Genomic DNA, 71,309 nt, shown 5'->3' with positions numbered 1-71,309 from the left:
CAAATCAATTTTATTTGTATAGCCCAAAGTCACAAAGTACATTTGCCTCAGAGGGCTTTACAATCTGTAAAGGGTGACACCCTCTGTCCTTAGACCCTCGGTTCGAGTGAGGAAAAACTTGCCCACAAAAAACCTTTTAAAATTGTTGAGAGAGGAAGAGGAAGAACGGAGGGGGAGATGAGAGGGGGAGGAAGAGTGAGGCGGTCGGGGTAGAGCTGTTGTCAAATTATTTTGCTTTCCTCTTTTTTTTTTTTTTTTCTGACATTTTTTCTGCAATTGTATTTTTCAGCTTACTGTTTTGTGAGCATATTTGTTCCTCCCATGTAAATATCTGCTGTGCAATGTTGCACTGACTTGTTTGGTAAAATAAATAAATAAATAAATAATATATATATTTATATATATATATATATTGATATATATATATATATATATATATATTTATACAATGTGTGTATCTGCCAATATTTCTGTGCATGTGAACAATCTGAAGAACTCCACAGTTTGAACTATGTTAGTATGATGGCAAAGCATACAAAGATGAGAGTGCTTTTCATTATGCCCACAGTGTGTAGTTGGTTAGACAAAAATCTGTAATATCAATGAAGTGTGCCATCTGGTGCAAAGTTTGATTTTGGTTGCAGTGCTTCATATTGCAGGATAATGAGGTTATTTTACAGTTTGTGTGTGGTTTTGGTGAATTGTGTTAGTATTTTGATAAAACCAGCCTAGTTTGCAAAATTGTGTTAAGCAAATGGAAAAAAAACTGTAATGTAAGAACCCAGTTTGAGTTGGGGTAGGGTTAAACCTTTTCTTTGGGTTGGTGTGATCTGTGAACATTTCAAAGATTGTTTCCTGTCAGCAACCTTAGCTAAACCAACAACAGTAATGAGTATACTGATTATTTCATTAAAGGATTCAAACAAATCTACTGAATGAGCTGACCACATCCTTGACACAATAAATTATGCACTGCAAATATGCTAACAGGCCTGTGTCATAAATCATTAGGTGCTCATATAAGCTGCAATGCATATATTTGTGCATGACAGCTGCTGTAAGTCATTGTCACGTTTATTAAATGGCATATATGGGTGAAAGATGAACTCGGGCTTGTGTGGGAAACTCAAATGACAAATAGCTAGTCCTCTGGACTTGAAGTTGTTCTTTGTCCAGGTCTGGCAAAGTCCCTCTGACATAAAAAAATAAAACAATAACACCATTGAAAATACTATCTGTTTGTCCCTCTCACTTCCCTTGAAACGTCAAACAGCTGATTTGCAATTCATTCCCAGTTTTGTAGCATTCACCTAATCACATGCTGGCATTTCCTCTTGACTCCAATATAATGGTCCCTTCTCGGCAGAGTGCCCCGTTCTTGAGCACTGTGGTCCCTGCGACAATTTGGGACACTTCCAGGATGTCGGCTCCGAATTCACTTTTGTCCTCATTGTCTCACTTTCAACTGACATGTCTGCACTATTGTATTTACAAATTTGGATGACATGTGCATTAGGTGCAGATGTGTTTAGAGTTTTGCTGAAAGTGTAAGTGGATGCTAATTGTGTTTTACCATGTGAAATGGTTTAAGGTGACAAACAGACTGAATGAGTTCAGGCAACTGGAACTTTGTTTAGCCAATAGTTTTAGTGTTTAGCAGTGAGAAAAAACTGTAAATACAAATAGAGCAGACATGTCATTGATTAAACACAACCACTCAAATTGATTTCACTTGTTTCAAATGATGTGACACAGCAATATAAGGCAGTTCAGAGAGCAAACGGTTGTTGAAGGTGGGAGGAATGGAAAGTTGAGAATGGATATAGGAAACTATTGTGAGAGGACGAGCACGTATGCAAGGTGGACGAGAGGAAGAGGAGGAGACAAGAAAGAGAAAGAGGATGAGGAGGAAGGAGACAAGGCCCTGACATTGTGTTCCCTTTGTTTACAGTACTGATGCTCAATAGTTTTGACTGTTGCAGGTTCATATCAACAAAGAACAAGAATACAGTATCACAGAGACAAAGGACAAATTTGTGGAGATGCAGGGTACAGTACTGTAGAAATACAAGGAGGAGAGAACAAAACAAACTGCAAAGAGCAAAGCAGTGTAGTCATTCTGATCAATTTTGGCTATTATGATAGAACATGTTTCCTTCATGACAGAAAAAATATGAAATTTGTTTGGATTAAAAATGTACTTCTCCCTGAGAACTCTATGTTTTGAACAATGTGTTTTCTATTTTTTGTGTATTGTTTACTGACTGCTTGATAGTGTATATCATTTTCATCGCTTGTTTATGATTTGAGAAGGTAAAACTGTTTTGAGGCGGAGGTTTGGTTTTTAAGAGATCGGAGGTTTTGTGATAGTGGCTGAAGATGAGGTTTGTGTTAATTTTTTCAGAAAATGGAGCAAGGTTTCATGAATTGTGTTTTAGCAATTGAGAAAAAACTGTAATAAGTTGATTGAAAAAAAAGCAATCGCCCTAAGTGCCACAAGTGGTGTTCATAATTCTTTAGTCACTGCGAGTTACTGCTTCTTCTTTATTTTTACTGTTTGATTAATAAATGCATCACTGGAAACTGTAATAAAAACCTGTTCCTGACAGAATGTACACCATGAACATCATTATTATTTCAAACGATCATGAACTCATGACAGAGACATCGTATATTTTAAGTGGAGAGGGAGAAGGTCAAATGATGAATTTAATATTTACAAGCTCAAACAATTATTTACATATAGGCTGAACAATATGATCACCTGAATCTATAGATCTGGAGGAGGAGTGAGGAGAGAGAAGGTCAAACTGCCTCACACTTCCTGCCTGCCTGTGCACGGTGCAAGAAGAGGTGACCGACTGAGCCCGGCAGCGCTGACAGAGCAGGCACACACCGTGAACACTCCATGAGACTCTGTGCAGCATGCATTGGAAACATTTACAATGTAACAATATAATGTTATTGCCTTTTCCCTATTTGTCTGAATAAGATGCTAAATTTGGACTTTTTAGAAATAAGTCACTAAGAGGATCTGAGGAGTCGCTAAATCATTTTGACAACACTGACTGTGTGTATCATTTATATTCCATGACACATAAATGTAACATTTCAGCTGTAATGATACCTTCCCAAAGCTGTATCTTTGTGTCCCAGGTGTTATTTTTATTGTCCCCAGGGCAAACAGGAACTCCTTGATTTGTGCAGAAGCTAAGAGCTACACTAACAACAAGAACAGAACACACACAGAAAAGCCAAATGAAGTTAAGAAGTGGCAGAAGAGAAGGAAAAGAAGAAGACATGCTCTGCGAGTTGTGTTTCTGAGTTTCTGTTGATCTATTAAGGCAGTCCAGGTATCCAGTTTAGGAGAGCTAAAACAAGACTTGGTATCAGCTGCAGGGCCATGATGTGTTCAGCTCATGATGTTTGAAGTTATTGAACCTTGCTGCACAGTATGTGAAGCACGAGTGTGTGTGAGGCTGAAGACAAATGGTTAGATGATACGTCCATCAGCATCTGTTTATTGGCAATATGTGGATAATTGCATTCCATTCACTGATACCATCCTCTATTTTATTCTCTTTGGCTCAGTTACAGGTTTGCACTTTAGTGCTGATAGCTTTGCTGTCTCTCTCACACACACACACACACAACACACACACACACACAGACACACCCACACACACACCCACACCACACACACACCACACACACACCACACCACACCACACACAAGAAACTCCTACAGCAGATGTTTATCTGATAGTGCTGTAGCCAAATTAAGGAAGTGACTCCAAACTGAAGCCCACGGTACACCACCAACCGCTCCACGTTTCAAACAGATTTTCCCCAATAGCGACCACACCCGCTGGAGGCCACACTCTGGTCATTGGCAGCTCCATAGTCCGAAACGTGAAGTTAGCGACACTGGGGGCCATAGTTAAATGCATCCCGGGCCAGAGCGGGCGACATCGAGTCTTTTATGAAACTGCTGGCTAAGGATAGCGTAAATACAGTAGATTGTTATTCACGTCGGCGGTAATGACACCCGGTTACGCCAATCGGAGGTCACTAAAATTAACGTTTCATCGGTGTGTGATACGCCAAACGATGTCGGACTCCGTAGTTTTCTCTGGTCCCTCTCCCCAATGTGACCAGTGATGACATGTTTAGCCGCATGTCGTCATTTCACCGCTGGCTGTCGGGTGGTGTCCAGCAAACGATGTGGGCTTCATAGACAATTGGACACCTTTTTGGGGAAAACCTGGTCTGATTGGGGAGAGACGGCATCCATCCCACTTTGGATGGAGCAGCTCTCATATCTAGAATATGGCCAAGTTATGGCTGACCAAAATCATGTCGACAACCCAAGTTGAGACCAGGAAGCAGAGCTGCAGTCTTACACGCTTCTCTGCGCCTCCATTAGAGCCGTTGCCCACCCAGTCCTTTAGTATAGAGACTGGTCTGTCCCCCGTCCACCTACATATTTTAAAGATAAAACAAACAGAGGGAGGAGAATCATAAAACTAATACAAATTAAATCAACCATCTCAACAGTCCAAATAAGAGAATAAATGTGGACTATTGATATCAGGTTTTTGTCATCTAAACGTCTTTAGTCAATGAATTAATATCTGACTATGATATTGATGTGTTTTGCCTCACTGAAACCTGGCTGCAGGAGGATGAATGTTTAGCTTAAATGAATCCACTCCTCCGAGTCATTATAATTCTCATGTTCCTCGAAGTATGGTCGAGTGTGTGGAGTTGGAGCCATATTTGACTCAAGTCTATTAATAAATCCCAAACCAAACTAAATTATAATTCATTGAAAGTCTTGTCCTTAGCCTCACTCACCCCACCTGGAAAACTTGCAGCCAATTCTATTTGTTCTATATCGAGCTCCAGGTCCTTATTCTGAATTTTTATCTGAATTGAAGATTTGCATCAGGCTTGATCCTTAAACAGATAAAGTAATTATTGTAGGTGATTTTTTACATTCATGTGGACAACCACAATGAAGTCTTGTACGCGTTTATCTCTCTATTGACTCAATTGGCTTCTTTGTTCAAAGTGTAATAAACCGACTCATTGTCTGAACCACACCTTGATCTTGTTTTTTCATATGGCATTGAATTGATATTAATAGTCCTTCCCACAGAATCCTCTCTGTCTGACCATTTTTTAATAACCTTTGAGTTCATACTACCGGACTATAAGCCTTTGTGTAGAAGCTTCTACAGCAGAGGTTATCTGATAGGCTGTGTAGCCAAATTTAAGGAACATTGAATCAAATGCCATGTCTAACTGTAACGAGGACTTGTCTACTTCCTTTAGCCACCCACAAAAGACCATCTTGTTGTAGTATTACAGGCTCATTACGGAAACTCAGACTCTATGCACCTCTGAAAAAGAAGATAATTAAACAAGAAGGCTAGCACCATGGTATAGCCAGCAGACTCGTAAATTAAAGCAAGAGGACATAAATCTGAACGCAATGGCGTGCCACTAAACTGGAAGAATTTCATCTAGCCTGCAAGATAATCTCAAAACATACAGGAAGGTCTCCGTAATGCCAGAGCAGCCTATTACTCTTCTTTAATTGAGAGAATAAGAACAACCACAGGTTTCTCTTCAGCACTGTAGCCGGCTCACAGAGAATCACAGCTCTTACTGAACCATCATTCCTTTAGGTCTAAGTAGCAATGACTTCATGAGCTTCTTTATGATAAGATTATAACTATTAGAGGACAAAATCCATACCTCTTGCCCCCAACAGGCATTGATCTGCATCTGATACAGCAAGTTGAACAGCTGTAAACCTGATATGTATTTAGACTGTTTTTCCCCCATCGACCTCATCAAATAACTTTAATCATTTCTGCAGCTAAGCCGTCATCCTGTCTCTTAGACCCATCCCAACCAGGTTGCTCAAGGATGTTTTACCTCTAGTTAGTAATTCGTTATTGGAATGATTAATCTGTCTTTATTATCAGGATATGTACCACAGTCCTTTAAGTAGCTGTAATTAAACCTCTTCTTAAAAAGCCCACTCTAGACCCGAGTCTTAGCCAACTACAGACCGATATCAAACCTTCCCTTTCTGTCTAAGATACTTGAGAAAGCTGTAGCTAATCAGCTGTGTGACTTTCTCCATAACAATAGTCTATTTGAGGATTTCAGTCAGGATTTAGAGTGCATCATAGCACAGAGACCGCATTAGTCAAAGTTACAAATGACCTCTAATGGCATCAGACAAAGGACTCATCTCTGTACTGAGACTGAAACATCAAACTGGGCATCAAAGGAACCGTCCTAAGCTGGTTTTAAGTTGTATTTCTTGGATCGATCTCAGTTGTTCACGTCAGTGATGAATCCTGCATGCATACCAAAGTTTGTCATGGAGTCCCACAGGGTTCTGTATTAGGACCACTTCTATCAGTTTATATATGCTTTCATTTAAGGAATTACTCCATTATTTTAATTGTTATGCTGACGACACCCAATATATTTATCGATCAAGCCTGATGCAACCAATCAGTTAACTAAACTCCAAGCATGCCTTAAGGATATAAAAAGTTGGATGACCTACAATTTTTTGATGTTAATTCAGACAAAACTGAAGTTCGTGTAATTGGACCCAAACACCTCAGAAACTCTCTTTCAGAGATTAGTTACTTTAGATGGGTCACCCTGGCCTCCAGCTCCACTGTAAAGAATCTTGGAGTTGTTTTTCAGGATTTGTCCTTTAATGTCCACATGAAACAAATTTCGAGGACTGCGCATTCTTCCACTTCGTTAACATCGCTAAAATCAGACGCACATGTCTCCAGCGGATGCGAGAAAAACTAGTCCACACATTTGTTACTTCAAGGCTGGACTATTGTAACTTTTTGTTATCAGGCTGGCTCTAATAAGTCTCTTAGGACTTTGCAGTTAATTCAGAATGCTGCTGCACGTGTTCTGACAGGAACACAGATCAGAGATCACATCTCCCATTTTGGCTTCCTTGGCATTGGCTACCTGTTAAATCTAGAATAGAATTTAAAAATTCTCTTTCCTTACTTTACAAATCTCTTAAGGGTCAGGCACCATCATATCTAACAGAGCTCATAGTACCTTTAACCCCTTAGAACACTGCGGCTCTCAGGATGCTGGGTTCCTATAGTCTCCAAAAGTAGATGTGGGAGCCAGAGCTTTCAGCCTATCAGGCTCCTTTCTGGGAAAAACTACCCTTCTGGGTTCAGGAGGCCGCACGGTCAACACTTGAAGTAGACTTAAACTGCTTTTTGATAGAGATAGTTAGAGCTGGCGTCAGGTCATCCCGTTAGTATGCTTGCGTAGGACTAGACGTGCCCTCCCCTTTCTCTCTCTCTCTCGTCTGTTCTTTCAGGGTTGTGCCTAGTCGGCGCGCTCGGTTGGTCTCGCGTCCCCTCTGAAAACTCTCTCTCTGTCTCTCTCTCTCTCTGTCTCTCTCTCTCTCTCCTCTCCTCTCTCGCGTCTCTCTCGCGTCCTCTCTCTCTCTCTCTCTCTCTCACCATCGTAAACATTGTCTCATTATTGCATGTCACTACTAAACTTGCTTCCCTGGAGTTTCTGTGCTCTGTCGTCCAGCAGGTTCTCATGGATGCGTGGCTGCTGCTGTCATCCTGCATGACGGCCACTACATATATTATTACTGTCATTATTGCTGCCATATCTCCATTACAGTTTATAGTTAGTTGATGATTGCTGTGCTGGTGCATCTGTGTGTCTCTATCTCTATCACTGGTTCCACTGCTACTGTAATCATTTTTAATCATTAATTGTATTCATTGTCATTTTGTCAGTCATTGTAATTGTACAGTATGTTTGTGTGATTTGTTCTGTCACGTGACATCTATTCCACGTCTGTTCCGTCCTGGGAGAGGATCCCTCCTCTGTGGCTCTTCCTGAGTTTTCTTCCACCTTTTTTTCCTCAAGTTCATTAGCACAGCCAGCAGCTCCATTGTGGTGTGTCAGCATATAATCCTCTTGGAGACAGAAAGAGGTGATGAAGTTATTCTCAGAGAATGCATCTCCAACTTTTAAACATCATAGACTTTGAAACCTTTCTAGAGGTGATTCCATATGGATGTGCCTCTCTCTCTCTGAGCCTTTAGAGATATTAGTGGTTCCATGCCCTGGCTTGTGATTGGCTTGCAGCCATGAAACCACCTGAATTGTGGTAACTGTTTGTAGATAATCTTTGGCCTTCTTATGTATGTCCTAGGCAACAAAAAACAACAAACAAAAGCAGCATGCTAGTTTCAGTGACTTTAGTGAACTGTGACAGACTTAATCTGAAAACCACATTTCATGTCAGAGCTGCTTCCAGTTCCAAAGGAGAATTAACAGGTATTATAGCCTCCAGGTAGTATCCAGTTATATGGGCATGCCTGGCAAACAAGCATGTCTACTCATTTGCCAACTGGCGGAGGCCATCAGGGTGGTGAATGAGGTAATTCCCCAATGTCTTTTAGATGAGGTAATGCTGTGCATGACTAATCAACCTGCCACATCATCACACACCAGAAGAATCACCATCATGAGCATTTATTGATCAAGCAAATGGGTTTTTCAGAAGTGATTGCTGCTATGATGCTGCACGGGATGAGAGGAAAAGAGCCTACGGCAAATGTGGGAACAAAAAACAAAATACAGAACTCCAGGAGCTGTTTTCCAACACCAGCGGTTCTCGGCGAGAAAACCAGAAAGAGAGAGGTCTGAAAGACCTGGAAGGAAAATAACATAAACAAACCATTAAATAGTTTCACGGTTTGCGGAGGTCTTTGGACGGTTGTGGAGAGTTGGAGACTTCAATAAACCCGTTGAAGAAATCACTTGCGTCTGCACATGCTTGGGAGGGAGTCACAGTGAAACTCGGGCTGTTCACCGACGGCAGTGAAGCAGCAACTTCAAGAACGAGCTAACATCAACCCGGTGGCTAGCTACGGACTGGCAGATGAGTGTGCATTTAACATGTGGTTGATCACGCCATAAGAACGTGGACATTAACGTTAAGAGTTTGCTAAGCAATAGCCTTTTAAGAGTTGCTTTAAAGGTTCATGAACAAGATGGCTGATTTATCTGTGTTAGTGTAATGTATTTGCCCAGTCAACATTGAATTTAAGATTGCTAAGTTTAAGGTTTAAAGTTAAAGGTTAATACTATTCAAGTGGCATGATAAATGTTTGAAAGTTAAAGGTGAAAATATTTCGTTTTGAATTTCACAATTTAAAGTGTGTTTTGGTAATGTAAAGTGAAGGTCATTTGCCATTGATATTTTGCCATTGGTATTTAAGTTTTCAGAGGTGTTCCAAGAGAACCATTTATTTCAGTTTTATTTTCAGTTTGTAACATTTTGAGCTACTTGAGCATATTGGTACCTATAAGATTAATGCATAACATTTAAACACAAGGACATTTAAGAGACTTTTGCATTTAAAAAGGCAAACTTTATTTAGTTTTACTTTTTTGAAGATATTCACTCAGTTTAAGTCAGTTAATTATGTTAGAGTCAAGTGAGTCCACTACTCAGGTAGAGGATGGTGTTAGGGAAAGTGAGAATCTTCATGGCCCTTCCGAAGATGAAGCAGGCGATGCTAAACCTCAGCAGGAGGAAGCGCAGCAGCCCAGACGTGGTGAACGAATACGTACACTAACAGAGAAGGGTCAAGCAATGCAAGATGAGAAAATTAAAGGACTCCAACAAAAGTTCGACTACATTTACAGAAAATGGAGAACACAGGTTAAACTCTCTAAGCAGTCATTAACAAAGTCATCACAGTTATCAGAGAGCGTGCTTAATGATATCCTCGGAGATGTCGGAGGCCTTTCTGCTGATGTGCAGCGCATCTATGACGATCTGCGCAGAGTCTCAACGCCAGACCAAGACGTGCGGCGAAAGGTAGATCTGTGTGTAGAGGTTTCGAGCTTCATCCTTTCTAGAGCTTCAAGTTGCCTGGATGGAAAGATTCCAGAAGAAGAAGAGCAAGATTGGCCAGAAGCAGGCTCGCTTTGGAACTCGAGTAGAAGTGAATTCGACTCGGTTACCTCCATCTTGAAGGGTCCCTCAGAGCGGTCAAGAGCGTCTTCCGTAAAGCGCCAAGAAGCGGCTGCAGACGCTGCAGCAAGCCAAGCTGTTCTACAAGTGTTACAAGAACAAGAAAGAGAACAATTGGAACTACAGTGCCTAGAAGCAGAGGCTAAAAGGAAGATAGCGGCTCAAGAGGCAGCGTTCATAAAGCGACGCTTAGAGAGAGAAGAAGAAGAAGCCAGAATGAAAGCTCAACTAGAGGAAGAGCACACAGCTCTACAGATAACTTTAGAACAAAAACGAAGAAAGATAAAGCAATTGGAAGCAGTGAAGGAGCTTAGTGCAGCACGTGCAAGAATGCAGGTGTATGATCAAGGTTTGGACATAAAAGAAGAACCTAAAGACATTTTATGCCATGAGACAGTAGCAGACATTAAGCCACCATGTCCTACAAGTTGTCTGCCCTCATCTGTACCTTCTGCCCCACAACCTGTGATCAACTCCTCGAGTCAGAGCACAGCTGAGCTCATAAAGGTACTTGCAGATGCTTTAAACAACAATAGGATTCCAGTTCCTGAGCCCTCAATATTCAGCGGTGATCCGTTGAAGTACAGTGATTGGAAGCTGTCGTTTAAAACTCTGATCGATCAGAAGAATATTCAAGACAAAGAGAAGATATACTATCTTCGCAAATATGTGAGCGGACAAGCTAGGAATGCACTGGATGGCCATTTCCTACTTGGAACCGAATCTGCTTATGCTGCAGCATGGGAGATTTTGGAGGAGAGATATGGAAACCCATTCACAGTTGCAAAGGCATACAGAGACAAACTTCAAGCCTGGGTCAAGATTGGACCTAAAGACAGCTCTGAGCTAAGAGAGTTTGTTGACTTTCTCCGGAGCTGTGAAGCCGCCATGGTCCATGTCAAGGCACTGGAGATCCTGAATGACTGTAATGAGAACAGGAGGATTCTCATGAAGTTACCGGATTGGCTAACCGCAAGATGGAACCGGAGAGTCATGGAAATGGAGGAGCAGAGTGGCCAGTTCCCCTCCTTCAGCCAGTTTGTGAAGTTCCTGATAAGAGAAGTGAAAATAGCCTGTAACCCAGTTACATCTTTGCAAGCACTAAAGCAAGGTGAAACTGAAAAGCCAAAGCAACAAAGACAACAAAATGTTAAAGCAAAGACATTGACTACAACTTCTAATGAAGAAACTGTGAAAATGTGCATCTTCTGTAAGAAGAATGGGCATACCTTGCACATATGCAAGAACTTCGCAGAGAAAGACATTCCAGATAGAGTGAAGTTTGTGCAAGCAGAAAAGCTATGCTTTGGGTGCCTCAAAACAGGTCATCTCTCAAAGAGCTGCAACAGCAGGAGTGTTTGTGACACCTGCAACAAGCGACATCCTACCTGTTTGCACGAGGAGAGAGACAAAGTAGAGCAAAAGCCACCACAAGTTAAGCAAAGCCAAGCTCAAGGGAAGTCAAATAACCAAAATCAAGAAAAGAATAAAGCAAAACCTCAAGCACTGCAACCCAAAGAAACCGCCACAGCTTCTACTCTACGAGTCATTCAGGATGGAGCTACTGTGCAAACCGCTGCAATAACTCCTGTCTGGCTATCGTCTGCCACTCAGCCAGCACAAGAGGTGCTTGTATACGCACTATTAGATTCTCAAAGTGATACAACTTTTGTGCTAAGTGAAGTAGCTGATGCTTTGGAGGCAGACAAAGAACAAGTCAAGTTGAAGCTCTCTACTATGACGTCAAGAACTACAGTAGTTAATTCTCAACGAGTAAAGAATCTGCAAGTTCGAGGCTTTTACTCTAGCAAAAGAATCAGCTTACCACCGTCCTACACGCGTGACTTTATTCCAGCCAACAAAACTCACATTCCGACGGGCGAAACGGCAAAGGCTTGGTCACACCTAGAGCACCTCCAAGATGAAGTAGCCCCTCTGCAAGACTGTGAGGTAGGTCTGCTCATTGGCTACAACTGCTCAGAAGCGTTGCTCCCAAGAGAAATCGTGTCTGGCCAAGAAAATCAGCCCTATGCACAACGCACAGATCTCGGATGGAGTATTGTCGGCCATGGGAATCCCTGCGTAGAGTATGGAGACGCAATTGGAATCAGTCACCGCATAGTAGTGAGGCAAGTGACGCCAAGAGTTGACTCTTCTCTCAATCTGAAGACAGAAGTTCATTATGTGAACAGATCCAAAGTCAAGGAAATGACTCCTTCAGACATCATCAAAGTCCTTGAATTGGACTTCTCAGAAAGAGCTAGAGAAGAGGATCCTGTGTCTCAAGATGATCTCAAGTTCCTGTCCAGTCTAGTGTGTAACACTAAGGCAAAAGAAGACAGGTCTCCACTCGACCGCCTTGAGAAGTTTTCTGACTGGTCGAGGCTAGTACAAGCAGTTGCCAGATTGAAACGACGAGTCAAAGAACACAAAGGTGAGAAACAAAGAACGAATGAGAGTACAAGTTTAGAAGAAAGGAAGGAAGCAGAAATTGCTATCATCAAGCTAGTTCAAGAGGAAGCGTTCCCAGATGAGATAAAGAGCTTGAAAGTAAGGGAAGTTATAGCCAAGACCAAGTACAGCAACCTGAACAAGTTAAGTCCAGTGTTGGATGAAGAAGGAGTGCTAAGAGTGGGAGGACGCTTGAGCCAAGCCGCGTTACATCCACACGTAAAGCATCCAGCTATACTTCCAAAGAACAGCCATATATCAGCACTACTTATCAAGCACTTCCACGAAAGAGTGCATCATCAGGGACGTGGACTCACTTTAAACGAACTGCGAGCTAACGGATGGTGGATCCTAGGAAGCAGCAGCGCAGTATCGTCACACATCTTCAAATGTGTCAAGTGTCGAAAGTACAGAAGATGTACTGAGGAACAAAAGATGGGTAACTTACCTCAAGACAGAATGGAAACAACCCCTCCGTTCACCTACACCGGCATAGATTGCTTCGGCCCTGTCTATGTAAAGGAAGGGAGAAAAGAGATTAAAAGATATGGACTTTTACTCACATGTCTATGTTCAAGAGCTATTCATATAGAAGTGCTCGACGACATGACCACTGACGCGTTCATCAACGCTCTAAGAGCGTTCATTGCCATCAGAGGAAATGTTCGTCAGCTTAGAAGCGATCAAGGAACCAACTTCATCGGCGCAAGGAGAGAGTTTGCACAACTCATGAAAGGAATGGATGGAGAAAGAGTCAAGGCTCTAGGATGTGAATTTCTAATGAATTCCCCAGCGGCAAGCCATATGGGTGGCATCTGGGAAAGGCAAATCAGAACTATAAGGAGTGTTCTCACTGCCATTCTCGATGAGTCAGCACAAAGATTGGACAGCTCTTCTCTAAGAACTTTCTTATATGAGGTGATGGCAGTTGTCAATAGCAGACCACTTACCGCTGAACATTTGAATGACCCATCCGCACCCGAACCTTTGACTCCGAACCACATTCTGACGATGAAGTCCACAATTATCCTTCCTCCACCTGGACAGTTCGTCAAAGAAGACCTGTATCTTCAAAAGAGGTGGCGCAGAGTTCAATATTTGGCCAATGAATTTTGGATTCGTTGGAAAAAGGAATATCTGCTGAGTTTGCAACCCCGACAAAAGTGGCAGAAGACAAGAAGAAACCTGAAGGTGAATGACATTGTGCTTTTGAAGGATGAGCAAGCACCACGTAATGAATGGAAGCTGGCCAGAATAGCAGAAGTCTATCCCGAGTCAGATGATAGGGTGAGAAAAGTCAGATTGCTGGTTAGTGACACCACATTCAATGACAAGGGTAAACATACAACTAAAACAGTGTTTCTTGATAGACCCATACACAAGCTTGTGACCTTGATTGAAGCAGATTAAGATGCTTAATGTTTTCATCATTCCTTGTTGAGTGGTAAAGTTCTTTGAGAATGTTTAAGAGTTGACTTGCAACAGTATTAAGTTGTGAAGTATTGAGAAATCCCACAGTAAGATTGTTGTGATTTGGTGGGAGTGTAACTGTTGCTACTTTAATTTTCATATTCATTTAATATTCCTTTTCATTTTGTATAAGAAACTCATTTTGTGAATTATCTGGTTATTTTTGTAATTGTTCACATGCTTCTATTATGAAAGGCTAAGGGTACTTTTATTTTGAAGCCTACGTTGAGCTGTCGTGCCTGTAGCGTTTGCCTAACGGCAGAGAGAAGCAAGCGTGGTCACTTCGTGACACACAGCGGCCCAGCTTATGTGTGATGCTGTCGAGCTACACAGTTAAAAGGTTACATGGTGAAGACAGAAGAACTAGATTTCCTTTCATGGCATGCAGCCAACGAGGTATTTGTTTGTCTTTATTTTTTGTAATGAATGTTTACTTGAGAATATCGAGTGTGTTAATAATGTGAGCTGTAATACTATGTATTTCTAGTTTCACGGTTTGCGGAGGTCTTTGGACGGTTGTGGAGAGTTGGAGACTTCAATAAACCCGTTGAAGAAATCACTTGCGTCTGCACATGCTTGGGAGGGAGTCACATGAGCCATGAACCTGTGATGTTGGAGACATGCATGTAGACTGTGTGTTTAGTCTTTCTGCTCATACAGATTTTATGTAGGGTGACTTTAATTCCCTCACCTGCCTGACCCTGTTCTTCTCTTTTGAATGTCTTTATGATTATGAATCTGGAGAGGGTAAATGTCGAGTACAACTGAGTACCGTTTAGCACCAAATGAGGGCAGACTGATGCCACCAGGGCTAAAGTGGCACTAAGACCTTCCCTGATTGGCCACAGAGAGCAGGTGACAGGGTAAAAGAAGTTTTAGTGAACATCTCACACTTCTATCTGCAGAGGAGCCTGTGTCGTCACGTAATTTTTTTTTTAATCTGAATACATTTTGTGTGAGAAATCAATACCTCCATGCTGGTTCTACCAACCATCTGAAAGCAAAACAAAATGTTGCTTTTGCTTTTAATTGCTAACATAAGTCTCGTTTTCACTGCAGCATCATCATCTGGTTTTCTTAAAATAACCCAAGAAAGGTGAAATGTTAATCTGAATCTCAAGCAGGAAGTGAGCAGATAGCGGGCTGTGCAGTGCTGATGTGCTGCAGCATCTGGTTTCAATCGAAGAGGCTGCATGCAGACAGGAGAGGCCATTACAGTCTCTGGCTGGCACTCTGTGTGTATGAATGAGTCCTTTATGAGAGGTTTGGACACGACTCTTGGACCACATGTTAATTACTTTTTGGCCATGAGCATGTCACGGTGCCACACATACACAAACATTTAGGTAGGTGAATGAGCGTGGCACACAACAACATTCCAGTGTATATTTAGTGAATAATTTGACATTCCTGCCTCAGGCTGACCATCCCTGTAAAATGAACAGTATAAAGAATTGAAAGCTTCACAATCTGTAGCTCTGGCCGCCACTATGTTGGCCTCCCGGCTAATCTCAGCAAAGGCGTGGCTCATCAGCAGACCTGAGGCGGGATGAAACAAAACTTTAAGTCTCAATAATAATAACATTTCATAATCTAAAAATTCACCCTCAGTACAGTTGTCATGAACAGGGAAATTAGCTACAGAGACCAAAACAGTTTTTTGTACCAGGCTGTAAACATGGACATTTTAACATGGGGGCCAGAGCTGCTGCTACCATAACACACATTACTCGCTGCACGTAGGGCACCAGGTGCTGGAGGGGGGACCCAAAATGGCCCAATTACCGTTATGTTATAAAAGTAGCGTAATTCTCTTTGGGAACACTGTGCATAACGTGTGTGCATAGGGTTTGAGTGGTAGAGCATGAAACAGGCCTTAGAAGTCAGGCTCAACCCGGCCCGGGCCCGATAGAATTCAACCCGAGCCCGGCCCGGCCCGGCCCGGCCCGGCCCGTTTTGATTGACAGCTTTGTAGAGCCCGAACCCGTTTGCAGTCCGACGTTATTCAAATGTGCTCATATGGCATCCGTTTCACCTCCTCAGCATCCATTTTTGCACCTGTCTCGCACAGATCTAAGCGCATCACATGATCGCCCATTTACCGCGCAAGTCATAACACAAGAACGAGCCCGGCCCGCGCCCGATTCAAATGCTAAAAATTATGCCCGAACCCGTGCCCGGGTCCCGTCGGATCCCGACGGGTTCGGGCAAAGATTCCCAGCTCTAGTGAGTGGACAAGCAAAGCAATTACACTTAGGGCACCAAATTATCTAGCAACAGCCCTGATGGGGGCTTATGGAGACTGACTTATTCTGGAGCCAGCCTCAAATGGACATTTAAGGAACTGCAGTTTTTGGTACTTCCTCATTGGCTTCACTTCACAGCAACAGAGGTTGCCGCTTGGTCTATACGTTTTATTTATTTTTCCCCCTGACAGCTTTGCCTCCAAAAAATGTACAAACTTGCATATCTCATGATCAAGAACCACAAGATATGTAGGGTACATGTACCACTATTATGCATTAGACTGAGACACAGAACTCAGGCAGAAAAGGTGTGGTCTCTTGCTTCCTGTGTTTTCCCTCAGGATGAATACTGTAAATAGAGAGTCCATGTAAAAACACACTGTGTCCTCAGCTCTGCAGGGAAACTCATGATGTTTCATGTGTAATGATGAAGGGGGGCGCAAAATATGAGCTAATAACATGGAATTTATAGACTACCTGTAAAGTAGATATTTACACAGAATTGGCTTCATTATTTTGATTTATGCTGGAACCTGCTCTGGAGAAATGAATTTACTGTGACTGTTATTTGGACTGTAGTTAGATGTTTTTGCTGCACTAAAAAGAAGAGCCTCACCCTGCCTCCACAGGGAGCGGTGCTAACTGAACCTTTGTTTAAAAGATCATCAAGATCAGCTCTTCTCCCATTCCCCCCTGCAGATCCTCTTTACAGCCTCTGGGTTCATCCAGATGTGGTTCAGTCAGATGTTGCTGGACATGAGCTGGAATATGTGCAATTTGACTTTCGGGTGTTTGTTTCCTGCAAATCACAGATATAACTGATGCTACTGTCTTATATTATGCAGCACATTTTTGAATCCAGAGGCGCACGGCGCATCCAGGGGCGCACGGGCGGCCGTTAGGGCGCACGAGAAAATGTTCGCCTCGGGGGGGATGGGGGTCCGGGGGGGATGGGGCTTCGCCCAGGGCGCAAATGTGGCCAGGACCGGCGCTGATGTTCCTCCTGACTTCCAGGAAGCAATTGTGGTACAAAAATCAACTTGTAAATGACTCCAAAGGTTGGATTTTATAGCATGCTGAAGTGAATGGCAACCAAAGACAACCTAGGAGGTATAACAGGAACATTTTCAAAAATCAAAAACTGTGATATGTTTGGAAGATGGTTGGCAGGATTGTTAACTATATGTGATTTGTGTGGAATGACTTATAAACATTAAAAAAAAAACACTGGATATTTCCATCAGACAGAAATACAAACAGGACTAAAACTTAGGACTTGTGAATCAGAGGTATTTCTGATACAAACAGAATACATGGGTTGTTGTGAAAGGAGTCTGCCCATTAAGTGTAAGTTGGAGGGCCAGAGGGGGCAGTTTCCCAGCAGTTCAGATGTTTAGTCAAAACAAACTTTTCAAGAGTTCATCAACCGAACAACCTCTGTAGCCCTGCGCAAAAGCACTTGCCTCTTAACAAAGTGTGTCTGTAAAACCTGGTGGACGCCCTGGCTGGGAGAGGTTCACTGTATGCTGTGTTTCCATCAAACATGAAAGACCAGATTGATGTCATGGCCAAATTTCACTAAAGAGACCTTCAGCTCTCTGCAGATCACTAAGAACACGTCAAGTTCAGTGAAGAGGTTATGCATGCTTTTTACAAGTGCAACCCACACGATTACACAATCTTACAGGACAACGCACCAACACTGGCCAAAACACTGAAATATGAGAAAAATGTTTAAAGTAACCAGAATGGCTTTTCTGAAGATTTCTGACTCATTTCATGTTTGGTTTGAATAAAACAAAAGGACGTTAAGAAGTGTGCTGGTTCTAAGTGTTTATAAGAGTCTACAGCTCTGTGAGGCTGCATGGTGGTGTGGTCAGTTATATGCTATTGTTGCTACCCTAACAATTTCACAGCAACAGAGCTTAAAGATTCATTTTCACAGGCTGGAGCCAATCCAAACTGATACTGGGTAAAAGGGGGGGTACACCCTGGACAAGTCATCAATTCATCGCAGGTCTGATACACAAGCATTCACACTCACATTTATTCACCAATCAACCTATTTAGGTCATGTCTTTGGACTGTGGGAGGAAGTCGTAGTACCAGGAAAAAACCCATGCAGACTTGGGGAGAACATGCAAACTCCACACAGAAAGGCTCCAGCCCTGGCCACAAACTCCATAGCCAGCTGGCCGGGCTTGAACCCAGGTGACAGTGTTAAAAACTGCAAAAAAAAAAACTTTTTTCCCCACCTATGTTACCAGGCGAGCTCCATAGATTTCCTCTGAATTTCCATAAATTTCTAGTTCTATTTTTACCCACTGTGACTACAATCAGTTATTTCTGTAGAAGTGAAGTGACCCGCACTTTAGTTTTCACTTTCCAGAAAACACACATGACTTAGTCAACTCAAAATGCACCACAATCTGGAAGATAAGAGTGTCTAAGGAATTGTGTGTTGACTATTGGAATATTTAAACAAGTTGCAAGGAAGCTTGGCATTGTGACTCATCATTTAAAGAAAAGGGATGGGAGTTTATAAGTTATTCTTCTTCTCACTCCTTTTCGAATATGTATTCCTACGTTTAAATGTTTTGCCTTATTTTATTTTTTTTGCATATTCAGAATAAACAATCAATCAATGACTGTGGACTTAGCCCTGAGGCACCACTTTTTAAAGTAAAGTTAGAATCTTTGCTGCATTGCTCCTTGTTGATAAGTTCTGTTATGTTGAGCACAGTGCCAGTGGGGTCAGCAAAGCGCATCTCTGCACTGTGTTAAGTGTAATAAATAAACTTGAAACACCTCAAAGGCAATGCACGACGATCACTCCAACATGTAACTGGGTCTTAATAATGTGACACCTGGTCCAACCAGACCTGATTACTAAACTTTCCCCTGGGCATCTTTGCCAGCTTCTCCCGGCTAGCAGGCTACGCTCTGCTAACATGGTTTTGCGATCATGTTTAACTTGTGTTGACAAGTTACGGAGCTGTGCACACCAGGAGGCCAGCAAGTGACTCAACTCCGTGGAAAAACTGAGGATGATCAAAAAATTATGATTGCACAAGACAGACAATTTGGACTTCACACTTGACTGAATGTCATCCCATGATTTCCTAAAGGTCTCTTTCCAGCTGTGATGGTAAGTATGAGGTAATAATCAGAGGAGCAGAAGTGGAGAGGCTAATATAATTTATATTGCTTATTGATTTATATTTCACTTTTAGGAATGTAAGAGTTAAAGGTAGGAGCAGGTTACAGGACGAGAGAGAGAGGGAGAGAGAGAGAGAGAGAGAGAGAGTGTGTGTGTGTGTGTGTGTGTGTGTGTGTGTGTGTGAATATAGATAGAAGTGTTGATGTGAGCAACCATTCTCAATGTGACACTTCACTTCATTCACAACATTTCATTTCACACAGGTTACAGGTGGACAATGTTACTTTTTAATTTTCTTTTTTCTGACGTTGATGATGAAGTCATATTTTTCAACAGGTTTTCTTTGTTTATGTGTCCTGCAGGGACACACAGGAAGAAGTATCTCAGATTGAGCATCTTGTAGTCCATCTTATGAACTTTGTAGTTTCACATCAAATCGCATCATTCACATTTGCCATCACATAGTTAAACAGCCTAAGAGCAGTGAGATTCTTCTGAAGAGGTCAAAGATGTCCTAAGTCCTGAATTCTTCTTCACACATTTCCCACCACCTCATGACATTTTCCATTGAGGTAGAGAAAAAATGTTTAGGATATATAATATTATTATAACATTTCAGGAGCAGGTGCCAGGACAAGACAAGGGAAAGACAGCTGAATGAATGAAAGAATTTATGAACAGAAACACAGAAAAAAAACTCACAAAAGATTCACAAACAAGTGCTAATAAGAGCTGGGAAAGTTGAACTGGTCTTATGTACAGTAGAGGTTGACTGGATGATCAGCAGCAGGTGGTAAGGTGATAATCAGGTAAGGCTGCTCAGAACACACCAGAGAGAGACAGACACACAAGGGAAGGGGAGAACAAGAGGAAACACTAGGCAGGGTGGAGGCAAAAAACCTCCATCATAGCAAAAAGTTTTAAGACCTAACAGTGGGACAAAAAAAAAATAACGTAACTAAGTAATTAGGGAATTTCTGTTTTCTGAACGGTTTGTTGAAGTCTGTGTAAAGACAATTGTGAGATGTCTTTCAAAATACATTAAATATGTTGGAAAATAGTTGTTGAAAACATGTGAAAAGACTCTGAATGATATTTTACTGAAATGTGGAGTTAGAGATTCAAACAGTTTTTCACCAGTTTTCAGTCCAGGATCTTGTGGGCGGTCCTTAAAGAGTGGCTCGATGACACGCTGAGGCTGAGCAGAGGACACACCCCTACAGTCCTGGAGCTGAGAATTCATTTTTATTTGATTTTAACACCTAATTTTAAAAAACCTGTTGTGTAATGCGTGGGGAATAACACTTTCTACTTTGGTCTGATGAACTCAGAACACATGCAGTATTTATCCTTACTTGACCTGGACATTCACCATTGTTATGACTATTGTTATAAAAATTAGGATTGTACTGGGCTGCAGGTGTTTTAACTCTTAGAGGGAGTGTATGTGTGTTTTGTCTTTTTGCATATCTTGTGTACTTCCCTTATCTAGCATGTGTTTGTTGAAGCTGCCTGGGAAAGGAAATTTAAAAATTTTCAAGGACATGAGAGACAGACTAAGGGAAGTGTCATTTTGGACAAGAAACATAATGTTCATTACTAAGGGGAAAACCAAAAAAGGAAATCGTTATTGGGAAGATGTTCGACACAGCCCATTTTGAATGAATTATATAAAAACTACCTGACAGAGCTCCTCGGAGAGCCTTTTCTCTGTAACCCTCTTGTGTGTTGCACTGTTAAATGCTCCTTCTTGTACAAGAATATTAAAATTCAACTTAAACTTTGATACTTTGAATCCAGTCCTCCTTATTCAAAGGTTCTTCTTAAAAAATTCTCATAACAACTGTGGTCATATTTTTGTAGTCTGCTGTGTGTTTGCTTGTGTGCCCTGTGTTTTTTTGTTGTCAATTTCATATGTAAATAGGGATGTGCCATCCCTGGGAGATGATTGGTGGAGTGATTCCAGGCCCTAGCCTGTGAGTTTTGTGAATAAATAATTTTCTTTTCATTCCAAATCTAAAACTTGTTGTACATGGCTACTTGGGACACCATGGTTCACCATGTCAATTATATATATTTTTTCATTACACATTACAAATTTGCTCACTGCTAGATTTGTTTCCTTGATCAAAAATTCTTGCCCATGTTGTCTATCTAGTCTGTCTCCTCCACAGTGTTCAGCCTCAAATGAACATAACTACTATTTGTGGTGGGAAACAAACTCCTATGCAGAAGGGGCAGCTGAAATGTGGAAAATAGCTGAAATATCTCTAATATAATCACTTTCTTGCCTTCCTATATCAACTCAGTCAATTATAGTCAGCCCTTGTGAATGTGATGTCACTAGTAAACAAATCATTTTATTCTGTCAGATCACCTAGATCTCATTAATGATGAATAATCCTGGCTGTCACTAAATGATCATGTGCCCTTATGAGAAGCCTGCTCACCTGGATACTGTTTTTTAAACCAGCCCAGACTGACGGGAGAAGGTGGCGGGGTTACCCTTTACTATACCGATTGTTTCAGTAGCACCAGGACTGTCATGGGACAGGCGCCTTCCTTTCCTGATTAAAGGAAAATCTCCATGTCTCTGTCTCATTATTTATCCACCACCAAGATATAATCCAGCGTTTATCTGCAAATTTTCTGAATTGTTATTGTACTCTCTAACTAGATTTGATAAGTTACTGATAATTAATACCCATGTCTGATGACCTGACTCCCTGGGAACAGAGTTTTTAAACCTTTAATAATCTCTAAATTTATCATTTATGCTATGAGTCCTACTCATTCTGTTGATCATACTCATACTCTTGACCTAGTTTTATCCTATCCTGAGATCCCAGGTGTCCAATGTTTACATTCTTTTATTTCAGACCACCAGTGCTTTTATTTAACATGATCTCATCTGTGTTATCTCTGGCCCACCGCCAATATTTAGTCCAATAACTTCAAACTCATCCTCTGCTGTTAAATTCATTTCTGTTTAACATTCCCCAACATTCTCAGCAATGCCGCTCTCTGCCAGTGAACTGCTGAGTAGTTTTAATAATACTTGTTCTTCTGTGAGACAAAAAAAAGTCGCCTTTTTCCTGGATGAACGAATATGTTCAGGAGCTGAAACAACAATGCCATGGGGTGGAGCATTTATGGAAATCAACCCAACTCTTTGTTCATTTGGATCATCTCAGGTTGCTACTGAAGACCTTTTAATGCAGAAGTTAAACATTCTAGAACAAACTATCAGTCAAAAACAATCAGTTTATCTTTTGGATTAAAGTTCTGTATTCTTCTCCACTAGCAGCTGTCCAAACAAGTAACAATCTCTCTTCTTCCCTCTCCTTCGTGGCACCCAACAGGGTTGTCCCCTGTCACCTCTTCTGTTCGCTATTGCGATCGAGCCACTAGCTTTAGCCTTACGTGGTGAAGTTGATATAAAGGGAATACGGAGATATAACTCAGATAATTAGGTGTTCTTGTATGCTGATGACATGCTTTTATATTTGTCCCATCCTTTAACTAGTCTACCAAATACTCTGAACCTGCTTGAAGAATTCGGCAAAATATCGGGATACAAAATTAACCTACAGAAGTGTGAAATTATGCCGGTGAATACAGCAGCTAAGCAAATTGACTTTGGTTTATTCCTGCTTAAAGTCAGTCCACGAAAATTCAAAGACTAAGGAATCTGGATAACACATGCCTTCAAAGATATATTTAAAGCAAATTTTTCACTACTATTAACCCACCTTAAGCAGGATTTGGAACGTTGGAATTTACTCTCCCTGTCGCTTGGAGGCAGAATTAACGTAATTAAAATGAGTGTTTGGCCCAGATTTCTGTATATATTTCAGAGCGTCCCCCTATACCTATCTAAATCCTTTTTTATGTCAGTGGACAATTTGGTGTCGGGATTTATATGGAACAAGAAAAAACCCAGAATACGGAAAAGAATCTTACAACAGCATCGTCAGCATGGAGGATTATTCCTCCCTAATTTCCAGTTTTACTACTGGGCTGCCAACATTAGGACTATGCTGTTTTAAAAAGACTCTTTATCTGGTGACACTAACCCTGAATGGTTACAAATGGAAAACTCCTTGTCTTCATACTTCTTTACACTCACTATTATGCTCAGAACTCCCTCTTTTGGAATCCATATCTAAATACACCTCAAATCCAATTGTGGAACACTCTTTTAGACGCAGTTCAGACGAGGTTTTTCTCTCAAAGATTTGCCCACTTGTGCTCCTATAACAAGAAACCACCAGTTCATGTCATCAGTTATAGACAGTGCTTTTCATGAATGGGCTAATAGAGGAGTTGCCACAATAGAAAATGTATTCATTGACAATACTTTTGCGTCCTTTGATCAATTCTGAAAAATTCTGTTTGTTTTTTTGTTTTTTTGTCTTTTTTTTCCTGCAGCTACGTAGTTTTATATCAAAATGATTTACTCATTTCCCATCCCAGCCACCCGACTCTCTCTTAAATGACATTCTGAAGCTTAACTCAGGCTCCAAAGGGATTATTGGGAACATGTACTCCCTGCTAAACACATATAATTTGGAGCCTTTGACAACACAAAGACTCAATGGGAGGGTGACTTGGGGTTTGAACTTCCTGAGAATATCTGGGGAAGTGTCTTAGATAGAATACTTTCTTCTTCAATCTGCTTACGATATATGGTTATCCAGTTCAAGGTTATGCATCACCTTCGTTGGTTTAAAGTAAGACTAGCAAAGTTCACACCTAGTATTGATCCCATTTGTGATCGATGCAGGCAAACGCCAGCCACCCTCTCACATATGTTTTGGTTTTGTTCAAAACAATTTCTGGCAGTCAATATTTAAAACCTTTTCAGATGTTTTCCAAGTACCTATAGAACCTTCTGCCATTACTGCCATATTTGGAATAACTCCTCATGACTCTTACCTTAACCGCCAGGCAAAGAATATGATGGCTTTTTCATCTCTTATAGCGAGGCAATTAATGCTGTTTAAGTGGAAGGAGAAACTTCCCCCAACCTTTAAGATGTGGATCGATGACCTTCTACACCAATTGGTGTTAGAGAAGATTCGTTATTCTACAAGAGGATGTATTAAAAAATTTTAGTCTACATGGAAACCTTTTTTAAGTTATATAGAGAAATGTACGACGGAGTATTAGGGCCATTTAAATAAAACAATTTTTTGGGAATTAATTACGAGATTAAAGTCGGTATTAAATATGGCAAGAATTAACTCCTTGCCATATTTAATAACGAGTTTAATCACGTAATTCCATTTTTTAATTTTTTACTTAAATGTGACCCTAATACTCCGTCGTAGAAATTAGATGTCACTAATATTGGTGTTTAATATGACTGATCCTGTATTTTGTATAATATGCAACCCATAAGGACCGCTTTTGATTACTTATTGAATTTTTAAATTTTATTTATTTTTATTTAATTTTTTTATTTTTTTACTATCAGGGCCACATTTAAATAAAAAAAAATTGGAATTAATTACGAGAATAATAATAATAATTACGAGTCGTTATTAAATATGGCGAGTAATTAATTACAAGATTAAAGTCGTTATTAAATATGGCGGCGAGAATTAATTACGAGATTATATATATTATATGTATGTACATGATGCATGTAATACAAGTGTTTGATTACAAGCTCAATCAATATTAAGTCTTCATATGGTGCAGTAATTGGGTCAGTGACAGCTCACTGCACTGTGAGCTGTCACTGATCCTCCCTCAGGTCAGATGTTAGATACCACCCCCAAAGAAATGTGAAGAATTTCTCATCTTTTGATTAGAAATTTTATTATAACAACGTGGTTTTTCTGTTGTTCATACAAGAGGAGACATTGAGACAAGTTAAAAAACACCTCAAACGTACCATTCAGTTAAATCTGAAGACAGGACAAGTAGAAACAAGATTAACGTCACATCCTAGATCAGAGTTCTAGGATGTGAAAGTATGAGACCAGCCTTGAAGTTTGAAATAACAAATCAAAACAGTATTTTAGAATGGAAAAAGAAGGTGTGAGAGGAACAATGGTTGTAAAAGAGTGAAAATCTGAGCCCATTTTCAGTGAGCACACAGCATGTAATGATGATAAATGCGTAAACGCACAGGATTTAGGAGTCCTTCCAGCAAACAGACCCACTGGGATCAACTTAATGATACACATATCCTCCTGCTTTACCATTACCTGAGCACACACTTCACATCACCGGCCTCCTAAACCAACATTATTTCTCAGCACCATAACTGCAGAGGGCTGAAATCATTAAATAGCGTTATGCATTAAGGTCCTTCTTTTTCTCTAATGCTGACCTTTCCAACTGCTGACCTTTTCAAAGTGATGCGGTCTCTCTCACACGCTGGCTCGAGCCTGTTTTATCTCATTCATATTCACTAATGGAGTTTTCATTTGATTTATACACTAACTGAATGATAAACTCCCTCCGCTCTTGTGTTGCGGCTATTTCACACTTGGATGAGTTGAGGAAGTGACCATTCATTATGCATGCTTGGTGAAAGACAGGGATGATAATGTGAGTAGCTCAGTGATAACTGTTCATCCAAGTAGAGGAGATTATATGGCATTGCCAGCATTCACAATGGACAGGAAGCAGAAGAAAAACCATATGTCTATGATGTGTACAATGTGCAAACCAGATATGTCCATATTTATATGCTAAGTGCGTCACTATGCAATGAATAATGGTTTTAAACCTGTAGTGACTAAAATGTGATGATGATGAGAGAGATCCCAGCTGAGGCAAACAAACAAATCTATAACAACTGTACTGAGGGTGATGTTATAGAACTCACCTGTTCAAATTATTTATTCATTTTCCATAATCACTCCTTATCACAGCTGTGGCGATCCCAGCAAATGTTTGAAAAGAGTCGGGGTACATCCTGAACAAGTCACCACTTTATCACACAGAGACAAACAACCATTTACACTCACATTCAAATTATATTAAGGCTTCAAATGCATAATGCATATTTAATAGCATGGCCGCTTTTTTCAGATGTTGACATGTAAGCAAAAAATAAGATCAAATACAATCAAGATTATCGATTTAAAACAGTTTTACTGGAGTACACTTGGGTGGAGTTGAACAAGCAACAATATTAACATCACTCTATGACAAGCTAGCTAGCTAAGAATTGCTCTATTACAAATTCAGTAGTTAGTGACATTAATATTCATTTTCCGTGGTGTTTCTGGTCAATCCTTTTAGCTCTGTTTTTAGTCTTCACCAACTCCTGAGAAAAATATCTAGCTCTTCAGCTGCTAAAATACTCTTATTTTCACCAGCTAGTGAACTTTATCTGTCTTCTGTTTGGTGTAAGTTGTGTACAATTGTTTTTAAAAGAAACAGCTGCCTGCTGCTAGACACTGGTGAATGAACCGATACAGTGAGGTCGTAAGACATTAAACCAGACAGACAAAACAGTGAGTGAAAATGAAACCAGGCCAACGGCAAAAATCCTTAGAGGTTTGTGTTGCTGGCAGTTCCCATGCTTAACGAGGAATCCAGATTCCTGCAAATTTGATCAAGTGAACACATTTAGGAGAACCTATGAGAAACCCTCAAAATAAAGCGCAGTCTGTCTATATATAAACATGTCTCATTTTTGCTCCATGGCCTTAATTTAGAGTAACACATCAAAATCCTTCTGAATTTACAATCATGCAACAAACAAGGAGGGATGTTTTAAAAGCACAGTTCCAGTGAAACGCCTCTTCTTCTAGATAAACCTTTCTCTGCCTATCAAGTGTTCTTTAGAAACTAAGCTCCCATGTCCTGCTTCCACAACCACATTCTTCATAGACAGACATGCTTTCAACGTGTGGTCGGATGAGATGAGTGATTAGGGTGAGCCTTTGAATACGTTACTTTATGGATCTAGCCCGGCTTTATGTAATGATCCCCATCCAAATGAAAGAGCAAGATCTTTCTGAGACACACAAGTACTGAAATCATTAAACAAACCCAGTTGGGCTTATAAAGAAGAAATGAAATGCCAGAGACTTTGCACCAAGGAGAAATAACAATCCTCTCAACCCATTATCAAGACCAGCACCTACTTGATCAAAATGCACTCTCCCTGAGACAGTGAACAATTGATTGTATATAAAAACCAGCATGACATCCATAATTATACAAAAATGTCCAGACTAAAAGCATGGTAATTATGAGGTTTTCAACAAATAAATCCTGGAATTTTTGGTGGCTGTTTTTTACAGAAATGCAGAGAATGGTGTGACAGTCTAACTGCAGCCCACCCAACCATCTGACCAGGCTGCCGTGTTCTTCTGCTGCTGTGGATGATTTACCACGACGAGTGGTATGTTGGACAAATGAGGAAAAATGACGGAAAAAAAGACGGAGGGCACTGGCTTTTGGACTGACTCAAAAAGGTGGAATTTAGTGAAATACGATGACCCCCAGGAACTGTAAAACGGCAGCAAGCAGATTCCTGTGTAATGAAGTGAGGCTTTCAGAGTCTAAAACACAACTGTGGACAAGCTGGTACTCTGAGGCTGCTTTTTCAGCAAAGTTAGAATGGCTGTTGAATAGATTGAAGAATAGTTGTTGTCCAGCACACACAAAAACTCGTAAGGCTTATTTACAGCTGTTTTGGCATGTGGTTTTATGGTGCGTCCCTTTGGTGCAAATAAAAATATGCAATCAACATGGTTACACAAGTAAATAGCGTCCATGTGGAGTTAAGATACAGAAGCAAAGAACACTTTTTCTCTGCCACATCGAGAAGCCATTGAGTGAGCTGCTGATCATTATCCATGATTGTGTCTGCAGACAATGGTTCACACAGAGGTGGAAAAAGTGAATCAGATGTTTACTCTTCACCTTTTTACTTTGATTTCTTGAGCTCATGCGAAAGTAAATTTTTCACCTGAAATGAACTCGTTCTGTGGTGAAAAACTTAATGTAAAAAATAAAAAGTATTTAAAAATTTGATACGGTAAAATATGGAATAAAATGCCAACATAAACTGTATAATCAACAGTACTAATATTTTATTACCATAAGAGGAGTAGTAGGTTTTAGTTTAGTTAGTTAGTAGCTGAGCCTTTGCATATGGGGTGGCTGCTCTACCAACTGATCTAAACCCACAGGTGCCAGTTTATAACTAAAAACAAAAAAAAAAATTCTTTAATCTACTACCAATGAATATATATTAAATTGGCTCCTTTTGCTTCAGCTGCATCAGTATAAAATGGCAGTGAGAAGTAGCTTCCCAATTTTTTGTTTGCCCTTGTGCAGAGCAGACTTGCTTCCTGTCTACTAATCCCTCGTAGGCCCGTCCTCCCAGCAGATCACTCTCCTGTGCCGGGCTTCTTTCCATTCATTAACACTGAGTTCTTCCATTTTTGCCAACTCAGGCGTTAATGCTAGCCCTGCTCCAGGTTTTATAACTGACAAGGGCGCATTAACCGTAGCTAATACTACTGTAACTGCACCTGTCTCTAATGGCATGCTATCTGACTCTCTGACAGGCCTTACATACCTGCAAGTACACACAGACATGCACAGGCAATGTACAGGTTAACCTCAGCTGAGCTTTTAAAACACATCATTACATGCACACACCTTCCTGTGCTGCCAGGCAAACAGGACATCTTCAACACATAACTGCAGTGTGCGTGAACACAGGGTTGTATTGTGTACATCAGCACGTCATTTTACAGCCTTCTACTGTTTTGATGAAGAGAAATAAGAAGACTCCTCACCGGAGGAGGAATCTTTTCATCATTTGGGACTGCAGCATTAAGTACTGTATAGTACACAACTTCACTACTTGAGTAAAAGTACAGATAATCCTTGTCAAATATTATTCCAATACAAGTAAAAGTAGCTAAAAATCAAAATATTACTTAAGTAAAGTACTACAGTATTTGCTTAAAAAATGACTTAGGTAAAAGTATTAAAAAATATATCTCAGGAAATAAAGGAAAGGAAAGTAGCTTTATTGTCATTATACAATACACTGATGTGATTCTGCTACACACGTTTATAGCTCAAAATAAACAAATAAAGGCAAGAAGCCTCAGAACAGACTTAGCTGCGTTCATCAACAAATTAATTTTCTCAGAATAAAAAAAAAACTAATCTGACGTAAGCTCAAAAGTAACGAGAGCATCAATAGAAATGTAGTGAAGTAAAAGGTACAATATTTGTCCTTCAAATGTAGTGGAGTGAACGTAAAAGTATCCCCCCCAAAAAATACTCAAGTAAAGTACAGATACTCAAAAACTGTACTTAAGTACTGTACTCAAGTAAATTCACTTCGTTACTGTCCACCACTTATTCCTCCTGCGTGCTTGTCATGAAATAATCCTGAGATTTGATTTGAAGTGTGTACTGTGCTTTCTCCTCCCTGAGGCGAGGCCTGGAGCATTCACGCCTTCATTTCCCCAGCAGCAGTCTTGCCGCTCTTCTGGAGGTCTGGAAAATCATTTGCAGTCCCAACTGCAGCTCCAGACTGTGACAGAGATGTTTGTAGTGGCTGGAGCACATCTGGTTTGCATCGAGGAGAGCTGACCACAGGACTGTTGAGGTTGTTCAGATGAGGCTCAGCAGAGCAGGGGAGTGTTTTAATTTCTGTAGAATTAAGGGGACGAGCAGAAAAACAACAAGTATGTAATGCAGGTTCAACTTCCTAAGGTCGAGTCAGCCAGCTTTTACTTTGAACAGTCTAATCTGGCATGAATCAGTATAGAATAAGTCATTTTTGTTTAAGCTGCAGTGATATGAAGTCATACTTATTTTAGTTAAAAACTACATCACTGCTTATAAAAATCAGACTTGAAAGAAGTTATTTCCTATAGCCTCAGGCAGGGCTGCCCTTATATTTCAAATTCTACAGGTTATTGTCGTTATAGGCTTAATATTTAAGCTCCTACATTGGTAGTTGTTTCTTGAGGCGGAGTCCGGGCAGCTGGATTTAAAATATTCATATTCTGCTCTGAGTGGACTCTGTCCATTCCAGGGAATCGCTGCTGTGAGGAAGTGAACTGGTTGCACTGACTGAGACACCCAGAGGCAATGAGAGCACTGTGCAGCTCCGCTGTATAAAAGCAGCCAGCCGCAGTCAGAGTAACAGTAGTATGCTTGTGCAATGAGACAGGGAGGCAGTGTGTTCTGAGAGACGACTTTCAACATACCTGCTGAATGAGGAAATATTTCGGGTGAAGACGTGCTCTAAAGAGGAGGACATTAAAAACAGTCTGGATTACTTAGTACACTGACTAAAGTAGCTTCAGTTCTGAGGAACTGTCAAAGTGATCCAGATCATCTCCATGGATTTCTCATTTCAGAGGTAAGATTGAATTTGTTTTCATGTAAAGGTAAATACAGAGGACATACTGTATGCAACTGTGTGCCCAGAGGCTATTAAGTTCAGTTTTTTATTTTTTATTTTTTATTTTTTATGAGAAAATGTTCAATTTGGTCAAAAAAGAAGATTTTTACAGCAACATATAATATGATACATTTTATTTTAAATGATTTGTCAAGTTTTTATAGTGCTTATAACAATATGTTCAAGAGTTTATTCATTATTAAAGTACATGTTCCACATAAAAAAACACTGAGCACGTACCATAGAAAAATAAAAGACTGTAAACATGATGTTTGGGTCAAGAAAAAAGAAAAGACAATAAAAGACAAGCGCAGTATGTTTCTGTCCACCTGGCGATGATCAGCTCTTCAAGTATATGTTTGAGCACGAGCAGTTAAATAAATGTTAAACACCTTGCATGTTTATCGGCATGTATAACTTGCTTTTGCTACTACTGCTGCTGCATGGGAGTAGTACTTTGAGAGGTATGCGTGCAGCAGTATTTAGAGTCAATAGAAACTGTCAGAACTTGTCCAGGCTCTGTGTGAAGATTATGTGAGGCTCTGTAGTTCATTTCAGAGAAAACTCTGTTTTAAGCTGAGTCACTTTAGTGTGGTTAGTCCTGACAGTAAGGAAATAACTTTGAAACCAGTACAGATTCAAGCCCTGTCTCCACCCAAGTCATTTTCCCAGAGTCCCTTATCAGTCAGCATGCTGATCCGGTCTTTTTGTTTTTCCTTTTTCAGCATCTTCTCAGCCAGATAAACCACATCAGGCCCAGAGGCCGGCAGTGATGCTGGCGATGCAGCACTACAACTCTTCGGGCATTATCGCTCCCTTTGCCCTCACTAACCACACCACCATGGTGCAGGTGTCTGTGATAGAGGCAGTAACTCATAATGTCACCCGTCCATCCAAGAGCCCCATAGCTGCCGGCCTCACCATGACTCTGGGCATCATCTTCAACGTGGTGGCCCTGCTCATTCTCGCCAAGGCTTACAACCGCTTCCGTCGGCGGTCGAAGGCCACTTTTCTGCTCTTTGCCAGCTCTCTGGTGGCAACAGATCTGGCTGGACATGTTATCCCTGGATCACTCGTACTGAGGAGATACACAGCAGGCACTGGGTCCCCAATTGATCCTACTGCCAACCTTCGAGGTGATCCTGCAAATCCAGATGCCTCTTGTCTATTTCTGGGAGGTTGCATGGTGTTCTTTGGCCTGTGCCCTCTCTTTCTGGGGTGTGCGATGGCTGCTGAGCGCTGCCTGGGCATCACCAAGCCTTTGCTGCATGCTCAACTTGTGACCACAGCAAGGACAAAGACGGCACTGACCCTGATCTGGCTCCTGGCTTTGTGTGTGGCCTTTCTACCCTTCTTCAGCCTGGGTGCCTATACTTACCAGCACCCGGGAACATGGTGCTTTATCCGGGTCATGGAGGATACTAAAGCAACAGACCTAGCCTTCGTGATGCTGTTCTCTGGACTGGCTTTGAGCTCTCTGGCCGTGGCCTTTGTGTGTAACACCATCAGTGGGATCACGCTAGTGAGAGCCCGGCTAAAGAAAAGGTCTTGCTCCCAGCGCCTCTCGGCCAGGTCTCACGACACTGAGATGGTGGTCCAGCTGGTTGGCATCATGGTCACCTCTTGCATCTGCTGGAGCCCTCTGCTGGTGAGTGTCGGGTAAATCATCCAACAGATGTTTAAAAAGGCATATTTTCACATGATTAAATGGCTTCATAGTGATATTTTCTTAATATTTCAAATTTGAGGAAATCACAAACAGCCTCGAAAACTGCTACAATGTTTTTTAGGCTATTTCTAAATTTGAGTGTAGATAAACACCTTCATGAACTTCATATTAGAGAATATTATCAGATTTTCTGCACGTCCACAAAAATCCAACAAACTGTCAAACAAGACAGATTTCACTCCTGTTTGCACAGCTTTCATAAATGTAAGATTGATTTGCTCAAGTCAGATTTAGTGAGTTGTTTAGTTTGATTCAGTATTGCCACCATAATTTACACGAGTAATACTCTCCAGCTAATTGATCAACAGACCTTTAAAACTACCATTTCACATATGTACTGTCTGCAGGCTGTATAAAACTAAGAAACATCAAGCTGGCAGCACAGCAAGAAAGAGGAAACGTTTAATTTCATAATTATTCTGACTGACTTGAGTCACACGAGTGGTTTTAACATACAGTCCCTCTCTCATCTATCAGAAATATGATCTCATTTTAATGTGTGTTACTGATCGATAACAGGATGTTGGGTTTGATGCCATGGTAAGGTTTCAGTTCCTGTTGGCTCAGCAGCTCCTTATTTCCACGGCTGCTCCATTCTGTCAAATGGAGATATTCCACATGTGCTGTGCATTGTTTTATACACATTTACCCAAATTTCACACTGACATGTAGGCTATCTTTGGAATCTTTAGCAAGAATTAGGTGAACAGTGTAATGACTTTAACTACTAACCCATGTCCAGATCAGTGAGATCAGTTTAAGAGGTTAAACAGGAAGTATGGTGTTTCCACACATGCAAGTGATCTTTTTTTTGCACATAGAGGTTCTTTGTTAACTGTTACAACATTTGTCTTCGATACTTTGCTCTATCACATCACATTGTAACAGATTCTTCAGGGAGGGAGTTTGAAATCTCTTTATTCCATCGATATTAACTGACATTACAGTAAGTGTGATTTTATTAGATACAGAATGAGCCTAAACTTATTTGTTCTTTATTTTTTCAGGTCTTTGGACTGATGTCAGCCACACGCTCCTACAGTGGCACCCTGAGCAGTGACAAAGACACCTATAGGGGGCTGATGGTGACGGGTGTCAGGATGGCAACCTGTAACCAGATCCTGGACCCGTGGGTCTACATCCTGCTGCGACGCGCCATCCTCAGGAAGATCTACCGCATCACTAAAAGGAAGGCCAGTCTCAAGGGAAGCATGTTCCGCTCTGCTCGCTGGGATCTCAGCTCCTTCGAGAACTCTGAGAAAAAAAATGTTACTAAGATTTAACTGGACCCTTAGAGGAAGAAAAGGGACTCATCAGCTCACTGTTTGAAGGATGTTCTGTCACCTGCCAGCAGGATCAACACTGAGCCCATCATCTGGATTATAATTCAGTGTAAAAAGGTCCCAATGAAAAGAACAAGCTAATAATAACATCTTGGGTTTTTCTATGTATGAGTATGAATTCATTATGAACTGTTTATCAGCATGCAACATGACTGTACAGGACATGTTTGCATGTCAGTATGTCCTCTGTGAGAGCAGATTTTGTCAGTTGGAGTATAAAGTGTTAACTTTTTTGTTGAAGTGAAGACTGTGTCTGGTCTTAAAGCAAACATCTCAACTAAGAAGTTTGCCTGCAAATGTGCCGTTTTGTTCTCTGACATATAGTAAAAGTCAATGACTTGTGTAAATGCTCACATAAGCGAGCAAAAGAAAAAAAAAGGCTGTGCTTTTACCTCAGCTTGAAGATGTGAAAAAAAAAACACTCTGTGTGTGTCTAATGTAGTGCTCCGACATGAATGTGAATGTGTTTGTGAATGTGTCTATAGTATCCCCCCCCGAGTGTGTGAGGTCTGAAGTGAAGCTACATATTGCAAAAGCTACTTGGATGTGATGTTGTTGGGGAAAGGGAATGTGGGATGAGATAATAAATTATCTAAACATGTTTTGCGTCATTCTGGTTTATAATTGATGTCTTATTTTTACACCTTTGTCAAGGTAAGACAATGTTCAAGATATTCAGCTATATTCTGACTGAGAGAGACACAAAAAACAAATTGGTCTAGTCCAAAAATAACAAAATCCAACATCTCTACAGGTCACGTTAAAATGTTATATCTTTATTCCATCCAAAACCAAAGTGTAAATATTAGGTCAACACACAAAATGACATCTTTTCATCTCACTTTCATATCACTTTGTGCCAAGTCTCATTTTAATACTGCAGATGTGTGTTAGTCCTCTGCAGTCCTTCAAAATAAAAGGTGTGACGTGCCTACATATATGACTTTATGATTTCAATCAGGATAAGAGTCTGACTCTTCTCTCACTCTCAAGATCTGTCCTCAAGACTGCTGTCAGTGCCTCTGCATGAAAGCAATGGTCACTGCACAGAGGATAAAAACATTCCTATCATTCATCTTGGGGGTCAGATTGGAACATGTACAGGAAATATGAATACTTGAATGTAGCATAGTATTTATTCCAGTGTCATGGTCGTGTTTTAATCGAGCTCACTTGCAAGGTAACCCTCAAAGAACATTCAATCAATCATCAGTGTGTTGAGGGTAGACAGTCCAATTCAAAGCCACCATGATAAGGGCACGACCCTGCTTCGGTACCCCCTTTTTCCCGATTGGCTACACTTGCTGTCACATGCAAGTACTGTCCAATGAGCATAATGGGTTTCATCTCGTGGGCGTTCCCGTTTGCGCTCCTGCTGCCGAGACCGGGAGCGGAGCCAGTGTGCAGCACCGTCTATCAGCAGCACCGACAACACGGTGAGTAAGAAGAACGCATCATTCCAACCGTTAACGTGAACGAATCATGTATTAGGTGACCACGAGAAGTAACGGAGCGCGCGCGCGTGTGTGTGTGCTTCAGTGATAGCTCCATCTGACTTTGTCCAGCTAAGCTAACCCGCTACGTGCTATCCGTGGCTGTGGGGTCTCGGTCTCGTCTCCTCGACCATTTTGGTGTCTGTCTGGCCACGGAACAGTATCCGAACACAGACACGACGTTCCGTTCCCGCCTCTCTTAAGTCACTCGGCTGGCAGACATGATAAAGTGTGTGGTGTTTCTGTGTTTTTCGCTTCGGTTCGGCGGTGAACGGGTGCTGCGTTTTTGTGGGGGTTGTTAGCTACAGTTAGCCGCCGTCCCCAGTCTGGCTCTGCACTGAATTAAAATGGCGTCTGTTTTTTTTTTTTAAATTCCCCTGATGCAGCTGTGGGCTCTCAGTCCCAGGACTGTTCGGATACTCGTCCAGAAGTGGAGCCCTCTTCGACATGAAGGCTTTGTTTGTATGAGTGCAGGTTTAACAGGTGTAGTGGGAGTTTGTGTGTGTGCCACACTTCACTAACCTGTTGACTAAAACATAAAAACACACAATACGTGTTTATAACTTCACATCATCTGTCTGTACTACATACTCTAACCACATCACCTCTGTAATGCTGTGGTTTGTTCACTGGAGGACTGTGGGCGTGTCACGGTCACTGTATGAGATGTCCTGTCTAGAGTAGTCACGATACCAAAATGAGTAACCAAGTACTATACCAGACAAAATATCACGGTTCTGGGTATTATCGTGATACTGCAGCCTTTTTTTATTTATTATTTTTATGAACTGCAATGTATTTGTACAAGTTAGTTACAAGGGAGTAGCATGCAGTGAGAAGTCGAGAGGAGAGCAGAGGCGGCCGCTATGTAGCGGAAACCGGCACCAGTAGTTTAGTAATCCACGGTAGTACCGTCCTGTAGAATTTCTAGTATAGTAGGAAGCGTTACCATTTGGCACCGCGGGGTACCGTGGGTATCTGCCCACTCACTGTTTCACCTTAATCACACAGGAGCAGTCAGTCATCCATGAAGGAGCTTGGGTTGACCTCTACACACAGATGAATCGTTTATCAGTAACACAGCTCTTTGTAGTGTGTTTATGTCTACAATCGACTAACTGAAATATGAATTTCCACATCCAAATGAACCCATGTGCTTAAAGTCTGATCTGTAAGTGAAAGCAGGGCTGCGTTCAGTCCCTAAGGCATGTGTGGCTGTGCTGTTACTACAGCTGGTGATCACTATGTTTCACACAGATGTTTTGTCCTCAGGAATACTTAGTGTGTTATGGGAATTTTCAAAAGAAAAACCCTTGAATAAGGATGACTGGATTCAAAGTATCAAAGTTTAAGTTTTTCTTATTTATTATTCTTGTACAAGAAGGAGCGTTTAACAGTGCAACACACAAAAGGGGTTACAGAGAAAAGGCTCCCTCAGGAGCTCTAACAGTTGGTTCTTATACAATTTTCTCAAAATGGGCTGTCTCGGACACCCCCCCACTGACAATTTCCTTTTTTGGTTTTCCGCTCAGTAATGAACATTATGCTTGTTGTCCAAAATGACACCTCCCTTAACCTGTCTCTCTTGTCCTTGAACTATTTTTTTTAATCATCTCTCACTGCCAGCCTCAGTAAACACATGCCAGATAAGGGGAGTGGACGAGATATGTAAAAGACAGAAAACACACACACTCTCTATAAGAGTTCAAACATCTGCACCCCAGTATACTCCTAATTTTTATAACAGTGAATATGTTTCATTTATTGAAATCAAATATGCGTGCCTTCCCTCCATCCGTCCTCAGTGGATTGAGCTTGAGTTTTCAGTTGGCTGCCAGTAAGCCTACGGTGGTGACAGAGGTTTGAATTCTGCCGTGCTGATAAGTTCTGTTAAATGTGTGTGCCCCCCCCCTCCACAGAGACGGACTGCAACGTTGTCATCTGCTGCAGAGAAACCACTTTTTAACAGGCTCATCCACTGGATACAGGACTCACCACGGCCTCGAGAATAACAATGGTAATGATTTAATTTGTCTTTATTTCATTAGGAGAAGCTTCTCTGTTTGGTGTGTTTTCTGTCTGACAACAGGTGGGCAGCCAAAGCACCGGGCACACTGGCCTCTTTGTTAAATGTCACCGTTAACGGGACAAATAAATGTGTCACATCTAATTTAAGTCTCACGGCTGGTGCCAGCTTTTTGTTTCTCCAGTCTGCCCGGGGCTTTAGGAACACATGCTGCAGCTTCCACATCAGCGCTCTCCTCTAAATTGGCTGTAGCTGTCTGTGCATGTGCTCGGCTTGTGTAATCACTGGTGTTAGAAGCTTGCCCTGCACATGAGATCTTGTTGTTCAGTTTTTAATTAATCAAAGACAAGTGAGCGACAGAGAAGGTAGGTCTTTAATCTTGATGAATATACCACACTAGGTTTACCAAGAGCCTGTCCTATAAAACAGGATTAATAAAGTTAGCTGATTAACTGTTCTGAAAAAAACCTGGAATCTTTTCAAATCTGCAACATGTACTGAAGTTCAAGAGCTGCTCTGGCTTTTATTTGTTCCAGGCATACCAGTAACCCTGCTTAATGCGACAGGCTTCTGTATAAATAGTAACAATCTGTTGTTTTAGTCCTCCCTGCCCAACTCACAGTGAGGTGTTGAGGCATTATTACAAGTATAGTGAAGAGCTTGCTCTGTACCATAACAGAGATAATAATATGGGTCCTCCAAGTGTGATGTCACAATTTTTTTCATATTTTGGGCTATAATCTGTTAGTCTTTGTCTTCAGTAAATGATCTTAACCATCTTGTGTCTTTTCACCCATAGCCTCCTCCAATGCGCCACCGCTCCATGCGTGTCTTCATGAATGACGACCGCCATGTCATGGCCAAACACTCTGTCATCTACCCAACTCAGGAGGAGCTGGAAAGCGTACAGAACATGGTATCCCACACAGAGCGTGCCCTCAAGGCTGTCTCTGACTGGCTGGATAAGCAGGAGAAAGGAACCTCCAAGTCTGACTCTGATGGCACAGACGCTGAGAGGTGAGGAGATGTCAGGGATGTTGATCACTCTGTTAGAAATAGTTTAATTATCTTACCATGTCTCTCTATCTGCTGTGTCTTGTGTTAGCGAGCACAAAGATCAGGCCACACGCTCTCTGCGTGGTGTAATGAGAGTGGGCCTGGTTGCCAAGGGCCTGCTACTGAAGGGGGACCTGGACCTGGAGCTGGTGCTCCTCTGTAAGGACAAGCCCACCATCAGTCTGCTGAAGAAAGTGTCTGAAAACCTTGTTACACAGCTCAAGGTGAGAACATCGCTCAGCTCGTTCAGTGTGCTGAGTAATGTGATAACATTTTCATTGTTGTTCAACCAATGAGGCTGATACTGATACTGACATTTGAGAGCACATGTTTTCATATATCCAGTGTTTTAAACATAAACACATCAAATTTTAAAAACCAATCCTGTTGTTTGGAGTTTTTGATTTAGAAAGCAGAATTTATTTACTCTACACTTTCCTGCACTCTGCACATACCACGTGGGCTCATGAAGCCAGACGAATGCATGAACTAAAAGAAGCAACAAAAGCTTCTGTCGCAAACATTTCATTTGTAAATATTGCCTTTTTTTGTATTATTGTATTAAATAACTCCTCTGAATATAAAAACAAAATGAGATCTTTGCTTTTATGTAAAGGACTTTAAGTTGCACGGTGGTGCAGTGGTTAGCTGTTAGTTCTCTCCAGGTACTCCGGCTTCCTCCCACAGTCCAAAGACATGTGCTAGGTCAATTGGTGACTCTAAATAGTCCGTAGGTATGAGTGTGAATGGTTGTTTGTCTCTATGTGCCCTGTGATAAACCCCCCGCCACTCACCCAATGTCAGCCGGAACAGGCTCCAAGCCACAAAGCACACCAAACAATTCATTGATTAATTAAGATAAATAAAAGTCACAAACTTTGTTGAGCCTTGTCTCTGTTGTGTCTTAAACCTTTTATTTTTGAAACACTGTTTCTCAGGCGACAGAAGATAAGTATGTGGTGACGCAGCACATACGCGAGGCCAGTATCGTCATCAAGAACACCAAGGAGCCCCCTCTCACCCTCACCATTCACCTGACATCCCCTCTGGTTCGTGAGGAGATCGAGAGGGCTGCAGCCGGAGGTAAGCTCCTACACAAGGACCTCAAGTGTTGCTTTTAGCGGCACCCCTCCTCAAGCAGGGAGGTCAGCCAGGCAACCAGGCTAGACAGATATTGTTTATTGGGCCTTCAATGGAGCTAGGGGACAAGAATGCACTGTCACATAATGAAACTGCGCTATGCTTATAGCTCTCTAGACACTCTCATAGTTCCATGTAATGTAATTGTACATTTTTGATGGCCCAATATACAGTATAGGGCAGGTAGTTTACTGATTGCTGAAATCATGGCTTTCTCTCCCCCCATTAATGATCAAGGGCACCAACGAAATGAAGGCTTACTGAGAATTTAACCAAATACAAAAAGAGAGACCACTTTGTTTGCATGTGTTTTATCATTGATGATGAACGGTTTGCATTGCAGCAAAAATGAGTAGCAAAACATGTGGTGAAACTGTCCTTGGTTCTTAGACCCAACAGTGGGCTATTGACTGTCTCTGATGTCCTTAGCAGGGAAGGCTCGGGGTCACAGATAATGACAGGGGACACTTGATTCTGCATCTATGTCCAACTACACTCAAATCCAGGGCATTCGCCCCAGTTGTTAGATAGCCCTAATCTAAGGCATTAATGAAATATGCACATAATTATTAAGCTTAATTGTGGCTATACAAGAACAGAGTAAAGCTTTCCAGTTGTTTGAGAGTACTCAACAGTAGTGAGGGTCTCAGTCTAAGCAGGTGTTGAACCTTGACCTTATCTGTAGCCCCATGCTAACAGTGATGCCCAGTTTGGGTCTTTTTTAAGCCATCAGTTTTGCTGCAGTGTGGACTTGTTTTGATACCCACTTTTTGTGCATCTGATAACTTCTGCCTGTGGTTCCAATTCTGATTCTCTCTGTCAAGCCTTCTAGTTTGTCAATTTTTAGGGACGCTGGACCTTTGACCAACTGGCCGCTCTCTGTCTCGGAAGGGGCAAAGTGCAGTGTACCCAGTATAGGGGCAAAGGGGAGGGGCTCTACCTCCTGATAACGCCTCAAAAAGAAAAGCAGACCTTTTCTAAGCACTGAAGCATCACCTAAAGCAACCATGTAGAGACAACCTCCCATTTGATACAACCAATTATCCCTTAATAAGTGCACATTTTTATGTCAGGGATTATTTTAGGATTTTTAATTTTACTAAGTCAAGTTCTACCCACTTCACAACAACACTGTCGTTCTGGTGTGTCTGAAGTCTAATCATGTGTGCCGGGCCGTGCAAAACCATATTAACTGGGAGGTTGAGAGTGTTTGGTGGTTCTGCAGTGGAGGGGTCCCCCTCCCCTTCCCCCTCCTGCCTGTGGTTTGGGAAGGCTGCCTGTGTTCCCCCTGGCCGGCTGACAGAACTCCCCTTGGTCAAACTGTACCTTGTCTTCTTATTCCACCTGCCAATAGAATCGCTTTCAGTCAACGATCCCCCGGATGTTCTGGACAGGCAGAAATGCCTAACTGCCTTGGCGTCTCTCCGCCACGCTAAGTGGTTCCAGGTTTGGATCTTGTCTTTATTTGTCTCTAAAACAGAAGTAGTTTTGAGTTTGGTTTTATGCTATATGTTCTTTTGTCTTTTATTTGGGCGTTCCATGTGTTATTTTTCTTTATTTACTCTTTTGAAGTGTACTTCCTGTAGTAATACTCGATGATCTGGATGTTTGTTTCTTAGGAAACCTTTGTCATTACACTGTTGTAGAGTTGCTTTGCTCACTTAACAGGTTCTACTTGCAGTGCCATATTTATTTAAAAGAAGTTCAAAGCTGCTTTTTAGACCCCAAGTTCATTAGTGTCCCTTACAGCTGCTTAACTCAATCAGCAAACCCAATCTGAAACTAATCCACCATGTATCCAGGTGCAATATTTCTCTAATGTCAGTGTTGGTGTGAGTGAGTTGTTATTTTCACATTTCTGTTACTTGTAGAGCACTTTCTGCTGCCCCATTCTGTAGTTTGGAAGAGAAGATGTTTTTTGTAGTGAACCATGTTCTGAGAATAATTCACTCGAGTATCGTGGCCTGTGTCATCTTCAGCTTTCACTCTATAACGATCAGCGCTCCATCTCTGCAGCTTTTGTAGAGTATGTGGCCTCGACTTCCTGCTCTCTGGCTGTTTCTGTGACTGTGTGCCACAAAATCCACAGGAATATTGCACCTTGAGTCCTTTCTTTTTTCTTTTTTCTTTTACTCTCACTGACTTAACCATCACCCTATTCAATGACAGTGCACTCTTTTTAAGTAGTTCACTTGGTTCTCACAATCGAGCTGTATTTAGTTTGTGGTGGCTTTATTTACACGGATGTAATTCATAAGCATGTTTTTCCCCCACAAACACAAATGTTTTCTGTCTGATAACTACACCATCAATCATGTTGGCTATTGACTGACAGCCATGATCATAAGTAGGCTCTTCAACAGAGTGATCAAGCATTATTCACCCAATATATCCATAATGACAAAGCTAAGCTGTTCTAGTCGGTGTGGCTTTATTTTCATTTCCTTCATATGTTTGGATGTTCATGTTACTTTACACCTCACACAGTCTTCATCCTTGACTAAGGCTGCTTGTCTTCCTCGTGCCCCCTCCCCTCCCCCCCACCCCCCTGCTTGTGTCCCCAGGCCAGAGCCAACGGGCTGCGTTCCTGTGTCATCGTCATCCGGATCCTAAGAGACCTGTGTGCCCGCGTCCCTACATGGGCCCCGCTTCGTGGCTGGGTGAGCGGGAGCCTCGATATACCAAAGTCTTTTTTTTAAAGCTCTTTAAATATGCAGGAAGTGTTTTTCTTAAGACCAAACAGGCTGCTCTGAATCTGAAAGCCTTCTTTGACGTTCACGTTTCCTTTGATAAAGCGGGGTCTCAAAGGCAGCACCCATCGCACTTGTTAAATTGCAGAGATTCTATCTAATGCAGTGACCTAAAATCACTCTGTGTTTGTGACCGAGCTTAAAAATAGCATCCTCAAACAAAGGCTCTCCCTCCCTCTCCCACTTTGCAGCCACTGGAGCTGATCTGTGAGAAAGCCATTGGCACAGGGAACCGGCCCATGGGGGCAGGAGAAGCTCTGCGGAGAGTTTTAGAGTGTCTGGCTTCAGGAATCCTCATGGCAGGTGTGTATGTGTGGAGTTTTCTCATTTTAAAGGTTCAGCTTGTTGCTGTTTTCTAAGGTGAATGATAAACTTCAATGGTGTAACTGTAACATGTGCTGCAGATGGTGCTGGAATCTCTGATCCATGTGAGAAGGAAGCCACAGATGCTATCGGTCACTTGGACCATCAACAGAGAGAAGACATCACAGCGAGTGCACAAGTAAGTGAAACAAAGTATGCATGCATGCGTTCACAGTGTAGTGAAGGTGAAATTGACCCCGTCTCTTGTATCTTCAGCATGCCTTAAGACTGTCAGCTTTCGGACAGCTTCACAAAGTGCTTGGAATGGATCCACTTCCCTCGAAGATGCCCAAGAAGCCTCGCAGTGAGACTCCCATTGATTACACAGGTACACCAGGATAACCGAGAGAGTCATCACTTTAGAGACTTGCTGCTATAAATGTAATACAATAAGGTGCCCATTTCTGATGACGATGTCTGTGATGCAGTGCAAATCCCACCCAGCACAGCGTATGCCCCACCAATGAAAAGGCCCATAGAAGAAGAGGAGGGGACGGATGACAAGAGTCCAAATAAGAAGAAGAAAAAGCTGCAGAAGAAATGTAAGTGTTCTATTAGATTTCATCTCTCTATATATATATATATCTGCCCTGCCAAAATGTGTGTTTCTCACTGTGTGTCATGTTCTTCCACCAGCTCCAGAGGAGAAGGCTGAGCCTCCGCAGGCTATGAACGCCCTGATGAGGCTCAATCAGCTGAAGCCTGGTCTCCAGTACAAACTGGTTTCTCAGACTGGCCCCGTTCACGTTCCAGTCTTCACGATGGCCGTGGAAGTAGACGGCACGACCTTCGAGGCTTCTGGTCCATCCAAGCGCACTGCCAAGCTGCACGTAGCTGTGAAGGTCAGGAACGGTCCATTCTGTTATCAAACCCTACTGCTTTTCATTTGACTCTTTGTTTGACATTTCCTACTATGAATGTGTGTAAATAACTGCAGGTCCTTCAGGACATGGGGCTGCCCACAGGAGTGGAACTAAAGACTGCTGAGCCAGTAAAATCAGAGGAGACCGTAGTAGCTGCCACAGTGGAGGAGTTGAGGCCAGTAGTCACACCGGTTGAAACTGCCACTGCTGCCACAGGAACAGCCAATGCAGACACCACTGATGCTGTAGAGGTACAGGGCTGCTTCTGTGTGTCACAAAGTGGTGATTGAGCTTTTTGTTTTTCACTTCATGATTTTACTGATTACGTCTTCCTTTGCAGACCGCTCGCCAACAGGGACCGATCCTGACCAAACACGGCAAGAACCCCGTGATGGAGCTGAACGAGAAGCGCCGCGGCCTGAAGTATGAGCTCATCTCGGAGACCGGCGGCAGCCACGACAAACGCTTCGTCATGGAGGTGGAGATAGACGGTCAGAAGTTTCAGGGGACAGGATCCAATAAGAAGGTGGCCAAGGCTTACGCTGCACTGGCTGCTTTGGAGCGGCTCTTCCCTGAGGGCTCTGTGGCTGAGGCTGCTAAGAAGAAAAAGGGACCACCCATGGTATGAAAAGTTTGTTTGTTTTTGAAATCCGATCCCTAGAGTTAAAACTTGAGCATTAATGTTTATATTTTTTTAGCTACATATAACTTCCTGTCATAAAGTGAAACAGTTAAAAACAGTTGCATTGATAGAGCAGAACATAAATACAACTCATGCAACACAATTAATAAAGCCTTACTGTGAAGAGAAGACTGAAGAAATCAGAAAGACAAGCTGAAATCATTATTTGGATACTTTGTCTTCAATTGCTCAAAATGATTAATTAAACCAAGTATCAAAAAGATGGTGATTAATTTAATTATTTAAAACTAATAGATTCGGGGTGTAGATTAGCTCAGTTGGTAGAGCATCCACCCCATGTATGAAGGCTCAGCAGCGGCCCAGGGTTTGAATCCGACCTGCGGCCCTTTACTATCTAAAAAAAAAATAAATAAATAAATTTTGTTCCCTGTTTAGCACGCTCAAGGCTTCGGCATGATGGGAGCCTCTGGAGTCGGAGATGGGGCCATGCCCAGAGGCAGAGGACGTGGAGGCAGAGGTCGAGGGAGGGGCCGGGGCTTCAATAATGGAGGAGGCTACGGCCAAGGAGGTAAACACTCACTTCTACTGTACACACACACACTGTGTGTACTGATGAAAAGAGTATACTAAACACATGTCGTCCTCCTAGGTGGATTTGGAACGTACGGTTACGGGAACAGTGCTAACTCCGGATACAGTGAGTATTCATTTCACCCGTTCTAGTCCTAGTTTGACTGGAGATTTCCTCTTTGTTTAGGATTTAGCAGAAAATCCAAACAAATGTCTGTGTGTCAGCATAGATGTTGTCCTGGGGCAGGGCGGTGCATCTGACCAGGACTGGGAAAAAAAACAACTTTACCTCTTCTTACCTGTGTTAGAACTGGCTCACTAGGAATTATAGCCCACGATAGAAAACTGCAGACGAGACCCTTAAATGCTGAAACATGTTGGGGTGTTCCCAGGTCCATGATTTTACATTTCTCTGCTTTAAGCCACAGGGTTGAATCTGTTTTTGACAAGCCCCGTCCTCTTATGAGAACCCCATTTCTTCCCTCTGGCAGCCTGTTCTGAGGACTGACCTACTTGAGCGTGACAGGAGCAGAGAAATCTAAAAACCCAACAACTCATTTTAAAAGCAATCTGACCAAATGAGTCATTCCACTGCCGCCTTTATGGCAGAAGAAAAAAAAAAAATCAAATAAACAAATCTAATTTTGATATTTTCTTCCCTTCTCTGCCCTGTCTCACTCTTTAGGTGACTTTGTCTCAGACTGCTATGGCTACCACGAGTTTGCGACATAAATCTTCCCCAGTCTTAAAAAATCAAAAACAGTCCTGTAGAGAGGATAAAAGTGGACAAAATACTCAGTAGTGTTCCAGCAGCATCATGAACTCCCTTCGCCACCAAGTCCACAACCCTGGGAATACAGTGACAACAACCCCTCCGCCCTGTCTTGCCAATCCACTTGTCATGTCCTGACACCTCGGGGAGACGATGTGCCACTGCATGCACGTAGCCATAAATCGCCTTCTGTTCTGTCAAGTTGCTGTGGACGTACCTGAACACCCGGACATCCCCGAGCCACCCGCAGGGCTGATTAACTGTAGATTGCCTCCATGTGTGGGACCGGGGGGGGAGACAGGGCCTTGTTTCTGTTCATTTGGATCATGATTAAGTGAAGGCCTGTGGGAACTGGACACCATGCTTCATTTTGGATTCTTGTCAAGACTGACGCAGCCTGGTTTCTCTCTCTGTCTCTGTACTGTTCACTTAGACGACAATACTGAGAAAGCTGTTTTTATTGTCACTTCCAATCATGATTAAGCTGATCCTGTTTTCTGTTGCTTTTGATAACTGGCTGCATTGTTTCCGTTAAATCTGCTGTTTGTCATATCAGCAACACTGTTTAGTCATGGCTACACTGAATGCATGATGGTCTTACTTTTGTTTGGTATTTGCAATATTCCATCTGTATGAACCGAGGCTGTTAGCATCACGTTTGCACACAGACTGGCTGAAGTAGAACATCTGATGTATGTTTGGGAACGGAAGACTGGCTCTAGCTGTTTTTTTATGTTTTTGTTTTTTTTAATAAATGTGACATCACCATACATTACTGTGTTACTCCAGGGTCTGAATTACTTTCTGAGTACACGTCAAGAGTCCATAGCATTAGCTGTTGACATATGTTCTGCCCTTTTTAAGACTGTGCCATGCTGTTATTTATTATTTCCCAGATTACTACAACAATGGTGGTACAAATGGAGGAGCCGGGGCATCAAGCAGCCCATCAGGTGGCCCTCCCCCCAGCACAGCACCAGGATCAGCACAGGGCTCCTATGGTTCATACTACCAGAATGACGGCGCCTACTCTGCCACTTCAGCAGCCAAACCCCCCAAAAAGAAACCCCCAATGCACAAGGGAGGAAAGCCACCCTTTCCAGGTCCCCCAGGGGCGAACACTGGATCTGTGGGGGGTTACCAGTCCAGCAGCCCTGCAGGGCAGGGCTCATATAACCAGTATGGCCAGGGCTATGGGCAGGGAAAGAAGAGTTTCAACCAGAACCAGGGGGGGCCAGGTGCATACTCGTACAGCACCGCCTACCCGAGCCAAGTGACAGGGGGTGCTGGAGGTGGCCAAGACTACAGTTATGAAGGTGAGTTATGGAAATGTTCAGGTCAACAGCAGAGTACTGCTGTTATATGACTTTTTATTTCCACATGATGAAAGATTCCATCTTTGTTTTTTTTAGAACAACATAACACTTCAGCTCGCTATATCACAAATATTTCACAACATGTGATCATTAACAATATGCATAAAAATGAAACATTTCCTGTTATCATCTGATAACTTGTTATAACAAGAAGCACTGTAGGCAAAATATTTAATAAGGCAGCTGTTTTCAGAGGAAGTGCGCTAATACAGGTGTCAAACATACGGCCCGTGGGCTATAACTGGCCCACCAAGGCCCAATGCAGCCCACTGGACGTGTGAAAATTGCAGAGAAGTCATTTTAATACTCAACGTAAAAATTAAATGACTATATTATTCTGTTCCAAAATACATGACTTAACATTTTGTCTGTAAGTTATAACATCAGTATGAGAATGAGGAAAAACAGACATGTTGACAAATTTCTCTTTTTAAGGTTGTTTATCATGTGATCATAAATGAATGGTTCATTCACTGTAAAAGTGAAAAGTCTGGAGGTGGTGTTACGCTAAATGGTTTCACTGGTCCGTCCGCTCATTTGCGCTTAAATTTGGGTTTTATGTGGCCCATAAACTAAAAGGAGTTTGACACCCCTGCTCTAAAAGCTAACTTCCAGATGTTTCCCTCAGGAGTCACTGGAGAGGAAAAGTAAGGAGTGAATATTGGACATAGATTCACTAGGTGGTCAGAAACATGACTATAAATGGAAGCTCATGTTTACGGATGTGGAAGAAACTGGCATCAAAGTTTTCTGCTATGAAGCTTTATACGCGTTTCCCTTTTGTATATTTGCTCCACTAATTGTCACTTTAAACACTCTAGGTTTTAACAACCAGTCCAACTACAGCTCACAGGGAGGTGGTGGAGGAGGTGGCAGCAACAACGGCAACAACAGCAACAACCAGGGCTTCGGTGCCAACCACTCTCAGTACCACAGCCCAGTGGGCTACGGCAGGGGAGAGAGCAGCATGAATTACCAGTACAGATAGACTGTGTCACTGTGTGTGTGTGTGTGTGTGTGTGTGTGTGTGAATCATCGGCACCCTGCATCAGTGTCTGAAGCCTTCTCCAAAGAAAGTGATAGACGGCTTGGCTGTGCGCTCTGCCTTTTCCATGTTAGCTTCTTCTGTGCTTTGGTTTCTGTGCGGCACACAAGGGCACAAAACGACTGTCTGGACTGTAAGTGTCAGAGCTGAGTTATGGCTGAATTTAGTGGTCTGGTCAGTGCTTAGTCTTGTGTTTTTAGGTTCTTATTTTCATTTTAATTTTTTTTTATCTCTGCTCCTCATCCTCGTCACTAAATATGAAGGCTGACGCTGGAGATTACTCACTCACTCGCTCTGACTGGTTTCTTTTCTTCTAAAGAGTTGTGTGGTGACAACATTTTTTCTCGTGTGAAACTAGTAACATCTTGTAGTTGAAACTACAAAGGTTGATGTAATTTTTGTAACAATTCAATAGACCAGAATATCTTCTTCTTTTTCTGCCTCGCTTGTAATTTTTGCTTCTTTTGTAATAGTGTAGTTATTTTAATAAATGGTTTTGGAGATTACTGGAAAGTACATTTACATTCTGATGTCTGTTTCTGCTCAATGTAGCTTTTTGATTGGGTAGGATTTGTTCCTGTTAATGTATAACAAACTGTGTTTGTATTAATAAACAATTTTTATTTTGAATAGGTAAGTTGTGAATTATTATTAATAGCTCAACAGCATATGGGCTTGTGACTGATCTATAAATCATTGGTGATTGATTCATCGTATGGCATTGAAATTGACAATCTAATGGTCTTTCCACAGAATCCTCTTCTGTCTGACCATTTTTAATAACCTTTGAGTTCATATTACTGGACTATAAGCCTTTGTCCAGAAACTCCTACAGCAGATGTTTATCTGATAATGCTGTAGCCATCCTTCAGTATTGAATTCCTTTAGGTCTAAAGGCCCACTAGCAATGACTTCATGAGCTTCTTTAATGATAAAATTATAACTTGATCTGCATTCTGATACAGCAAGTTTGGAAACAGCTGTAAAACCTGATAAGTATTTAGACTCTTTTTTTCTCCCATCGACCTTCATCAAACAACTTTAATCATTTCTGCAGCTAAGCCGTCAACCTGTCTCTTAGACTCCATCCCAACCAGGCTGCTCAAGGATGTTTTACCTGTGGTTAGTCATTCTTTATTGGATACGATTAATCTGTCTTTATTATCAGGATATGTACAACAGTCCTTTAAGGTAGCTGTAATTAAACTTCTTCTTAAAAAGCCCACTCTAGACCCAGAGGTCTTAGCCAACTACAGACCGATATCAAACCTTCCCTTTCTGTCTAAGATACTTGAGAAAGCTGTAGCTAATCAGCTGTGTGACTTTCTCCATAACAATAGTCTATTTGAGGATTTTCAGTCAGGATTTAGAGTGCATCATAGCACAGAGACCACATTAGTCAAAGTTACAAATGACCTCCTAATGGCATCAGACAAAGGACTCATCTCTGTACTTGTCCTGTTAGATCTTAGTGCTGCATTTGACACCATTGACCATTAAATTCTTTTACAGAGACTAGAACATCAAATTGGCATCAAAGGAACCGCCCTAAGCTGGTTTAAGTCGTATTTCTTAGATCGATTTGTTTGTTCACGTCAATGATGAATCCTCCATGCATACCAAAGTTTGTCATGGAGTCCCACAAGGTTCTGTACTTGCACCACTTCTGTTTAGTTTATATATGCTTCCTTTAGGGAACATTATTAGGTATCACTCTATCAATTTTCATTGTTATGCCGATGACACCCAGTTATATTTATCGATCAAGCCTGATACAACCAATCAGTTACCTAAACTCCAAACATGCCTTAAGGATATAAAAAGTTGGATGACCTACAATTTTTTGATGTTAAATTCAGACAAAACTGAAGTTCTTGTAATTGGACCCAAACACCTCAGAAACTCTCTTTCTAGAGACTTAGTTACATGCATTTTAACCCAGACACACACATGCAGTACAACGGCATAGACATGCAAATGTGGAGAGAGGGTGGAGTGGAAGTGATGGGCAGCCAGCCAGACCAGTTGGGAGGGGGTCGGTGCCTTGATCAAGGGCACCTCGGCAGTGCCCAGGAGGTGAACTGGCACCTCTCCAGCTACCAGTCCACCTTCCATATTTTTGGTCCATGTGGGACCCTCCGGTTCCCAAGCCAAATCCCTATGGACTGAGCTACTGCCGCCCCTTAGACGGGATCACCCTGGCCTCCAGCTCCACCATAAAGAATCTTGGAGTTGTTTTTGATCAGGATCTGTCCTTTAATGTCCACTGTTACGGGAATTTTTAAAGAAAAACCCTTGAATAAGGAAGACTGGATGCAAAATATAAAAGTTTAAGTTGAGTTTATTATTCTTGTACACGAATGAGTGTTTAACAGTGCAACACACAAAAGGGGATACAGAGGAAAGGATCCCTGAGGAGCTCTAACAGTTGTTTTTTATACAGTTTTCTTAAAATGGGTCTCGGACACCTCCCCACTGATAATTTCCTTTTTTGGTTTTCTGTTCAGTAATGAACATTATGTTTCTTGTCCAAAATGACAATTCTCAGGTCTGTCTCTCACATCCTTGTCTCTTCTACTTCCCAGGCCTGTTTCTCACGTGCTTGTCTCTCCTGTTCTTGAACTACTGATTTATAATTATCTCTCCCTGCTATCGTCAGTAAAACACAGTCCAAAATTAGGGAAGTGCACGATACATGCAAAAAACAGGACACACACACACTATATGAGTTAAACCACTGAACCCCAGTATAATCCTAATTTTAAAACATCCACATAAAACAAATTTCGAGAACTGCTTTCTTCCACTCAAGAGGATGCAGAAAAACTAGTCCACTCATTTGTTACTTCTCGGCTGGACTATTGTAACTCTTTGTTATCAGGCTGCTCTAATAAGTCTCTTAGGACTTTGCAGTTAATTCAGAATGCTGCTGAACCCCAAATTGCTCCTGAAGGCTGTGCCATCTGTGTGTAAATGTGTGTGAATGGTTATCTCCTCAAACGGATGAGCAGTTGGCACCTTGCATGGTAGCCAATGCCATCAGTGTATGAATGTGTATGAATGGGTGAATGAGATACGTACTGTAAAGCGCTTTGAGTGGTCGGAAGACTAGAAAGGCGCAATATAAGTACAGTCTATTTACCATACGGTCAACACGAGAAAGAGCCACAGGTCAGATTCAAACCCTGGGCTTCCGTAGCAAGGACTGAGCCTTTGCACATGGGGCGGCTGCTCTACCAACTGAGCTAATACCCTGACTTAAGACTTTCCTTTTTGATAGAGCTTATAGTTAGGGCTGGCTCAGGTCATCCCTTAGTTATGCTGCTGTAGGACTAGACTGCCAGACTAAACTCTCCCTCTCTCTCGCTCTCTCTACACATATAGATATAAGTATCAATATATTTTTACCATCTAAAACATGAATGATGCTTGAATATGAATGTATCAGTAATAATTATAATCCAATAATATTCTGCATAACGAGTACTTTTACTTTATATTTTACTTTTGTACTTGGATAACATATGAATACTACTTTGACCACTATGTTTCCCCAAATAACTGTTTAGGCTCAGTACACCAGTATTTACGGTACTCCAGTTCCTCATTTTTTGACGTCCCGCTACACTGTCACGTTCGGCTTTTTGGAAAGCGACGTCACATCCGGTCTCTTTCGGGCTTCGCAGGGCTCCAGCATGGCGGACGCCGGTGTGGTGGAGACACTTCTACAGCGGGTCGAGAAGGCGGACGATGGCGTGGACAGCCTGGAAGTGGCGAGCAGCCTCGGCGTGGACCACCAGGTCATCGTCGGAGCCGTGAAGAGTCTGCAGGCTCTCGGCGACGTGAGTTTCCCGGGCTGAGGGGCAGCGGAAGTCAGGCTGGCAGCGCCAGTGTTCATTCAGTGACTGATGCAATAAGAGACGATTAGCTTAATGACAGCTCAGCCATGGTGAGGGACAGTGTTAAACACAGCGGTGACTGTGACAGTGACAGCCGGGTCTGTTCCCCGTCCTCCAGGTTATCTCAGCCGAGCTGCGCTCCTCCAAACGCTGGGAGCTGACGGCGGAAGGCACGGAGATAGCCGAGCAGGGCAGCCATGAAGCCCGGGTCTTCAGCTCCATCCCGCTGGAGGGTCTGCCACAGGGCGAGCTCATGGTGAGTGCTACAGGTGGAGGTGGTGTAAACGAGGTGTTGGTGGAAGGACTGCTCCCGCATACGACTTCCTAAACTTGCATCTCAGTCAGTTGATTGACAGATCATTAGTGGCATGTATTCTGATAACTGAACAATAATCTAAGTATTTATTCTGAAATGTTCATGCTTGCATGTGTCATACATCATAGTGGAATCTTTTTATTTTGGTCAGACAAAATAAGACATTTGAAGACAAAATGATGAAAGCATTTGTCACAATTGATTGTAATTTTATAGACAAAATAATTAGTCAAATATCAAAATCAAATGATGAATCATTCATAAAATGTATCATATATTGGCTTTTCATAGTTGTTCATAGTTCATAGCTTTTCATAGTTGAAGGTTGTCACACAAATTGCTGACTTGTATTTATTTTGCTGCAGTCCATTCCAGTGAACCTCTAATATCTTCATCCAGTTCTAATGGAACAATAAAACCAAGATTATGATGAACCTGTTGTATTCTGCACATTCACTCTTCACTCCGTTGTTTTTCTGCTCCAGTTAAGCTGTCAAACTAAGAATAATGCACAAAGTCACACTAAGCCTGGATCTAAAAACACAAACAACAAAAATATCTAGAGGTCCCAATATAATAAAGTTCCAACACCAGCTGTTTGAAATATTTACAAATGATCAGTAGGTAAACACAGCAGCTCCTCTGGAAGAAACAATGAAAAATCATTTTGAATTGATAAATGCAAATAATCCAGTGATGCATCAGGAAGACTAGAATGGAGAAAATGATAAAGACAGTGGAAACTGTTTGAAAAGTTTTTAAATGTTTACAGTATATTATTACTGCATGTAAGTTACAGACACACACACACACAGTGTGTCAGTGTCCTGTTATCTAATATTTACTAATCATGCTCCTCATATTGACTTTTGAGCTTTCTTTCTTATGCTTACCTCATATATTTGCTTCTGTGTATATCTTGAGGGATGAGATGAAAAGTTATTGAAGTTATTCATATGGCAAATACGCTGAAACCATGTAGTCTGTGGTTAGACGATCCTTTAAGTTCACATTAATGGCAAAATGTAAGAAAATCTGTTTGGATCATTCATGGACATTCTGATAATAAATCCCATTTGTTTAAAGTACAAACTAATAACTTGCATCGTTACATCATTATTACATATCATCACTGTCTGATTCAAACCACATACCTCCATTTGATTTTTTGGAATGATAATATTCTCTTCCATCTGCGGTCAGCTTTCAGAATCTTATTGACCAATGAAAAGATGCTTTGCTCCACCATGTATGTAGGACAGATAGAAGGTGGAGAGCTTTGGATAAATAACATTTTGAGTTTTGAGTCCAGGATAGACGACGAGCTGTGATCTCTGAACCGAGTCAGACTGATGCACACGTCAGTGTCAGATGATTATTAACCTGGATTATGATGATTTCAATCTAAAATAGTCAAATAGCTTTGATTAGGCCAATGTGCTCTGTGGAAACATGGTGGACAGCCTTGTTGTTGATAGTTTAGCAGCTGAGGCGGACAGTAACAGGTGAGTGGAGGCTGAAGCAGACACATGTTTGTTGTTAGAATCATTTGTAAAAAAAAAAAAAAAATTCTATTCCTGTTGTAATTCTATATATTTCTGTTTTCGTGACGTTGTTGCTCCTCTGTGTTTGTGTAGAAACTGTCCTTTGGGAAGATTGGCTTCAGCAAGGCCATGTCCAACAAGTGGATCAGAGTGGACAAAGCACACGAGGGCGGCCCGAGGATATTCAGGACCGTACGTGTCGAGTGTAACATGGACCTGTTATCGCAGCCTCTTGTGATGGGTCAGTAGTTCTCAGTGCGGCGTGCACGTGTGTTAATGTGTTGTTCCTCAGGTGGAGAGCATAGACGACCAGGTCAGAGAGAAGCTGCTGGTGGTGAAGAAAGGCAACATGACAGAGCTGGAAGAGAAGGAGAAGAACGAGCTGAAGAAGAGGAAGCTGCTCTCTGAAGTGTAAGTCCTCACACTCTTCACACTCACTACAGGCCGGTGGCAGGAGAAGCTTTGTTGAGGCTCATTTGTTTCTTGTTCGAGGTTGGGATTATATTTGAAGCTGATAGACGTTCAGTCGACAGTGTCGCTGAATCGTCTGTTGGGAACAGATTGTAATTGTTTGGATGCATCCTGTTCCAGGATTCATGATGTAACTCTTCAGGATTTTGCCAGAAATCTGTGTCTTGGCTTCTGTGAGTGCTGCGGCTGACCAACATGGTGGCAGATGCTTTGTAAATGGACTGCTTCCATTTTGTAACACTGTCATATATTCTACTCAAACGCTTACATAGAGCTGGCAACATTTTCCTGTCAGACTGAGCACGGACTGTAGATAAACTGGAGAGAGTCAGATGTTACCATTTAAGATTAAGAATGTAGTTCCATGTGGCATGCTGCTGTCACCCTGAAAACCTCCACGAGAGGGTGAACTACTCTATTACTCTGTACTGTATTACTTTGTCAGCATGCAAAGTTTAAGAATGTTTTGTGTGGTTCTGTGAGGTATACAGGACATTGATAGTAGGGATAAAAAAAAAGGATAATAACAATTAAATATTAATACGATGCTTCAATAATTACAACAACAAGGAGGACAACCGGTGTGAGACAGTCCCTTAAGTGCCTTTTCCTCTGTTTCATACTGAGTACAAACACCCACCAAGAGGAGGTGTTGTATTAGAGCTCAGGTCAAAGGTGCAGAAAGTAAGGGTGGGACTCAAATCAATATTTAATAGACGAGTATTTGTTCTGATTACATCACTTCTGATCAAAAACAGCCAAACATCAACCAGGTCACCAGCAGCAGACCCAGCAGCAGCTGATATCACTGACTAGTCCAGCAGCAGTCAGCCCAGCTCGGCGTCTGTCTTTCAGCCTTTTATTTCACCAAGCTCTCACCAACCACTAAAAGTCAGTCCCACATTTACTCTGGTCTGGCAGCTTCTTGCTCACTCACTCTCTCATTTTCTCTTCTTAGCTTCCTCCGTCAACGTCCATCAATGTCTTCACCATTAGCTACTAAGCTACTAAGCCTGGTTACATTGCCCATGCACCTGGTCCCAGTTCTGGCACTACAGCAGCTCTGTTCCCCGTCAGCATTCCCCGTGTAATGGGCCTGTAAACCTCCTCTTCTTCTTCTGTGGTACAAACAGTAACACTCCCCTGGTGCTCTGAGCTCACAGTCCGGGCAGCCCGGCTAACAAACTGAGCTAACAGCAGCTGCAGTTGTCAGCAGTTTATTTCACTGTCCATCAGGAAACTCTGTAAATCACAGAGAGCTGAGGAGGAGCAGACCAAAATCAGTCAAATAGTGTGTGACTTACAATCCCCAGAGAACAGACGTGTGAATGAGAAACACCATTCACCCGATCACAAGTCAGTGCAACATGGCTGGCTGAAAAGTTCTAATGTTGTTTTAACACTTTTTGGGGTTCCCTCCACTTTCAAAGGAGACGTGAGCTTCAGAAAAATCAAAAATCTGAGTGACGTTATGTTTATGTTTTATTATTAAAGATGAAGTGATAAGTTGATTATTCGATTAGTCCAGAAATTCGATCACCAGAAATTTAATCTGAAGCTAATTTGATAATCGATAAAGTTTTTCTCAGTTTTTGGTCATACCGATCAAACAGTGTGAGGCTGTCATGTTTAGGCTTTAGAGACTAAATGATTCATCAGTTAATAAGAAAACAAATTGATCATTTGTAAAAGTAACTAATAATAAATAACTTCATTATAACCAAACTACAGTTCTAACAGTCATCTTGTTCTTATATGTTCAATATTTTATCTTGTCCTATTTATTTCTCTTAAAGGGACAGTAACACATGACGTCCCTTCTCTGAAAGTGGGCTAAACCCCGTTTACATGCATTGTTCTCATTTTTCCCACCACCAAAGAGCTCATGTTTCCAGCGCCACCTGTTTGTTGTTCTGTCAGCAGGATTACAGCATGTAGGACGGGCTGAGGAAGAGTCTATTAAAGCAGATCTGTAACATTTTTCGTTGTGGGTTAGTTGTTACATAGACACAGATGTAGTGGTTGGAGATTTGACTGCACCCTTGACCTTGCAGAGGTCTGTGCTCTCAGTGTAGCTGTCTAGATTAAAACTGTGTAACTGATGCAGAAACAAATAAAGAGCCTGTGTGAAGACATTTTGGTGTAAACATAAAAAAAATCTACTTTAGATTGACACTGAGGTGAAGATTCATCTAAAATCCTCTGACAGAAAGCAATAAACTGCTATCTGTGACTGTGTATCTACTAGGTATCTATGACTGATCGTTGAACTGAACATCCTTCTCCTGAGGGAAGAAATATTGGAAATATTGAGCATAAACACACACTGTAGTGAGGTTGGCCTATATTCACATTCCCACGAGGCATTACAGAGAAACTGTTGCAACAGTTTGTTCAGTTAAAAATAGAGAATAAAGATTCTGCTGTACTGTGTCAGTACAGATCCATCAACAGCTATTAACACATGGCTCCTCACTGTGTAACAGAAAAGTCCAGTTTATTCTCAAAGAGCCACTCTGTCTTTATTTTCTGTCTGCAGGACGGTGAAGTCATACTGGATCACTAAAGGCAACTCCTTCAGCACCACCATCACCAAACAGGAGACGGAGCTCACGCCTGAGATGATCGCTAAGTGAGTACACCTTCTTCTTCTTCTTTAGTCTATTTAAAATGTGTTTTAATGTTGCCCGCTGAACACAGCTGGAAAATGTGTCCCGACTGCCCTCCTCTGTCTGTCAGTGACGGGATGCAGGACCTCAGACCAAGGACACAGAGAAACTTCTGCCCATAAAAAGGGGACAAGTCCAAAGATGAGGACTTTGTCCTAAAGGCAGGGCAGGACAGATTCTTCAGATGAAGAGGAATCTCATTCATTGTTCCCTGTTTGTGGAAAACTGATCAGCTCATGCTCGTGTTGTGTTTCAGTGGCAGCTGGAAAGAGAAGAAGTTTAAGCCCTATAACTTTGAGGCCCTGGGCGTGGCCCCTGACTGCGGCCACCTCCACCCTCTGATGAAGGTGCGAACACAGTTCAGGCAGATCTTCCTGGAGATGGGGTGAGTGGCTGCAAACATCCCGGTGAAAGAAGTCATTTCACACATAAAAAACACTCACTAAATGGACTCCGTGCTCTCTGCAGCTTCACTGAGATGCCCACCAACAACTTCATAGAGAGCTCTTTCTGGAACTTTGACTCCCTGTTCCAGCCCCAGCAGCACCCGGCCAGAGACCAACACGACACCTTCTTCCTGTCTGGTGCGTGTCCTATGTTTCTCTTTCTCTGAGCTCCGTCTCTCTGTCACGTCCGAGTCAGTTTGATGATTTTGAACATCGTTTTTCAGACCCAGCACTCGCACACGAGTTCCCACAGGAGTACCTGGAGAGGGTGAAGAAAGTCCACTCAGAGGGAGGCTTTGGATCACAGGGGTGAGACATGATCACACACTCACATAACCAGCAACATCCATCAACTCTCATCAAATCTCGTGACATCACTGTCTGATGTCCTGCTGCCTTTCAGGTACAAGTACGACTGGAAGATTGAGGAGGCTCAGAAGAACATCCTCCGCACACACACTACAGCAGTCAGTGCACGCATGTTGTATAAACTCGCACAACAGGTGAGTGTTTGACCATATATCCTGTGTGCTGTTCGCGTGCTGTACGCGTGCTGTTCGTGTGCTGTTCGCGTGCTGTACGCGTGCTCTACGCGTGCTGTACGCGTGCTGTACGCGTGCTGGTCGCGTGCTGTACGCGTGCTGGTCGCGTGCTGGTCGTGTGCTGGTCGTGTGCTGTCACTGACCTTGAATCTCCTTTCCCTCACGTCAAACCAGGAGAAGTTTACCCCCGTCAAGTATTTCTCAATCGACCGGGTGTTCAGGAACGAGACCTTAGACGCCACCCATCTGGCCGAGTTCCACCAGATAGAAGGCGTGGTGGCTGATTACGGGCTCACGCTGGGAGACCTCATGGGCATCCTGCACCAGTTCTTCACCAAACTAGGTCAGGAGGCCTGCACGACACTGAGAGTCTGACTTGATGAATAAGTGTGAAGTATTCTGGTACATGGCCTTGTAACACGGCTAAAAGTTCAAATGTTCCTGAGGGGTAACTGTTACACAACAGTCTTAAACAGTCATCATTCCAAACAGACACTTCCATTCAGTCATTCAGCTGATACTGTTATCCAAAGCGACTTACAGAGAAGTGTTAGTGCAGCAGTCAGTGCTGTGACAGTAATAGAAGGGTAGATTTATCATGTTGGTAGTGTTGTAGAGGAGGTCCTCTCTGAAGAGCTGGAGGTCTTCAGGAGCTTTTAAAGGTAGAGAGGGACGCCCCTGATCTGGTAGGAACTGGTAGATTTTTCTGATGTTGTAAAGTGCAAAGCAGCATGACAGGGCGACTGAGGCGACATGATTGGCGAAGTTTAACTGGTCATCAATCAGGCAGCTACAGTATACCTGCAAATTATTATTATTATGAAACACAGACGGTGATAATAAAGTTTTCTGCTGTGTTTTGCTCATTGTTGCCTTCAGATGTGCACAATGTGACCTTTGTTTCTTTTCAGGAATCACCAAACTCCGCTTCAAGCCTGCCTACAACCCGTACACAGAGCCCAGCATGGAAGTGTTCAGCTACCACGAAGGTAAACTGCAGAATAAATGATTAACGTGTTAATAATACATTTTAATTCTGGCATATACATATTATAACATGTCACATAGAGGAAAAAATAAGAAAATGAAGTATGAAAGAAAAACTAGTAAATATGATTGTAAGAAATAGTCTCCAAAAAAGAAAGAAAGAAAGAAAGAAAGGAGCGGTGCTGTATTTCGTCTGTGATTCCTGAGTTTTCATTCGTCCTTGTGGAAGTGCCCAACAGGTCATCTCATCCTCCTTGTTAGCTGACAGTTAAACCTGAATTCTGTACAAACTTCATCCTCCAGACAGACTATACCTTTTGACATCTGTAGATGGATTTATCTACAGCAAAAACAAAATATACTTATTGATTTTTACCCACGCTGTCATTTATTATGTATTAAAACAGTCAAAATGGATGAGGTGAAAAGACACCGTTTGTTGGTCGATTGTGTGAAGATAATCTCCAGACAGTGTGCAGTATTTCACTTCTTTGGGGGGCTTGAATAATTGGCCTTTAAATGAATGAACATAATAAATATGATGTCTCTGGTTTTGGTCTTGGTTGTTCTCTAAGTGTCTCACTCCTCTGTGTTCATACAGGACTGAAGAAGTGGGTGGAAGTGGGAAACTCAGGGGTCTTTAGACCGGAGATGCTGCTGCCCATGGGTCTGCCTGAGGACGTGTCAGTCATTGCCTGGGGACTGTCTCTGGAGAGGTACACACACACACACACACACACACACACACACACACACACACACACACACACACAGAGTCACCATGTCAGTGAAATTCTATCTTTTATAATCTGTCTCCAGATGTCATATCTGACCCACATCTGACATATTCAGGTCTGAAGAGGATTATTCTTTATTAGAACTGATTTAAAATAGTATATACTCTATTTATTAGAATTATTTGATTGATTTATTAGATGTATTTATTGGTTAAAATATGTTTCCATGTGAGTTGAACTCACCTGCCATGGCTGATAGCTGTATTTTGCTGAACATGAACAGTCGCTCACTCTGCCCTCCGCTCTGACCCGCAGGCCCACCATGATTAAATACGGCATCAACAACATCAGAGAGCTGGTGGGACACAAGGTGAACCTACAGATGGTGTATGACAGCCCCATCTGTCGACTGGAGTCCTGAGAGTCACACAGCCATCATCATCATCATCATCATCATCATTATTATTATTATTATTATTATTATTATTTTGGATGGACCCACTTTACTTCTTGCTTCTTTCTACACCTTCCTTGAGGAAGACCTCCACCCTCTGGTTATTCTCTGCTGTCCTTCAAACCAGTTGGTCTGAGTGAGTGTAGCAGAAAGAGGCTCTGTTCTTTCTCTGAACTGTTCACATGAAGAAGCAGCCTCTGTATGAACTGTGCTGCCAACATGCAGAAACATCAGCCTCAGTCAACATCAGTCTTGACTTTGTTACAAACTCAGAAAAGTTTTTTTTTTTACATCATCATGCCTGAGTCAGAGCAGGAAATGTACATGTACAGGAAGAAATACTACTTTTGGAATGTGACAAAGGTACAATAAAATGTTTTCCAAATATAAATACAACCTGACTGGGTGTGTGTCTTTTACGCTCTAATGGCTTTAAAACGAGGGAGAGGACATTTACACACTTGCCTAACTTGTGTAGGGCGCTGCCTGCAAAGCCAATCACAGCACAGAACTAACGCATGAGGACCAATCAACATCTGCCTCTTTACCACGCCGCCTTACCGCTCTGAAGAATGTGTTGGAAACCTCAAACATTGTGAATTTCACTGATCCACATGCTCTCACCATACCTAGTTAAATCTTGGTGAAAAGCACTTTTATACCATAGGCTCGTTAATATTCAGCTCATGCTTATGTAAGGATACGTACGGATAATTAACACCGATAACAGACGTGTTGACATGTCACAGCAGGAAAAATATGCTGACTGGAATCACTTCATGGAACTCATCATCAATGTGAATTTTCTATGACGAGTCAACATGTCTGCAGTGGAAATGATTGATTGTGAAAGGCCAGAGCATTGGTGTAAGAATTGTAACGGAGGTTTGGAGCTGCACTCAGTTGAAGAACGTTCTAGTGATCTACTGCAAACTTTGTGTCTGTTTCCAACTCCTGCAGCAGACACAGAGATGAGCTGTCAGCAGTGACAGTCTCCAGAACATGCTAATTCATATATTTAACAGATCTATCATAATCCATGAACCTGCTTCAGTCAACATCAGAAGGTTCAATCTACAAAAACACACTAAATATGCAGGGACGGACTGGCAATCTGGCATACCGTGCGGGGGTGTTGTGGGCTGCTCTGGTCTAAAATGCCAGGGCCGATTTTTTTGTCCCAGTCCGCCCATGTAAATATGTGATGGGACTTTGATATTAAATATTTTGAATATCTTTAATAATGAGCTTTTTATTTTGACCAATAAGAGAATTTTATTGTACATCAGTTTTTGCTCTCTTGGATATGAAACCTCTCTCTCTACAAAGACTTCAGATCCAAACTTTCTAATGTGACAGCATGTTCTGGAAGGTTTGTGAAAAAAAATCTGTTCTTCAGAACATTCCTGAGTTTAATATCTGTCAGAGTGTTGACACGTTAAAGCTGCTCTGTGCTGCTTTCTGACAATGTGAACACAGCGTGGAACGGAGACACATTGAAACACATTTTTCGCTGCATTTTTATACGCATTTCATTTCTTTTCTTTCTTTTTCTTGCAGTGATTCTGCGTGTCTTAAATCACACGATGAATATAGCTCATCTCATAAATCCATTGAAAACACTGCCGACTGAGGTTCAGACAAAGTTCAGCACTCAAATTAGCTCACTAAACTCTCACTGCAAGAACTGACCATGAGACTAGTTTGACAGGAGCTGTAAATAAAAAGGAAATAGTCTGTCTGCAAAGGATCAGGATCCTGCATAGTTTCATTTCAGTCTATATAAGGTTTGTTCTGGAGGAATAGGTCGACCACACAAAGTTCTAGACTGTGCATTTAAAATTGGAAGATTTCAAAAAATAGCAGGAGAATGAGTTGACCTCTAAGAATAGAAATCACTGTGATCTGCTATTAAAGAAGAAATTCGCTCACTTCCCTAGCATGCTTCATACTTTATACTGTTGTGCTATAAACTGCACTCATAGAGTGTGTACCAGACCTTGAGTACACCTGCCACAGAGCCTGCAGGATTAAGTTGTGTTGTGTACATGCTGAAATGCTGGAAGTCTCGTTAAGTCAAGTTAATCCCTCAGTGTCTCAAAATAACATTTTACTTAAGTGTGTGAGACTGCCAGCTGGTTAGTTTACAGGATGGAAGCAGCTTTGTTGGTTTGTGTGAATATGTAGTAACCTCACACTCTGATTCTGGTCTGCTGTGAAAAGAAGGTACACGGTAACAAAAGTGAAACAGAAATCACACACACATTTTATACTGAGAGCTCTACTCTTACTGTCTTACAGCCACTTGCCAGGCTTTGGTGAACCTTTATTTTATCCACATAGAAATAAGATGTCATACTGTACATGTGTGTAGTGTCTATGAAACATCATCTAACATGTGAAACAGCTTCTGTCTGAAGCTCAGGCACACAGAGACAATATCCAGTAATCCCTTTTGTCCTTCTCAGGATGTCTGTTGACTTCTCTGTCGATGTGATGACAGTGACAGTCTTGAGTCACCCTGCATAACTCTGAGAAATAATTTCAAATGTAAGAGAGGAGGACACAGTGTGTTCCCGGTAGGATCAGATGATCATATGTCCCTTTAGATACTGATCTCTTTGTTTGACCCCGGGCTGGTGGAGAAGGTCATAGAGTTGTGACTCGTCGGGCTGTGTAAGTGCGGGAAGAAAGAGGGGATGTAAGGGATGGCGGCCAGCAGCAGCGGGCTGCTCTGTGGGCTTTCATCATGGGGCAGAGAGATGACCACGTTGTCCTGGTCCCACACGTGGAAGGCATTGTGGGCGAATGGATGCACTGGAGGAGGATGGCTGGAGGCCGTGCACTGCAGGTCGTCTTTATCTTCATCACCAGCCGGACCCAACATACAATCTGAACAGAGGAGACAGTAAAGATTCAATACCAACCATAATAACAACATATGAGATCAGCTGGAGTGTGGTGTATCCAACAGGGACTATTTCTGCTGTTAGAGAGCATATGTAAAGATATTATGATATTAATAAAATATATTGTCACATATAAAAACAAATGTTGCACATATCTTCAGACACACAGCAGAGAATGCATTTCAACCATAAAAGATTAATAGCTAAAATATATATAGAATAGAATAGAAATTGTTAGCTACAAGTAATTAATACAGCTACATGGTTAAATATAATATAATATAATATAATATAATATAATATAATATAATATATATAATTATAAGCAATAAATAAAGAGCTGTGAGAAGTTCAAATGGTTATCTTAAGGAGAATAAATGGTGAAATCATTCAGATGGTTTAAAACATTGGCAATGGTTACAAGTGACATTAATGAATAAACTGACAGTTGACTAAAGTATAACACATAAAGTATTAATAAACTATTCAGCAGTTAGCTTCATGTATTAAATGGTGAAACCTAAAAATGAAAAGCTAAAATGAAATATTTGGCATAACTAGCTCAAAGTAATAGTTTAAATACTGTAGCTATTCACTGTAAAAACTGTCTTTAGATTATACAAACCATGACAGTGAAAGAAAAGAAAATACATAATAAAATATGCTATGAACCATACCTGTGGTTTCCTGTCGTGTCGTATTTCAAAAAGTTTATCTATACTCCCTTTTCAGGGAATTTCTACACAATAAAGCAGTGTTTTATGTTAGGGACTAATGTAAACAACGTTACGATTTTTCACTGTAAAAATCCGAAGACATTTTAAAATATGCAACATAACGCCAACCTTAAACGTGAAATCCACATTTCCAATATTAGAAAAGGTTATGCGTATTTATTACGGTAAAACATAGCTGCCAGCTTTTTTCTTTTTTACAGATATGTAGATAAAGGCATAAATATCCATAAAAACTGATATTAATGTGTGAACAATGTAAATATTTAGCTACATGAAATGAGTAACAGTTGAAATAGTAAGCATAGCTAACATTATTAGATTTAATGGTTGAAATGTCACAGTGCGAAACCAGACGGTTCAATGACATGAACAATAAACAGTCATATCAATTATTTTATATGAGATAATGAACACATTTAGAACATGACAGGTGGTGTTGATGGAAGAGGAGTACAATGAAAAAAAGGACTTAGACTTGAGTATGAATACTCCTTTCTCATTATTATTATTATTATTATTATTATTATTATGCAGTCAGTTGTTCTGTATTTGTCCAATAATCCATACATGTCATTCAGAGGACAGTACCTGCTATGTCAATGGCCAGGTCCTTGATGAGATGTCCAACAATAGCGTAGGCAACTCCAACCACCACCAGAGCAGCCATGAGCAGATACACCACCACCTTAGGCAGAGCCAGCAGCTCCTTCACTGCGGGCTTGTACTGTCCGTACAGGGGGTCCTCTATGGACGTCGAGTACGGGTAAACCTGTGCGCCATAAGTGGAGTTCAACCCGGTGAGATTAGAATCATTCATGATGAAGGACTTACTCGTCCTGGTCTCCTGATATTCCTCACATGAGACAGTCCCGAGTTAACGTTAAATGACCCATCTGCAAAAACAAGAGAGACATGGGGACAAACAGATTTGAATGATAATATTTAACATTTCATTGGCGTCTTTGTTAACCTTACTTTGAAGATCCAGATCCATCCAAATGTTTCTCCACTTTTAATTGAATCCCACAAGTTTCAGGTCTGGAGTCCAGGAGCTGCTGTCTCCCTCTGTCCCTGGTGCTGAAATGAAGCGCTCCCTCTGTCCGCAGGTGTAAACGGTCAGGTCCGCCCACTTGGACCACTCGTCCATTCACTGTAACTCCGGTCCACTCGGGTCCACACCACGCAGGCTTACACGGCGTGCCCTTAATTCCTTCAAGTTACCGAGAAGTCCTCTCATAGGAAATCAGTCAGGAGCTGTTTGTGCTGATCTGATGGAAGAGGAATGGAGAACAGGAACACACTACATGGACTTCACTAACTGTAGTACACAAAGAACTGGAATACCTGTGAAGACACTCTGATGTGAAGCTCAAAATAGACCCTTGGCCCTGATGACACATGAAGGGGGGCCAGAGGGCCAGATCTGACCATGTGAAGATGGCCGGGGGGTCAGGACTATGTAACAATTTTATTTTTTATTGTCACAATATCATTTTTTTTTTAAAACTAAAATGTCACCAAATCTAAGCCAGTTAGACGTGAACAGCCATACAGTATCTGACAATCCTAGCAGGCCATAAATAATATATAATAAAAATGAAGCCGTGATTGGCCCCTGGGCCGAACTTTGGACATCCCTGAACTTCACAATAGGTGGAAGTCTGGCTGTTCAGTCTTGTTTCTGCTGACCTGCAGTGGTGTAAAGGAGCTCTGTGGGGTTGTATTTATGTTCACTGTTGTGCACCAAAACACAGAAAAACACACTGAATAAAACATAAAACATTTGACAATATATTTCTTTATGTAGTCTATTTTAAATCCTGCATTGTTTACATCTAGCAGTTTCTTGATCTTCGTTGCCTTTGTGGGCATTTGTTGTTACAATGACCACCTGTCAATCAGCTGAGCAGCATGAAACCAGCAGCAGGATGTGATATTACATGTTGTGGATGTGCACAGTGCAAACAAAATGCAGACCTACTTATACAAACATTGCTCTGTTAAAAAACAATAAGAATACGTTTCATCCTGGATGCTGTGATGCAGCAGTGTACTGTAAGGTGGTCAGTAACAACACACTTGAAACTTTCAGCTTCCTGTTTTGTTTCTGTGTTTGTCGCCAGCTGCACATTCACACTGTCACCTCTGGGTCAGGTCAAGTTCTATTTCTTGTCTTTGGACAGCAGGAGGACCAGAAAGAGAACCTTCTTGTGAGAAGTTGATCCTGCAACCACATCCAGGATCAAGACCAACCTCAAAGTTGTCCAAACAATCAACATCCTTTAAACCCTGAGTTTAACCTCTCCCACAAAGGTTGCACCACTCATATCTATAAATCCCAAATCATAAATCAGTCACACGTCCAAGCCTCATTTAGCTTCTAAATCACTGAGGTTATAATCCAGATTATTATTTGATGATGATAGGCTTCTTAATTATCAGAGTATTAGACTGCCATAGAGAGTGAGAGAGACACGAGGGGACCATCATACCAGCCTCCATCATCACACACACAGTCCATTCAGGGCACAATTAGTCACACTGAGCCAAATCTACACACACGGCCAAAAGATGATAGGTCATTGGTCCAAAAGAAAAAAAAAAGGAATGCAATTTTCTTATGTAAGCTCCATGTAGAACACAGCTGGGCATCATGTGCAGACAGGGATTTGCTGCTTCTTTAATTCTCCCCGACTTCAAAGTGGCAGAGGCAGACATGCGATGAGGCTGCGCATCCCTAAAGCTCATGGAATTAAAGAGAAAAAACAAAAGAGAGATTATCTTCTTAACAGTGAGAACATTTTGTGGGGTTCATGTCTCAACTGTCCAGGATGTGAGATGAAGTAGAGAAGTGTGTAGATGTCAAATCACGATCTGTGCAAAGTGATCAAGGACAAAATTCATGTTTGCATAAATATTCAGTATTTATTAGATTATAGCTCTGTCTCCATTAGACTAAGATCTGGACGCTATCCCTCCAGGACATGAACAGTGCTGCTCTGAAGTCTTTCATGTACAGGCCTCTTCAGGACTTCTCTGTATTTTGCTGCATTCATTTTAACCTCTACCCTCACGGAGCCTCTGAAGCTCAGAGCTGCTTGTCACAAGTCTTCTCACACGCTCGACCAGTTTGTGAAGACGGCCTGCTCGAGGCAGGTTTATAGCTGTGCCACACTCTTTCTACTTCTGAATGGCTGATTTGACTTTGATTCGGAGAGATGTTCACTGGATGACTTGGACTGTTCTTTTGTCTTGGTGATGGAGGTTTTTGAAGATGTTACACATACAGCTGTCTTTATACTGTGATAGTACTTTGACTGCACCAGTGATGGTTTGTTGCTGGTTTTAAACTCGCTTAGTTTGCATCTGAAGCCAGCAGGCTGTGATGTTTCTTTGTGTTGTCTTATTAAGGACAGGATACTTGGACATTTGTGCCCCCTGATGGCAGCTATGAGCAGCACCCGTGCAGGATTATGTAGCATCAAAGTAAAGTGCAGTCATGTGTCGTCCCCTATACAATTTTCAGCACATGAGCTCTGACCACATTTACACACACACAGTCTTCAGGTTTACAGATGCTACTTGTGATTTGTGTGTTTAAATAAATGTCTACTGACAGAGGCAGCTCACTATGTCCTTCAACACCAACATTATGTATTCCACATCATTTCTATCTTTGTTTCATAATTACCCTGATTATTACACACCAAAATGTATTATTGCTAAAAAGCAGCACCAGTCAGTTTCTGTCCACATGATGTCTATACCAGGTCTCGTTTAAAGAACTGTTATCTAATATTTAAGAGAAAAGTCCAAACAATGAAGACAAAGTAGAACTTGTATCTTCTTCTTTCCAGCTTTCCATTTCCATTATTTCTGATGACACTTGAAATGGGGCTGACCCCAATAAGACCACTGGACTAACTCTATGGTGTCTATGGAGTGCATTTGTGCTCACAGGCATGAATCTGTGTAAAGGCAATTTTAAGATTTCTTCAAAATACATAAATAGGATTTTTTGGGCAGTCATAAATTGGCTTGATGACACGCTGAGGCCACCCACAGCAAACCCCGCCCCTGAGCGCTGTAACAGCATAAAAGCATTCAGCACTAGCATCATTAGCCTTGTGGGGATGTGGGCGTGCTTTTTCCCGGCATCACAGACTGGTCCTCAGGTTGTTGGACATTACGTTGCTGGTGGTGAAGGAACTGGAGCTGGTGCGGGAGTTTGAGGGTCCTGGTCCTGATTCCATAGTTCTGCCAGGGGAACTTCAATGCTCACGTGGGTAACAATGGAGTAAACTGGAGTGGAGTGATTGGGACTGATGTGCTAGTCATGGTTTGGCCATAACAAACACCATGTTCAAGCACCATGTTCAAGCAGGGTGTTCATAAGTGTACTTGGTACCAGAGCACCCTAGGGTGCAGGTTAATGATGAACTTTGTGGTCGCATCATCAGATCTGTGCCCGTATGTCTTGATACTCAGGTGAAGAGAGGAGCATTGCTGTCAATTGATCATCACCTGGTGGTGAGCTGGGTCAGGTGGTGGGGAAGAATGCTGGACAGACCTAGTAAACCCGAACATGTAGTGAGGGTGGCAGAGGTATTCAACTCATAGCTTCAGAAGAGCGTTTCATGCATTAACTAGGTGAGGTTGGGCACATGGAATCCAAGTGGGCCATGTTCAGAGCTTCCATTGTTGATGTGGACCTATTGGCTCTGTAGGCAAACTGCAGGGGCTCCAGGAGGGGGTTGGTGAAAGCTTTGAAGTGTAACAGAACAAGGCGCTCCAAGGACTTCATAAACACAGAGATCAGGGCGACAGGTCTGAAGTCATTAAGTCCTGTGGTCCTTGACCTCTTGGGAACAGGGATGATCGTTGAGGGTTCTGGGTCCCAGAACACCTCCAAAGGGAGGCACCCAGGGGGCATCCTGATCAGATGCCTGAACCACCTCAGCTGGCTCCTTTCAACAAAAAGGAGCAGCGGCTCTATGTCCAGATTCCATGTCCCCAACCTCCCCTGGGATACACTAAAAGTTATCCCAGAGGTGTGAGTTGAAAACTCTGTGTACAGGGGCCTCCGCCAGACATTCCAAGTGCACCATCACTACATGTTTGGGTTTACCAGGTATGTCTGGCATTCTCCCCCAGCACCTGATCCAATTCACAACCAGGTGGTGATCAGTTAATGTATATCTGACAGATCTGATGACAAAGTCGATCATCGACATAGGGTGTTCTGAAACCAAGTACACTTATGAACACGCAAGGCGCTCAAGACATCCTTCTTCCCAGCAACACATTCCTGTTCCTCCTGGGATATCCCTAGGCTTTCCCAGACTACATGCTCTACATGCTACATGCTCTATATTGAATGTCTGAACCACCTCAGCTGTATGATGTTAAATTTCAATTAACTTGTATACAAGAGAATCTTGACAGTATTACACGGGTACATATGATCTGAGTACTTCTTCCACCACTGAGTAAAGTTAACCCCATAGCATGTAGCTTCATGTCTAATTCAGAACTGTGTAGTTCAACAGCAGCTCCTTCAGCAACAGACTGATACTATCACATGTAAGAAGGAGCACTACCACAGGTACTTCACGGCTGTCAGACTCTTTAACACCAGCATGCCTTTTGACTTCTTTCTATATATTTCTTATTTATGAGAAATTTCTTCTCAACCTTGTGTACACAAGCTGCTGTGACAAGTTTATTTCCCTGGCATTAAAGTCTATTTTATCTTATTTTATCTTATTCTTATGTTGTGTCTCAATAAATATAATGAAGCCTCACATCTATCTACCTCCATTTAACAATTAATGACATGTTGTGCTGAGAACAATGTAACAGTGGCTTACCTTTTCAAACTTACACTTTATTCTGCTGCAGGAACTCTTAAATAACTGTTATTCTGAACAACATCTTCTGGCCAACAATGTTATCACGTCTGAGTGACGGAGCCAATGAAGTCCTGCAGGTTAACACCACGCTAAGCTTAATAACAGTAACAGAGATTTAATCTAATTAAAAACAGAAAAGCTTCACGGAAAATTCCAAAGAGGTTCTAGCCATTTCTGCTGTGTTCTCTTATAATGACAGTATTAATGTTGCATACATCAGTAACCAGCAGCATTATTCAGGACTGTTAATGCTTCACTACAGTAGGGTCCTTTAGTCTATACAATGAATTTTACTTTGACTATACAACTGGGAACCAGAGCTGGAAAGCTTTGATTGAGTAGAAAAATAGCCCTTTTTAAGATGAAAACATCTTTTCTGAATTAATTACACGTCACCACAGTCCACAAGTTCAGACTCACGTGACTTCTCCACTCAAATATATAAAAACCTGAGAGAAACCACACATTGTCACTATACAGGTGAGAATCTGTTCAAATAAAGTGAGAACTGCTGCACAGATGACATGCAAGTTACATTTCTAACAGCAGGTTCCTGTTGTTTGGGAGCAGCAGTGAGAGGCAGAGTCTATTTGTCCGCAGTGAAGGACTGCAGCCCTGTGATGGCTCTGCCCAGGATCAGGGCGTGGATGTCATGAGTCCCTGGAGGAGGAGAGACAGGCCATATCAAACAGGATGTGGAAGGGATTGATACACTCTCTCAAAACTAACATGAAACATTCAGGTTCAAATAAACTTAATAAATGTGTAGGTACATATTTTTCTCAGTCAAACTTAAACACCCTCGTATCATTCCATCTGTTGTGTGTTCGTGCATGTCCACCTCCTCCTCCTCACCTTCGTATGTGTTAACAGCTTCCAGATTCATGACGTGGCGGATGATGTGGTACTCATCTGCAATGCCGTTTCCTCCGAGCATGTCTCTGGCCTGCCTGGCGATGTCGAGGGCTTTCCCGCAGCTGTTCCTCTTCAGCATGGATATCATCTCTGGGGCTGCTCTGTTAACAAAAACACCAGATGTTTGTTTCACATTAGTAAACCAGTACTGGTACCATGGTCCAGACTGAAATACCTGAACAACTGCAGAGGGGAAACTTCCTGACACTGTTGAAACCCAAAGGGAAAAATACTTTTTCCTTTTTAGCACCTGGCAAGAAGAGAGAGTTAGTGAGTTAGAGGATAACTTTACTTTTTCTCATCGATGAGTCTTCCCAGCTGCACACAGGACTGCAGGCCGATGGTGATCTCTGTCAACATGTCAGCCATTTTCTTCTGCATCAGCTGATTTCTTGCCAGTGGAACGCCAAACTGGATTCTGGTATGGGAACATTGTCACTATCAATAAATGATCAAATCCACCATGATGTAACAAGACATTACATTACTGATACATCTGATGTCTGACCTGTCGAGTGTGTACTGTCGAGCTGCGTGGAAACAGAACTCTGCAGCACCCAGAGCACCCCACGCAATCCCATAACGAGCGTTGTTCAAGCAGCCAAAAGGACCCTGGAATCAGCAAGAGGAGTGTGATGAGTGATTACAGGTGGCAGGTGCTCAGTCTGTGGGGGTTTGGCTTGGGAACTGGAGGGTGGCCGGTTCAAGTCCAGCAGGGAAGGTGGACTGGTAGCTGGGGAGGTTCCAGTTCTGCAGTAGGTGCCTATGAGCAAGGTAC

At 41.9% G+C, this 71,309-nt stretch overlaps 5 protein-coding genes across 7 annotated transcripts in view; 4 read left to right on the top strand and 1 right to left on the bottom strand.

The window, feature by feature from the left end:
- Positions 1-12,410: 12,410 nt before the first annotated feature.
- Positions 12,411-14,590, top strand: LOC109138253 (uncharacterized). The gene is made up of 2 exons (XM_027284729.1): positions 12,411-14,401; positions 14,493-14,590. Exon 1 carries the CDS (start codon positions 12,971-12,973, stop codon positions 13,943-13,945), a length of 975 nt encoding a protein of 324 aa, XP_027140530.1. The 5' UTR covers positions 12,411-12,970; the 3' UTR covers positions 13,946-14,401; positions 14,493-14,590.
- A 15,340-nt stretch (positions 14,591-29,930) lies between these two features.
- Positions 29,931-34,487, top strand: LOC104930238 (prostaglandin E2 receptor EP1 subtype). Its single transcript, XM_010744968.3, has 3 exons — positions 29,931-30,782; positions 31,550-32,472; positions 33,561-34,487. The coding sequence occupies exons 2-3, from the start codon at positions 31,597-31,599 to the stop codon at positions 33,834-33,836; spliced, it is 1,152 nt and encodes a 383-aa protein (XP_010743270.1). The 5' UTR covers positions 29,931-30,782; positions 31,550-31,596; the 3' UTR covers positions 33,837-34,487.
- Positions 34,488-35,205: 718 nt separating this feature from the next.
- On the top strand, positions 35,206-48,623 carry ilf3b (interleukin enhancer binding factor 3b). 2 transcript variants are annotated; one of them, XM_010744969.3, is made up of 18 exons: positions 35,206-35,332; positions 37,309-37,406; positions 38,215-38,432; positions 38,521-38,695; positions 39,410-39,554; positions 40,966-41,057; positions 42,176-42,271; positions 42,553-42,664; positions 42,766-42,863; positions 42,941-43,052; positions 43,153-43,266; positions 43,361-43,566; positions 43,662-43,838; positions 43,928-44,209; positions 44,666-44,798; positions 44,880-44,927; positions 46,469-46,888; positions 47,770-48,623. In XM_010744969.3, exons 2-18 carry the CDS (start codon positions 37,404-37,406, stop codon positions 47,934-47,936), a joined length of 2,598 nt encoding a protein of 865 aa, XP_010743271.1. In that variant the 5' UTR covers positions 35,206-35,332; positions 37,309-37,403; the 3' UTR covers positions 47,937-48,623. The 2 variants fall into 2 exon arrangements, with proteins under 2 accessions (XP_010743271.1, XP_010743272.1); XM_010744970.3 differs by lacking the exons at positions 46,469-46,888; positions 47,770-48,623 and adding an exon at positions 45,486-46,344.
- Positions 48,624-51,648: 3,025 nt separating this feature from the next.
- Positions 51,649-60,454, top strand: farsa (phenylalanyl-tRNA synthetase subunit alpha). The gene is made up of 13 exons (XM_027285776.1): positions 51,649-51,835; positions 52,011-52,148; positions 53,846-53,944; positions 54,045-54,163; positions 56,763-56,855; positions 57,149-57,277; positions 57,361-57,476; positions 57,563-57,647; positions 57,742-57,841; positions 58,055-58,223; positions 58,792-58,869; positions 59,469-59,583; positions 59,920-60,454. The coding sequence occupies exons 1-13, from the start codon at positions 51,689-51,691 to the stop codon at positions 60,023-60,025; spliced, it is 1,494 nt and encodes a 497-aa protein (XP_027141577.1). The 5' UTR covers positions 51,649-51,688; the 3' UTR covers positions 60,026-60,454.
- A 9,116-nt stretch (positions 60,455-69,570) lies between these two features.
- The window catches only part of LOC104930241 (glutaryl-CoA dehydrogenase, mitochondrial), a 6,178-nt gene continuing 4,439 nt past the window's right edge, over positions 69,571-71,309 (bottom strand). The window contains exons 8-11 of one of the 2 annotated variants that reach the window (XM_027285703.1): positions 71,040-71,143; positions 70,824-70,949; positions 70,472-70,632; positions 69,571-70,276 (exon numbers count right to left, since the gene is read on the bottom strand). In XM_027285703.1, coding sequence (XP_027141504.1) covers positions 70,203-70,276; positions 70,472-70,632; positions 70,824-70,949; positions 71,040-71,143 — 465 coding nt within the window. In that variant the 3' untranslated portion in view covers positions 69,571-70,202. The remainder of the gene's footprint in view (positions 70,277-70,471; positions 70,633-70,823; positions 70,950-71,039; positions 71,144-71,309) is intronic. The other variant, XM_010744972.3, reaches the window with a different exon arrangement.

Source organism: Larimichthys crocea, chromosome XII, assembly GCF_000972845.2.
Source record: "Larimichthys crocea isolate SSNF chromosome XII, L_crocea_2.0, whole genome shotgun sequence".
Taxonomy (NCBI): domain Eukaryota; kingdom Metazoa; phylum Chordata; class Actinopteri; family Sciaenidae; genus Larimichthys; species Larimichthys crocea.
This window is presented reverse-complemented; position numbering and strand designations above follow the sequence as displayed.

Coding starts and splice junctions, on each gene's coding strand:
- ilf3b (XM_010744969.3), top strand. Junction 42,272..42,552: donor GGGCCCCGCTTCGTGGCTGG/GTGAGCGGGAGC, acceptor CCCACTTTGCAG/CCACTGGAGCTGATCTGTGA. Junction 42,665..42,765: donor TTCAGGAATCCTCATGGCAG/GTGTGTATGTGT, acceptor CATGTGCTGCAG/ATGGTGCTGGAATCTCTGAT.
- farsa (XM_027285776.1), top strand. CDS start 51,689: ATGGCGGACGCCGGTGTGGTGGAGACACTTCTACAGCGGGTCGAGAAG. Junction 52,149..53,845: donor TGCCACAGGGCGAGCTCATG/GTGAGTGCTACA, acceptor GTGTTTGTGTAG/AAACTGTCCTTTGGGAAGAT. Junction 56,856..57,148: donor ACGCCTGAGATGATCGCTAA/GTGAGTACACCT, acceptor GTTGTGTTTCAG/TGGCAGCTGGAAAGAGAAGA.
- LOC104930238 (XM_010744968.3), top strand. CDS start 31,597: ATGCTGGCGATGCAGCACTACAACTCTTCGGGCATTATCGCTCCCTTT. Junction 32,473..33,560: donor TCTGCTGGAGCCCTCTGCTG/GTGAGTGTCGGG, acceptor TTATTTTTTCAG/GTCTTTGGACTGATGTCAGC.
- LOC109138253 (XM_027284729.1), top strand. CDS start 12,971: ATGGGTAACTTACCTCAAGACAGAATGGAAACAACCCCTCCGTTCACC.